Source organism: Symphodus melops, assembly GCF_947650265.1.
Source record: "Symphodus melops genome assembly, chromosome: 8".
NCBI classification, from domain to species: domain Eukaryota; kingdom Metazoa; phylum Chordata; class Actinopteri; order Labriformes; family Labridae; genus Symphodus; species Symphodus melops.
The window spans coordinates 27,312,377-27,382,312 of record NC_136698.1 but is presented as its reverse complement, the minus strand read 5'-3'; the positions used below and the strand labels follow the sequence as shown (position 1 = coordinate 27,382,312).

The 69,936-nt window shown below is 41.7% G+C and overlaps 5 protein-coding genes across 12 annotated transcripts in view; 2 read left to right on the top strand and 3 right to left on the bottom strand.

The window, feature by feature from the left end:
• Positions 1–11,478, bottom strand: part of exoc1 (exocyst complex component 1) — an 18,972-nt gene extending 7,494 nt beyond the window's left edge. The window contains exons 1-15 of one of the 2 annotated variants that reach the window (XM_079350788.1): positions 11,386–11,478; positions 10,051–10,182; positions 9,822–9,952; positions 9,233–9,392; positions 7,249–7,436; positions 6,931–7,158; positions 6,085–6,217; positions 5,818–5,927; positions 4,120–4,269; positions 3,075–3,183; positions 2,338–2,382; positions 1,825–1,988; positions 868–981; positions 563–642; positions 219–447 (exon numbers count right to left, since the gene is read on the bottom strand). In XM_079350788.1, the coding sequence (XP_079206914.1) occupies positions 219–447; positions 563–642; positions 868–981; positions 1,825–1,988; positions 2,338–2,382; positions 3,075–3,183; positions 4,120–4,269; positions 5,818–5,927; positions 6,085–6,217; positions 6,931–7,158; positions 7,249–7,436; positions 9,233–9,392; positions 9,822–9,952; positions 10,051–10,174 (1,965 nt within the window). In that variant the 5' untranslated portion in view covers positions 10,175–10,182; positions 11,386–11,478. The remainder of the gene's footprint in view (positions 1–218; positions 448–562; positions 643–867; positions 982–1,824; positions 1,989–2,337; positions 2,383–3,074; positions 3,184–4,119; positions 4,270–5,817; positions 5,928–6,084; positions 6,218–6,930; positions 7,159–7,248; positions 7,437–9,232; positions 9,393–9,821; positions 9,953–10,050; positions 10,183–11,385) is intronic. The other variant, XM_079350789.1, reaches the window with a different exon arrangement.
• Positions 11,479–24,893: 13,415 nt separating this feature from the next.
• nmu (neuromedin U) lies at positions 24,894–32,272 on the top strand. Of its 3 annotated transcripts, XM_079350922.1 has the most exons (9): positions 24,894–25,025; positions 25,056–25,177; positions 27,304–27,359; positions 27,484–27,531; positions 27,669–27,722; positions 27,816–27,842; positions 30,100–30,153; positions 30,248–30,290; positions 31,782–32,272. In XM_079350922.1, the coding sequence occupies exons 2-8, from the start codon at positions 25,057–25,059 to the stop codon at positions 30,281–30,283; spliced, it is 396 nt and encodes a 131-aa protein (XP_079207048.1). In that variant the 5' UTR covers positions 24,894–25,025; position 25,056; the 3' UTR covers positions 30,284–30,290; positions 31,782–32,272. The 3 variants fall into 3 exon arrangements, with proteins under 3 accessions (XP_079207048.1, XP_079207047.1, XP_079207049.1); XM_079350921.1 differs by lacking the exon at positions 24,894–25,025 and having other exon boundaries at positions 25,051–25,177; XM_079350923.1 differs by lacking the exons at positions 24,894–25,025; positions 27,484–27,531 and having other exon boundaries at positions 25,051–25,177.
• Positions 32,273–36,543: 4,271 nt separating this feature from the next.
• On the top strand, positions 36,544–58,252 carry clocka (clock circadian regulator a). 4 transcript variants are annotated; one of them, XR_013779690.1, is made up of 24 exons: positions 36,545–36,733; positions 41,201–41,255; positions 47,277–47,456; positions 47,547–47,644; positions 47,748–47,807; positions 48,614–48,762; positions 48,849–48,940; positions 49,052–49,141; positions 49,787–49,907; positions 50,019–50,132; positions 50,217–50,335; positions 50,736–50,818; positions 52,038–52,144; positions 52,393–52,540; positions 52,628–52,703; positions 52,788–52,929; positions 53,036–53,136; positions 53,365–53,487; positions 53,864–54,013; positions 54,094–54,294; positions 55,304–55,491; positions 55,583–55,841; positions 57,047–57,691; positions 57,737–58,252. XR_013779690.1 is itself a non-coding variant. In XM_079350112.1 (24 exons), exons 5-24 carry the CDS (start codon positions 47,625–47,627, stop codon positions 57,317–57,319), a joined length of 2,616 nt encoding a protein of 871 aa, XP_079206238.1. In that variant the 5' UTR covers positions 36,545–36,733; positions 41,201–41,255; positions 46,051–46,151; positions 47,277–47,456; positions 47,547–47,624; the 3' UTR covers positions 57,320–57,708. The 4 variants fall into 4 exon arrangements, 3 of the variants coding, with proteins under 3 accessions (XP_079206239.1, XP_079206238.1, XP_079206237.1); XM_079350112.1 differs by lacking the exon at positions 57,737–58,252 and adding an exon at positions 46,051–46,151 and having other exon boundaries at positions 57,047–57,708; XM_079350113.1 differs by lacking the exon at positions 57,737–58,252 and having other exon boundaries at positions 36,544–36,733; positions 53,368–53,487; positions 57,047–57,708.
• Positions 58,253–59,633: 1,381 nt separating this feature from the next.
• On the bottom strand, positions 59,634–65,669 carry tmem165 (transmembrane protein 165). Of its 2 annotated transcripts, XM_079350896.1 has the most exons (8): positions 65,323–65,669; positions 64,168–64,393; positions 63,887–64,062; positions 62,824–63,006; positions 62,627–62,732; positions 61,454–61,901; positions 60,566–61,394; positions 59,634–60,535 (listed from the first exon to the last, which is right to left on the bottom strand). In XM_079350896.1, the coding sequence occupies exons 1-6, from the start codon at positions 65,458–65,460 to the stop codon at positions 61,831–61,833; spliced, it is 900 nt and encodes a 299-aa protein (XP_079207022.1). In that variant the 5' UTR covers positions 65,461–65,669; the 3' UTR covers positions 59,634–60,535; positions 60,566–61,394; positions 61,454–61,830. The 2 variants fall into 2 exon arrangements, with proteins under 2 accessions (XP_079207022.1, XP_079207021.1); XM_079350895.1 differs by having other exon boundaries at positions 60,566–61,901.
• A 1,044-nt stretch (positions 65,670–66,713) lies between these two features.
• srd5a3 (steroid 5 alpha-reductase 3) overlaps positions 66,714–69,936 on the bottom strand; it is a 4,980-nt gene continuing 1,757 nt past the window's right edge. The window contains exons 3-5 of the mRNA XM_079350831.1: positions 68,929–69,114; positions 68,714–68,839; positions 66,714–67,612 (exon numbers count right to left, since the gene is read on the bottom strand). Of these exons, the coding sequence (XP_079206957.1) occupies positions 67,353–67,612; positions 68,714–68,839; positions 68,929–69,114 (572 nt within the window). The 3' untranslated portion in view covers positions 66,714–67,352. The remainder of the gene's footprint in view (positions 67,613–68,713; positions 68,840–68,928; positions 69,115–69,936) is intronic.

Below are 69,936 nucleotides of genomic sequence, written 5' to 3'. Positions count from 1 at the left end.
CGCTCGATTGATTGATTGATTGATTGATTGATTGTTGGCGGCAGCGTGCAGCTCCTGCTCTCACACGCTCACAAAGTTCAGGAGATTGAATGACAGCTTCGCTTGCTGCGTGACAGATGACGTTAGATCGAGCTCACTGTGGCTGATGGCGATAATGTAAGTGGGGAGTTGAAAGCGGTGACCTTGTAAATGTGCAGACAGCAAAACTCTGGACTCACGATGCATTTGTCAAAGTTCCTCTTGACGGTGACCAGCACGTTTCCCAGAGTGGTGCTGAGGTAAGAGGCCGGGTCGACGTTCTCGGCTGTCCACACGTGGTGGCTCATCTTCACCAGCATGTACAGAGAGTTGAAGCTGTCGATCTTGTCCCCCAGAGCGATGAGACTGTTGAGCTCCGTCTCGATGCTCTGGAAGATCTTATTCATCATCAGCCGCACCAGGTCTTTCCTGAAAGAGACAGAAAGGACGACAGCGACGGGACGTGAAGAATGATGCTTCCTGGCAGTGAAGACGGGTTACATCAGCAGCTGACGTGTGAGCTGATGAAGCTGATGATACTCACTCTGATGACAGAGAGTGTCTGTGTTCAGCCTGGGGGGCCACTCTTGACGGCGTGCCTCCGTCTGATTCTTCTGTTTCCGGCTGACGAGAGAAGAGACATAAAACAAAACGTGTGCTGACGCATGTCTGAACGATGCTGCGACTGAAAACATTCATGCGTCTGCTGTTGCTGCACATAGATCACATGAGAGGACAAGAAAAGTAATATCAGGAAGGACACTGCACATGACAATAGAAGCTAACCTAAAGGGAGGAAGAGATAATGCTCCCCCTGATGCTGTTTCCAGAAGCTTCACACTGATTTACCTGAGCAAGAGGCGGGACAACCGTCGGGTGCTGCTGCAGCTTAAAGAACTTGCTGATGAAGTCTTGTTCTGCAAGACACAGCGGCTCCAGCTCACTGAGGACCTGCTCAAAGATCTACAAAGACAGAAGAACTTTAGTGTTTGAATACAGAGCAACAGAAGTCAACAATGATGCATTTTCATTTATTATAGACACGTCTGAAGGTCGTCTAAATGTTCGATAGTGGCGCTGAAGCACGGCTCTCCAACCTCTCTTCATCTGAGAGCTACGTGCATCACATCGCTTTTGTTTATTTACGCAGCACACATCAGCTGAATTAAGCTACAGTGTGTAATAAGCCGATCAATAATGTTAAATTCACACCAATGTCCAAGAAAACATTTCTACTTTACACTGAATAGTGGGAAGACGTGCTTTTACTGTCGTTGGAATTATTTTACACAGTCAGCAAACCGATAGGTGAGCCACTTGTAGCGACCTGCAGCTAGCTAACGTGAGTGGCAGCTCAGCTAGCAGCTTCCTATCCAGACATCCTGCGGCTGCTAAAGTGCAAACAAGAAACACTTTTAACTTTAAATGTTGTTATTTAAGGTTTTTACTTGATTTAATTGCCGAGGCTGTTTTTGTTTGTGAGGGGTCGTGACCTCTGTGAATAATTCGGCGCGCACTCGGAGGCTTGAAAATCATGAACTCAAGAGTATTGAGTGTAAAAGCACCTCGGCTGCTCAGCTCGCAGCCTCTCAAAATGTAATGAATCCTGATTAGCATCATGGTATCAAGTATTTAAAACATGAAAGACGTGTTTGTTTGACTTGTTTTTACTGTCTTTACTTATAAAACTTGAACTCTTTTGATTTCTTCCTGCTTCCTCAGTTTTTTGCACAGCCGACCTCCACCTACATAGATTTATCTCCACTCCACATTGAATTAGTTGGGTTTGATCTCTGGCAGCGTCACCTTGTCAAACTTGGTCCTGTCGGCCACGTCCAGGTCGGACGCGGACATGTTGCCCATGTCGAGCAGCGAGGAGGACTGGGAGCGCCGGCTGTTGGCGCCCTGCACGGTCAGCTTGTTCAGACTCGAGGTGGAGCCTGTGAGCTTCCCAGAGCTGCCGTGAAGGCCTGACAACAAATACAGCAGGATTCAGCATCACAGGTTTACTGAGGGGGAACGAGTCGATCTGCAGGCTTGTGTGAGTCAATTATGAAATAAAATCCTCCAGAGGGCTGGAGGTAGAAATTGTTTGTTTTTTAGTCACTTATCAGAGTATGTGATGATGCATACAGCTGCTGTGGCAAGATGTAGCACAGACCAACACACTACATGGGGAGGTAATGGTTGTCAGAGCTTCAAGTGTTATGTATTAGGATTGCAGGGATTCCTTTTAGCGCAGCTGCGTAAGGCAAAGTGGAAAAAAAAGCAGAGAGGGTAATTGACAGAGAAAAGACTCAGTCAAATGGTCATACTTACTTTCTGTTTCCTGTTTGAGTGCACTCTCTTTCCGCGGAAGCGTGGCTGCAGCCAGTTAGAAAGGCAGGCATCAAAGACAGAGACAGGTTAGGCTTATAAACATGCAGCATGGGAAGGTGTGTGTATGTGTGTGTGTGTGTGTGTGTGTGTGTGTGTGTGTGTGTAGGGAGGGGGGGACAAGGCTAGATGTTAGACATACACAGCTACATATATGCTGACGTGCACTGCGGTGGTCGAGTTGTGCTCGTAGCTCAGACAAACCTTCAGAAAACAAAGTTTGTTTTCAGCGGGGGAAGCTAATACAGAGTGCAGAAAGCAGAGTTCTCTAAACCAAGAGTCCTGTCAGGAGGGTCAATATTCAGACGGGTGAAGAATCCAACACGTAAAGGTGCAACGGGGGGAAAAGAGTCGAATAACAGGCAGGAAATTAGCAAACACGAGTTGAGGAAAAAAAAATGCTTTTGTTGACGGAGGTTACACAGAAAAAAAAAAAGCTGGAAAAAGAACCGACTCTTTTAGTTTATGACACAAATAGCGCAAGAGGAGATCCAGAGAGGCAGGAAAAAATTCAAAACGTCTTGACGGGAACGACAAGCAAACGATAGAAAAACAAGAAACTTAACTAAAAAAAAACAAACAAGTAAAATACACGACTCAAAAAAATAAATAAAAAACAACAATAAACAAAACAGAAGACTGACATGCGTCCTGACACCTCTGACGTTCATCACTCTTACCAAACTTGCCCTTGGCTTCTTTTGTTGTCCCCGCCATCTTTATCTTCGCAACCTCAAAGAAGTCTTTGATTTCCCGTTCGTATAATCTGCTCATGTAGTCAACGTAGGTCTGGGAAAAATAAAAAATAAAATTAGGGGTGGGACTTTAACGCGTTAATTATGATGAATTAATTAAGACAACGATGCGTTAAATTTTTTTTAACGCATTTAATCACAGTTTGCCTCATAAACAGCCCGGAACTGTTTGTCATTGCTACATGCTAGTTTATCGCTAGCTATGTGCTAGCTTTGTGCTAGCTTTATGCTAGCTTTTTTGCTAGCTTATCGCTAGCTAATCGCTAGCATCGTGCTAGCTTTATGCTAGTTTTTGCTAGCTTTGTGCTGGCTTCGCCACAAGTACAAACAAGAAGCATTTGCAGCCTAAACTCGACTAAATGACTGTCTTCAGGACCAAAATTAGTAATTTAACATCTGATAAACTTATAAATTCACTCTCTAAATTGATCGCTCTGGACTGTAGACCACTATTAGTGGTAGAAGATAAGGGGTTAGATAATGTGCTACAGATAGCAACGTGTGATTCAACTTTCCAGCTGCTGTGCAGAAAAACTATTTCAAACAAGATCCAACAGCTTTATGAAACTGAGAAGCAAATAACACTGCATGCATTGTATTCATTCATCCACCAAAATCCATTTAGACTGAGAAGTGTTGCTGTTTAGGGCAAATATTGTGATGCACTTAAAATGTGATTAATTAATTAGAAGTCCTGAGTTAATTAGTTAAACATTTTGAATCAAGTCCCAGCCCTAAAAATTTAAAAAATAACATGTTTGGATGAAAACAACAAGTCTTGTTCAGCACTGAATAATAAAAAATGTTTCTCTTAATAACGGCGCTTCCTAAGACTTAAGTCGCTCGTGTATGTCTGGAAGCCATCTTAACATATTCAGCACGTATTTCTTCATTGTGTTGGTGTATGTAGTGTTAGACTGTGTCGCTGGTTCTGTTGGACCGACGTGTGTGATGTATTAGCGTCACTGACCCTGGACAGGCCTTCGTACTTCTCCCTGTGCGTGTTCTTCAGCCACTCCATGAGCTTGGCGTAGCGCAGCAGGTCTCTGTGGAGGGGGCTGTGTTTGGGCAGGGTCAGCTCGGCCGTGTGCTGCGACAGGGTGGAGCTCTGATCGTGGCCCTGAGTGACAGAGAGAGAGAGAGAGACAGAGAGACAGAGAGAGAGAGAGAGAGAGAGAGAGAGAGAGAGAGAGAGAGAGACAAACACTTGATTATGGAGAACAAATAATCAGTCTGTTTTTATCCACACAGATCATCGACCTCGCTCTCATTCACGTACGTTACCTCCTTTCACCTCGACACTGGATGCCTTCAGGGTCAAGCACATGTTCAAACCTTAAATTCAACGGAGCCCTCTTATTGTTCAGCATCCACTGTTTGTGCTGTGAGACATGCATGCAGAGCAGACGGGGCACGCGGGTTTTTAATGATGTGAGATCTTTCGAAACCAAAAGCCAAACAGAGCCCTCGGCCGATGAAGGTGAGCGGCGCCTTCGCAGCTTTGAGATGTTGAAAAGTTAGAAAAGGGCGTGCGTGCGTTCGTATTAAGCGGTGAGAGGCTCTCTGAGGTCATGAGATGTGAGTTGCTGTGAGATGGCGAACGTTAGCACAGAGGATGGGGCGGGCGGGGTGGTTGGGGGGGGGCAGTGGGGGGGGGGGGGGGTGCTGTGAGGGTACTCACTGGAAGCGACAGACAGGAGGACCTATAGAACTGAGGGATGGTCATTTTGAAGTGACTGAAGTGGTTGAACTGACACGGAGACAGAGAGCAGAGTGGGATGATTCAAAGTGAGCAAGGAAAGGAGGGACACAAGGAGACAAGGAGAAGGAAACGACCAAGCCCAGGAAGAGAGTCAGGGAGAAACAGAAGGAGAGAGAGTGCAGAAGAATCCAGAGGACGTCTAAAGATGTTTTAACTTTATGACACGTCGTTTCACTGCACAGGCGAGATGGACACAAAACAAGGATGCACTCTTCAAATTCACTTTTATAGACTTGATCTCTACTAAATCTCTCCCTTCCTTCCTGTTCCCTACCCTTTTTATCCATCTCCTCTTGAATGTTTTCGCCTTTTAATTTATCCCTTTACCTCACTGCTTCCTAGCCCTCTGTTGTCTTATTCATTTTAACATCTGGTTCATCTCTCCTTGATGCCGTGACGTATCTTTCAGATTTCACACTCTGATAAATCGACAGAAAAGTTGTTGTTTTTTTGTGACTTCTTAATATAAAACTAGATGGATTTAGTTAAACTGAGTGGTTCCAAACGTTCTGCAGGGGCCCCTTCAAAGGTTCCCCACATTAACCTGAAGGGTCCAGAGACCGTTCATGTGAGAAAAGACACAACAAACCCGCCTCTAGTTTCTGACCCACAGATTTATTTGAATGTGTTGAACCTTTGATTTTTGAGGGTTTGGAAAAGTGAAGCTTTGTGAGGTCCCAGTACAAAGAGCTCCGCCCCCCTCTGGACAACCACATGTCTTAAATATTCATCCTTATACTTGACCTTAAAGCACTCTGAAGTATTTCTATACGACCTGTGTGTTTATTTAATGCAAACTGTTGTGAACGTCTGACACAAGTAAGGCCGTCACTCAGAGACGGCGCCTGTAAATGAAGCTTAGAGAAATCAATGCATCACTTTCAGACGGGTTACAGCGCCTGTTACCTGGTGAACAAACACATTGTTGAGGTGATTTGTGAGGCGGCGGGCGAACGTGTCTCTCAGCTCTGCGAACAGGAGGTGCTGCTGCGTCACAGCCATCAGTTTCTCGTGACCTGCAGGAAGAACGCACGGAAAAAAAAAGACGTTCGTTTTACGCCGATTGCGAAACAACAATCTGCTACGATAAGCTGAGACGTGATGTTTTCATATAAACATCTTTATTTATCTGATCAGATTTGTTCGAAAAGTGGGCCGATTGTGTGAACCAACCGGGTCTGAGGGCGACGTTCATGCACTGCGACAGAGCCTCGGAGGCGTTAATGCACGCCTCGATCCCTTTAGGAGACATCAGGTCTCCCTCCTGCAGCGCTCGGATGTGTCCCTTTGACAGGTCCATGTAGTTCTGAAAGAAACACAGGACAGTCGCCAAATTAAGAGTACAACTCTGATGAGGGATAAATCTTTGCAAGGCGACGATTTTTATTACGGAAAATCATCAAAAAAATCTGAAATATCTTCATAAAAAAAAAAAAAAAAGGAAAACACTGAAAAATTTATAAAAATCAAAATGGCAATTTTTTTTTTTTTTTTAAGATTTGTTTTTGGCCTTTTTGCCTTTATTGTAGAGGGAGGACAGTGGATAGAGTCGGAAAGGGGGAGAGGGAGTGGGGAGAGACATGCAGGAGATGGGCCACAGGCCGGACGCGAGCCCGGGCCGCCCGCACGCGAGGACTGAGCCTCAATACATGGGGTCGTGCGCACTGCCGCTGCGCCACCGGCGACCCCCAAAATGGCAATTTTAATATGTTTTATTTAGACAGTGAAGGGCAAAACACACCAAGACAGACACTCACAACAAGACAAAATATTAAAAAATATATATATATAAATTAAAAAATAAATAAATAAATAATAATAATAATAAAAAGAATATACATATAAATTAAAAAAATTAATTAATAAAAAATATATATATAAAAATAAAAATAAATAAATAATAAAAAACATGTATATACACATACACACATATACATATATGTATTAAAAAAAACTGTGGCAGACTTGAGTTTCTTGAAAGCAGCTGAAGTAATCACAGAGGTGAAATCTGGCGCTCACCACTAAGAACTGGATCTCGTCGAGCAGTTTGCCGTTGTTGGTGTTGCTGATCTGGATCAGGCGGTTGCTCTGGGAGATCTGGTCCATCTGCTCCTTGACGCTCTGCAGCATCTCCTCGTAGCTGCTCAGCTTCCCCTCGATGGTGTCCACCTCGGACAGAGCCTCGTCCAGCAGCTGCATCAGGATGTTCACCTGCTTCTCCGACGCCATGATGGACTGGATGTTGGCCTGAAAGTTGACGACACGTATGAGCGACTTGACGAGACATCTTGTCCTTCTTTTCGTCCCGGTTTGAAGGCTCCCAGCTCCTTCACTCACCCCGTCCAGGACCTGCAGCTCCCTGGACAGCTGCTCTGCGAAGGCCTCGGCGTTGGAGACGGCGTACTCGCACATCTCCATCATGCCCTCGATGTCCTGCTCCTCTCTGGTGCTAAGCTCCTGGTACTCGTCCAGAGCATCCTCGTCGCCCCCGGCAACGCTCTGACTCTCGCCGCTGGGCACAGACTCTGATCCCCACAAAAAAAAACAGAGGCGAGGGAGTGTCTTTGTTAAGAAGACAGACGAGGAAAGTTCAAGACACAACACGAGACAACTACGGACAAAACAAACAAACAAACAGAGACGTTACAGTGAGATGTGAGATGTGATTCATGAGTCGGTCACATTTTAAATAAACTCAACTCTGACTCTTACTAATCCTCCTCCAGCCGGTGCAAAGAGTAAAACTGCATCTTAAATCTGAAGTTAAAGCACATGTGACTCTCGTGTTCAAGCAACAATCAAACGTCGGTCATCTACTTTAAGAAACACAGCTGCTCCCTGCTCCAGAAAAACTACACCAAAACACTTCCTGGAAGCTTCTGTGACGTCACGTGAAATGAATGAAGACGTGTAGATACAGAAACAACATGAGCTGAATGTGTGTAATGACTGTTACATCATGCCAGTCTGTGTTTAGAGTGAATTATCTCCAGACAGGAGGAGCTCGGAGGAGGTGAGGGGGGGTCTGATGGAGAGGAGGGTTAAAGAAAAATGGAGCGAGGGGTGAGGAGAGGAGAGGAGAGGAGAGGGAAGTGAAGTCCTACCAACCTTCCGCTTTAGGAAGTTCTGGCCGGAGAAAGTTTAAGAGAGGAAAAAAAAGTGAGAATAAAGAGGAATTTAACACAGAAAGCCACAAAGCAAGATACAAAGAAGAGGCTGAAAAAAGTCCTTTTTAAAACATGCTTTGAACAAATCAACCAAAATCCAGCAGGGACACAGAGCACAAGTGGGCAGCAGCTCTCTCACTTTTTTACAGGTGATAATCACCAACAGCTTGACGTGTTAAACACTGCGGCTCGGTCACGGCTTCACAGTCCTGCAGGGACGGTCTCTGAGGACGTCACTGGACTGGGAGCCTAAATCCTCTGGAGGAGGTTCCTCGGCTGGATCGTTAACCGGAACCTTCTGTGACTGCGAGTGTGTGTGTGTCCGTCACACTTCACAGCACTACGTTTTACTTTTTAATTTCTCTCTCTCTCTTTTTTTTTTAACGTCGTCTTTATTCATTTTTATAATCTTACATTTGAATATGTTTTATATGATAAACTTTTCTTTTAGGGTCGGTAGTTTGAAAGTGGCATCCTCTCCGTGCTCGCTCTGAAGCCACGCCCCCACGCCATTGGTCCTGAGGCTGATTCCAGCTCATGCTTTGAGTGTGGGCTCGTGCATGCATGGAGCAGAGAGGCGTGTGATTGGTTTATAAAAAAACGAACCGTCATCCAACATTGGTTGAATTCTTACAGCTGCTCCAGATGACAGATTTTCTTTGTTCCTTTTTCAGAGCACCTGAGTTATTAATTACTGTCAGGACCTAAAGACAGTTCACGCTGCAGAGAGAAGCTCGGCTGAAGCCCCCTCGCTGCCCCGTGTGTTAGGAAGCCTCGGAGCTGTTTTGGAGAGGGGGCGGAGCTTCTGTTCAAGTCTTTCTGAAAGGGGAACACTGACGCAATCAGGATGTAAAAAAAAAGTGAGCTGACAACAAACGGAGCAGCTCAGCTCGCTGCGAGCACACACGCCGAGGTTCTTTAAATAATCAAAAACATCAGAAGAAGAACTTTAATAAACTTCACTAAAACTTTACGAAGGAATATGAATAACGACAGTGTTTAACATAGAGGAAAAAATGCTGCTCATCTTTTATTTATCACGCCCAGCTCTACACACAAACACACACTTTGACTTTAAACAAATATAATCAAATCATGGACAGAGGCATGCGCTCACAGAGGAGTCTGAAGACGGAAAAAAAAAGGTTTCTGACCTTCCAGCAGCTGAGAACTGACATTCACAAACTCCACCTTCTTCCTCAGGTATCTCTGGTTCAGCTTCCAGATGCACGAGATGAAGGAGTTTTTCTCTGCCGTGCTGCTGGCCACCCAGCGGTACACTTTCTCAAAGTGGAGATCGAATTCAGGGTTCTCCTAAACCGGAGAGGAAGAAACGTTGAAGAGGGAGGACGTGAACGAGAGAGAGAGAGAGAGAGAGAGGGAGAGAGGAGAGAGAGAGAGAGGAGAGGAGAGAGAGGAGAGAGAGAGAGAGAGAGAGAGAGAGAGAGGAGAGAGAGAGAGAGAGGAGAGAGAGGAGAGAGAGAGAGAGGAGAGGAGAGAGAGGAGAGAGAGAGAGAGGAGAGAGAGAGGAGAGAGAGAGAGAGGAGAGAGAGAGAGAGGAGAGAGAGAGAGAGAGGAGAGAGAGAGAGAGAGAGAGAGAGGAGAGGAGAGGAGAGAGAGAGAGAGGGAGAGAGAGAGAGAGAGAGAGAGAGAGGAGAGAGAGAGAGAGGAGAGAGAGGAGAGAGAGAGGAGAGAGAGAGGAGAGAGAGAGAGAGAGAGAGAGAGAGAGATTGTTTCTCTGACCTTGCTCGCATCTTTGGCATCGACTTCAGTCAGGTCTCTGAGCTCCCACGTCAGCTGTCTTTTATAAAAGTCTCCTTTGTCGGACTTCTTCACTTTGACCACTTTCACCTGGACGGGCCTCTCCGTGCTGACTGAACGCAGGGAAACAAAACAAAGACAATACTTCAGGAACATTTACTTTGATTATGTGGACTTCCTTAAAGCCGTTTACAAAGTTTAGCTCATGCACCTGTGGCACACAGGAAGCAGTTCTTCTTCTTCTTCCCCGCCTTGCAGACGTTGACGATGCCGAGGAGACGCTCGTCGTTGGGGGTGAAGATGTCTCTCTGGAGAGCGTGCTTGATGGCTGTCATGGTGGATTCTGTGTGTAGAACACATAACAGTTTTTATTATGAAGACTATAAGGGACACGCATCCGTTACACATGTTTGAGTTACACTGACAAATATGAATCTGAAGAACATATCAAGAATGACAGGACTTATGTCCCAGCAGGAGAAAACTCCTCCATGCATGACGAGACTATCAGCCGATCCAGAACGCTGCTGCTCGAGTCCTCACTAAGACCAAGAACGTGGATCACATCAGTCCAGTTCTGAGGTCTTTACACTGGCTCCCAGTCTGTCAAAGAATCCAGCTTAAAACACGAGAGGGACCTTCTGATTCATTGTGAACCATCCAAAACCGCTCAGATCAGATCTGCTTCCTGTTCCCCCGAGAGTCCGAACCAAACATGGAGAAGCAGCGTTCAGTTTTACGCTCTGTAGGTAAAACTGCAGGTCCGCTGACACTCTGTGACCTTGTATCTGCTCTTTATTAAATAAAGTCATCGTATTAATCGTGCTGCACGATGTTGAAAAAAGCAGACAGAACAATAACCTTTCAATTCGGCGATACATACAGCAAAATAAAAAACACACATTATAAAATGTTCACATCAACAACAAAAAAAAGAAAGAAAATGCTACTGAAAAAAACAAAATGAACTTAAATTAAGTAAATAAAATTATATAGACATTTATCTTAGATAAATATATTATCTTCTTTTTAATTGTTAATAAAAATATCTCCACTATTTCCTGTTGATGCTTTTTAAGTCTTGTGTGAACTTTAAATTCCCCTGTGATCATATCAAAGCAACACCAGGACAACATAAACAACGGTTGTTGTTTACAATATTAATTTAAATGTTTTAAAAATATTTGAAGTTGATGTCTACACGTTAGCAAACAGGAAATCAGAGGATGTTAGCTTTAAAACAGGCGATGTGGCAAACAAACCGAGGTGTTAAAACACAGATATGTGTTGATATTTCATGTCAAACCGATGTCACTCATTGTTAAAAAGAGATAAAAGGTTCTAATGTCCTCTCTGTGTCTGTTAGCTTCATGCTAAGGATGTTCTGTTTGCTTCAATCTGCTAGCAACTGTTAGCACCCGTTAGGCTAGCTACGTTAGAATCGTTTTTTTCAGATGAATTAATCTAAAAAACTTTGATGCGTTGGGATATACTTTTTTTTTTTTAAATCTTGTTTGACAGATTTATTTTAGTCACCAGCTCCTACCTTGTATTATCAGCCCTCCAGCCCTTAGCAAAGCACCACCCCTCCCACTTCCGGGTTGAGTTGTCACAAGATTCAACAAAAGGTGTCAACATCCGCTTCATCCTGAATCCCAAAATTAAAAAAACAAAAACCCAATGACATAAAAAATTATAACTTTATTGTATTATTGGGATGATAAATTATTGATTTCGTAATTTAATCTTCTTATTTTTATTTTATTTTAATTCGGTAAAATTGTTTAAAGTCCTCGGGACACCAGGTGGCGTTATCAATCCAACCTTAAAATCTCCATTCTGCTTTTGTTTTCACCTTTTGAGTCATTCCTTCTTCTTCTTTGTTGTAACATAAAAGTGACAGATCATGTTTAGCAGCAGCCCGTAGAGGAAATCCAGTGTGAATGTCAGTGAGTCAGGGATGAACAGCTGATCTGCTCACAGCACCCTGGGGTGAACACAACACTGCTGAAGTTATTGTGCAAAGACAGACGCACAGATTTCCCAGCTGGTGGACGACGACTGTGCTGTCATCAACACTTAAACTCAGGCTTTACTGCTGTTTGTGACACATGAATGCAATGGAGATGTTTCAAAACAGCCAAAATACAAACAACTTATGGGCATATCGACACAGTGCATGTGCATAAAGAAAACTTGAGATCATAGACATTTAATCGTATTGTTTTTATCATATTACTCAAACAAAGAACCCAGTGTCGAGTGTGTGTGTGTGTGTGCGTGTGTGTGTGTGTGTGTGTGTGGCACAAATGGTCCCCAGCCTGCATTTTGGACACCCCTGTAATCATTTCAGGCAAAACGTTTCTATGTTTTGAGCTCTGCGGTTTGTTACATTTGGGCTCATTGTTATATTTTGAGTAGAGATGTTTTCATTTTTTAAAGGGAGTCCCAGAAATAGTTTGGGAACCACGTCATCGAACCATCTGCGCCCACTCCAGGATCTTTTTTTTTTTTTAAATCCACAGAGTTCAAAAAAAGAACCGGGAAAGGATTCCTGTTTTCACCTAAGCAATCAAAGATCTCTTACTTCTTGTTAAGTTTACTTTTTCATAATGATTCAGTGACTTCATTGTTCTCAAGTCAAATATATGTTAGACGTTTTAGTTTTAAGAAAATATCATTCATCCATGTAATTCCACTTCCTCAAAGACAGATTGAAGCTTTGCAGCCCAGAAAAGTTCTGCAATTTGCTCCAAAGAAAACCTGAATAAATTCTTACTGAATGTTTTTGGGGTTTTTTTTTTTTGTTTGTTTGTTTTTGAAAGGTGTTTTTGTCAGTGTAACGTTCAGCTGGACTGAACTTTCCTCCCTAAGAGCTGTATACCAGCTCCTTGTCAGTGGGTCTCTGGTTAGAGATAATAGTACAGAAGCAGGCAACTGAATTCCACATAGTGTGTGTGTGTGTGTGTGTGTGTGTGTGTGTGTGTGTGTGTGTGTGTGTGTTTCTGTCTAGTTTAAAACAAACATGTAACCATTTCTTCTTGTTATATTGTTTAAAAATGATTAAATATGTGTGCGTCATCCCCTCCATTAAAACAGTAATGTTTTTTTGGCCAACATGTGTAACACACATCTAAACATCGAACGCGCGCACACACACACACACACACACACACACACACACACAAACACACACTCACAAAGTCCGATTATCTTCCTTCTGTTTTTATATCACATGTTGTGCTCTCCTGTTGTCATGATTCACCCTCTGCGTGCGCTCTTCTGGCACTCACTGACTGTATATTCTGTGAATGTCAAAGGTCTGTAGACAGCGCTGATGTGTGTGTTCCTACAACACACTGACGTTAACACAAAAACAAAAAAAATATTTAACCAGGCTGTTTGTTTAACAGCAGAGAGACTTTAATTATAGAAAAGCATAAGTGAAACAAGAGAGCGAAACATGCTGACATGCAAGAAAACAAAATCTGAATACACCACTCATCGTACTCCTGCAGTATGTAGCCGTCATATAGACTGGTGTAGTTTTGAGTCCTAAAACCAGGAAGTGAGTTAGCATTTTGGCGCCATGGGTTCCTAACTCTAAAAGTCAATAGGAATTTTGAATGTGTTTGTGTTTAGACGCCTGAAATAAGGTCTGTGGTTAACACAAGCTGAAGAGATGTTGATGTTTTGTTAGATGAGATAAACTACGTTAGCTAAGACCCCACTTGTGAATTTTAAAGTTTTTACGCGAACTTTAAACGGCCGTTGCTAACGAGTAGCTAAGTGAAACTACAGTGGTTGTCATGGAGACATTACACGTCATCACGCCGGGAACTCTCTCCCTAATCCTCTTTACAGCCTCTAGTCATGTTTTTCACTGTTCTTGTAAATATTAGGTTAATAAAACAACTTATTAAGCTAACGTTTAGCTAGCTTGTCAAATCCACTGATTAGATTGATGAAGCATAACGGTCGTGACGTCATTACAAACCGACCGCGGTGTAGTTACCTAAAGCGTAACGTTAGCTTTTTACTTCTCTGGGCTGCGTTAACTCTTCAAACTTCATCTAAATGATGTTCATCTGTAAAGATTATCTAGCTGAACTAAACAGCTACATATCAAAAACGTGTGTTTGACACACAGATTATTTTCTGCAATCATCCTAAATCCAATGCAAAAATCCAACAGGCAGATTTTCGTAGGAACCACTGGCGCCATTTTTTCGGGTTGGCCTACAACCCGTCATTACTATACCAGTCTATTGAATGCACCATTCTTCACCGGGTCTTAGTAATGTGGAATGTACTAATTTGGTCTTTGGGCAGGGGGAGTCGTTGACTTTGTTTTAAATCAAAATTCAAAGTAAGATTAACTTCAGCATGATGTGTTTTTCGTCAAGTTATTTAACATTTTAAAGACTGAATTGAAGTCTGATGGTTGTAGTGTTTTTAATACCTTAATATAGTTTTTGTAATTTCACCCCTGCTTGTAGCAAAATGGATTTTACCAAACAGTATTTAAAGCTGCTGTTTGTGCAGAACAACATTTTTGCCAGTCGACTGAGAACCCTCTTTTGAACATACATGTTGTAATTTTACATTGTGATTTTTGTTTGTGTTGTGCTACTTGGGGATATTCTGCGTATTTCGTTTTGTTGTGGTTTTTCATGGTGTTTTGGTGTTTAATCCTTTATCAGGTAAGTGACTATTTTTGGTAATTCCGTACACATTACATATGGCCACCCGTCTGCACCTCAGTAAGGTCGAGAAGCATGTGATCCTCACTCAGCCAATCAGAAGAGATCACCCTACGTCACTGATCCTGCTATTGTGGCATTTGAACCAAATATGCTAACTTTGTCCATGTTTATTTTTCTAAATGAACTGAAACATTAAAAAAAAATTGTTTTAACAGAAATAAAATTCTGTTATGCCCCCAATAACACTCTGAGGTTGAATTTTTGAATTATTTTAAGTATTTCAATGAGTGCCCTATAAAGGGTTAACCCTCAAAGGACATCATTGGTGGCACATAGAACTGCTGTTGGAGTCACAACGTAATTTTTAATGTAGTCTATTTCATTAACATTTATTTTTAAATAACCTATCAAGTGCCTGCGTTGCCCCCTGCAGGTGGGAGGTGTTCCCACTGACTGACCTGTCAGGACACGACCTGCAGATGTGACTCGTGATGCGTCATGAGCAAAACATGCGACTCTCAGAGCCGACGCTTTGTAGTGAATCAGAAGAGCCCACTCTCAGTTTTTTCCTTCAGGGCAGAACTTTGTTTTGACCCCATGTGAATGAGACAGCAGATGATTTGCATTTTTGTATTTGTGAAATTAAAAAGTTTGATTAAAATATTAAGCACGAATAAATATGCTTTTGTTACAGAATAAATGCACAGAATGAGGCGATTAAAAGGGTTTATCATAAAAACAGTGAAAGCAAAAGGAGTTTTCAACACACAAACCATTCCTTTTTGCAAAGTTAAGCTAAAAAATGAGGCGACAAAAGATCCTAAACTAAGAGCCGTTTGGGAGTCGAAAGAGCCGACTCTCTGAAAAGAGCCGAACTTCCCATCACTAGATGTGACTTACGAACAAAAGGGCTTTAAACGTCAGCCGTGCGGTGTCAGGGGACGGGGATAACATCTGAGTGATCTACATTTGACATTCAGATAGGTGATTAAAGGCTCATAGCATTTTCTTCTCTGTTTGGAATCAGAAACATTTGAGTTGCTATCTGATGGCATTTAGCGTAGGCCTTTAATACGCTTGAAGAAGGCACAGTGTTGTTTTCTGTTGTATTGTCAGAGCAGAAAACAAATGCAAACCTGAATAAATATAAATATGCGCAGGCTGACTTATTTATACAGCTTGCATGACTTTACAAGTGGGAGTCATATCTTGTTTACATTCTTATAGGATAACGGTGGAAAGATGTGCATCAGATTTTTATGGAGAAAACGTTATCCATAAAAGTCCATTAAAATATGATGAAAGACACCTAAGAGCACACCTGCCCACACTCACATAAAAATACAGATTATAGTTTTCATTTGCTTTACAATCAAAGTATCGTTCCTCATAAACTGTTAAAGCTTGTGGGTCTGACTAATATCTACAGTTAAAGTTCTAATGCACTCAATCACTATTCTCCTACATAGAACAAGTCAGAGATATGATTTAGCACTGCACTAGTATTTATAGATCCACTGTGTAGTGTTGTATAAAAGCACAGACATGCGAAAATTAGCTTATGTGCTAACTCCGGCATTTTTACATTGCTGCTTTATGCTGACATGTTGATGAATATGCATTGTCCTAATTGAAATAAATAAATAAATACGTGAGACACAAACTCAGAACATTTAAAACGGAGCATTTTTCTCTGTGTGGTTAAGACTTAAGCAGACCACAAACAAACGACTGGATGGATTTAGTTCACATGTTGTGGGTTGCACTATTTGCACTATCTGCTACACTACAACGCACTACCTCACCTTTTAACTTAATCTGTATTCTGTTTATATTGTTAATACTTTAATTTATCCACATCCTGCCTCCATGGTGAAATACTCACAAGTGCCCTCGTCTGTCGTTCGTTATTTGTTCTCCCAAATGTCTTTAGTTAAGTTATTCGTTTTATAGTATTGCTTTTTTTATTGCTGCTTTTTTTTAGTGCTCTTTTTATGCACTGGGGGTTGGAGGGATTGCAATTTCATCTGTGCTGCATGTTTAACATGGAGCATATTTGACAAACAAAGAACCTTGAACCTTGATAGAAACTCAGGTTACCCAAACACATGTTCAAAAACACTGCAAAAGTGATTTTTTTTTTTACAATATGTCCCCTTTAAAGCAACATAAGGCCCTGTGTCAGCACTCACGACCTCCCTTTCAGATTGTTTTTAAACCTTGTTTAATGTTGCTGATTCGAAGGTTGACTTTCACTTCTGTCAGTATCTTTTATTAGGACTGTTTTAATTTGCTTCATGTGCTTCATATTTGCATTTATTTAAAAAAAAAAAGTTATCAAGACAATATTAAAACAACGTAACTAGCATGTCGATAGTACATTGTGTCAGCCAGTGGAACTGATCTAATCTCCAGATATAAATTGAAAACCTTCGGCCATCAGAATCAAGTGTTCATCCAGACCATTTGTTTAAAGTTTGGAGAAGAGCAGAGACCTCTCGGTGACCTTCTAGTGTTTTCACGAGTGTAGCTTTTATAGGAAGAAGGACGTAATGTTAGCACCTGACCTCTGCTGCAGGTATCAGCACAGAACGGAGGAGGGCAGGTGTATAAAACCTTTTCTTCTCGTTTGGTAACCTCATCCCCAGGTAAGTCCTTTGTTAGCCTCGTAATGACACGCGGCGGAGAAGAACGCAAGCATGAGAGCCGCTATTACCCGAGGAGTGCGTTGTGTGTGTGTAGGCCTAAAGCTCTCTGCTTGTTAGCAGGGTCGAGTGTACGGGCCATTTTGTTTTAAAGTTATCATGTAATGATTCAAAGAGTGAGTGTGTGTGTGTGTGTGTGTGTGTGTGTGTGTGTGTGTGTGTGTGTGTGTGTGTGTGTGTGCTTCCTGTTTGTTTGTCAGAGGTTTGAGTTAGGTCAGAGAAGGAGAGGGATGGATGGATGCATGGATGGATGTATAGATGGATGGATGGATGGATGGATGGATGGATGGATTGGTGGATGGATGGATGGATGGATGCATGGATGGATGATGGATGGATGGATGATGGATGGATGGATGGATGATGGATGGATGATGGATGGATGGAGGGATGCATGGATGCATGGATGGATGGATGGATGGATGCATGCATGCATGGATGGATGGAGGGATGCATGGATGGATGCATGGATGGATGGATGGATGGATGGATTGGTGGATGGATGGGTGGATGGATGGGTGGATGGATGGGTGGATGGATGGGTGGATGGATGGATGGATGGATGATGGATGGATGATGGATGGATGCATGGATGCATGGATGGATGGATGGATTGGTGGATGGATGGGTGGATGGATGGGTGGATGGATGGGTGGATGGATGGATGGATGGATGATGGATGGATGATGGATGGATGATGGATGGATGGAGGGATGCATGGATGGATGCATGGATGGATGTATAGATGGATGGATGGATGGATGGATGGATGGAGGGATGCATGGATGGATGCATGGATGGATGGATGGATGGATGCATGCATGCATGCATGGATGGATGGATGGATGGAGGGATGCATGGATGCATGGATGCATGGATGGATGCATGGATGGATGGATGGATTGGTGGATGGATGGGTGGATGGATGGATCGGTGGATGGATGGATGGATGATGGATGGATGGATGGATGAATGGATGAATGGATGGATGGATGGATGGATGGATTGATGGATGGATGGATGGATTGGTGGATGGATGGATGGGTGGATGGATGGATGGATGGATGCATGCATGGTTGGATGGATACATAGATAGATAGATAGATAGATAGATAGATAGATAGATAGATAGATAGATAGATAGATAGATAGATAGATAGATAGATAGATAGATAGATAGATCTGCTTTAGGGCCCTTTAATGCATTTTTTAAAATCTTTTTATCTGGTTACATAACATACTGAAAGTAATAATGATGTCTCGAAATGACCAAAAAAAACAAAAAAAACATTGGCATAATGACTGCTAATTGCTTTGTTCATATCACTAATGCCTGACCCCGCAGCCACAACAAACCAAGTAATGAACCGCATGAGACAGTTTGTGATATCAGAGTAAAGTGAAACTTTTGCACAGATCGGCCATTTTTATTCTCTGTGCAGAGGAGTGATGTCTAAGAAAAACTCAGGGTGCGGGGCTTGTTGCATTTAAAGAGACACACACACCAAAACAGAGCGTTCAGAGAGAGCTGGTTCCTACAGGGTCACAAACCTCCTCTGCTGCTTGACTCATGTTATATTTGGAGCAAAGCTCAGAAACACAGATGATTCATTTAGACCACAGGGGGGCGCTGTTTGAAAAGGTGAAAAAAGGGGATGATATGTTCCTTTAATACAGTTTGGATTTTGTAAAGCTAGATCGGCTTCTTTTTTTGTGTTTTTCGAAGGAAGCTTATTTTGAGTTGTGAAATTATTTTTCATAATTTCTGAAGAAATTCTTCATACTAAGCTCATACTTTGTTCTCCTTTTTTTTTTTTTTAAAGTTTTTATAATTCAATTCAAACACTGCATGATGAACCTCACTCCCATTAATGTGTCTCATCACAGTGAGGGAAAGAGGACTGATTATTGCATGCTTCAGTCATCAGATATGCCTTCACTGGAAGTTGTGAATGGGCTAAGATTGAAAATGGCGATCAATGTAATGATGGAGTAAAATGATGATGACAAATTATATGATATAATCACACAATTGTTGTAATATACGTCCAGCTTACAATCAATATTTGTTACTAGACAACGTTCAGACTAATTAGCATGCTATAAAGCAGATCCTCCGATGCAGGTACAATACTTATTATTATTATTATTATTATTATTCATTATGACACCAATCACTTCTGGTTTGGATCGTGATGCATAGATAATTTCATCCGGCGACAAAGAAGTGTATTCGAAGAGTGAGCTTAGCGAACACGTTTAGCTTAGCATCAAGACCGCCTCTAAAACAGAAAACACTAAAGACCAACTCAGGAATTTAACAGAAACAATAAACACAGGAAGTGAGAAACACAAAGGAAGGAAAAGATCAAATAAAAGTTTAAACTCCAATATGCAACAAAACAAGGAAAAACAAACTAAGAATCTGTGATAGAACTCGATGTTGGACAATTTAAAACTCTTTAACTGAAGGCAAATGTGCAAAAATATATTTTTTAAATAATCGGAGAGAACATGGAGATGCTATAAAAACCACAATGAAGAACATTTTTCTATTTATTGACTCCTAAGTTCCTGATGATGTTGATGAGATTGGAAAGAAGATCCAGGTGTCAGTGAATCACAGAGAGTAACCTTCGCTCAACACCTCTGTGGTTTCTCCAATTAAAGAGTCGGATTAAAACAGCCGACTTTTACAACAACAGAGAAACTCAGCGAAAGGTCGTAACCTTTTTATGACTCCTCGGGAGAAAAGAAACACATCAGGGGACGTTTCATTGAATCTGACAAACAAACAAACAAACACAGAGGTTCTTAAGAAATGTGAGGATGACGCTGCAAAATGATAAATGTTGGCGTCCTGATGATCTCCGTAGATTAAAGAGAGCGGAGAGATCAGTGTGGGAGGATATTGAGGGTGTGACTCTCTGGAATCACTCAGTTAGCAACACACTCCATTTGTTGATCAGATATCTGAGGACATTAACAGGGTGGGACTTTTCTTTTCCCATCTGTTTGCTTTGTCTCTTGTTTTCTGCTCCTACATATTTCTTAATTATTGTGTGATTAAAGTATCATTAAAAAAAAAACCATAATATTTGTGCATCCAAACAACATAAGTAATGCAATGTTGGCCGTATGACCCCATGCACAAAATCTCAGTGAAAACAATCTTCTCTTTCACTGACTCTGCCATTACTTCCGTCAAACGCTGCATTCTTTCTCTGGCCAGCAGGGGGCAGGTCTGTGTGTTGCATTAGGGGAAACCAACTTGCACTTGCACCTGGATCGATTCCCTCAGTAAACATTTTCCTGATATGTTTATGATCTCAATCTTTAGTTTCAAGTCTTTTTTTTAAAATAGCCTCCAACATGATGTTTGTGAAGAAACATTAGAGGAAGATTCACACCTTGTTAGCTTTCTGTCTCTAATGTATAAATCTGTTCGGCTGAGGTCAGCTAATAATACAACACAACATTGATTATTGCTAACTGACAAATGTATTCATTGAACACAGTCGCTTATATGCACATTCATGTCTACTTTGGGTACATCTGTGTAAGGCATGACGAACACGTCGACTTGACTCTGAATTAACAAACATCCATTCTTAGCTCAATCTGATTTACCTAAATATGGTCACAGTTTACTCCACCCTCGGATAAGTTCATCTTCTATGGTATACAGATTTAAATTATATATTCACTGAATTTTATGTTCGTACCAATTCGTACAAACACACCTCGACCCTTACCTTCATCTCTTCATTTCAATCTCTGCCGAGCATTTAAAAGTTATATATTCTAAATTCATGACCTTTGTTTTGCTCTCTGTTGGTGAACGACCATTTAACAAGACTCAAGAGCAACATTTATCATTAATGAAAGTCCAGTCAGTGAAGATGATATTCTTCATCACATCTGCAGCTAACACCTCCTCCATTAGTGTCTGGACTCCACGGGGGGTATCGATCACGCTGTCGCTCAGGGCAGACATCTTCCTATCACGCCGTCCTCCTGTGGAGTTACAGCTTCTTATCACAGCGATGTTAATTTTTTTATCTTAGATTTATTTACTTGTCTCCTTGATTGAACCAACCATGGTCAGGAAACAAGATGGTGACTTCAAAACAGTTATTTATTGGATTTTATGTTTGTTTATTTATAATTTATTTAACTACTGAACAAGTGCCAGATGTACTGCTCTTAGTGTTTATAGCAGGGGTGTCCAAAGTGCGGCCCGGGGGCCATTTGTGGCCCTTGAGTGGATTTTTTGTGGTCCTTGACTTCAAATCGAAGAATCAGAAGATTTTGGCCCCAGGCCTCATCAGATGGCATATTTCGTTCTTTTTTTCTTCTTCATGTTAGCGAGGGAGACCTATAAAAGCCTGACTATTCTTTCCAAAACATTAGAACACAACAGTTTTCCCACTGCAATTAGTTATTGTGTATTTACATTATTTTTTGAAGAGGTCAAAATACAAAAAGTTCCTTCCAATATTTAAGAAAAGCAAACAAACAAACCCTGTGGCCCGTGAGCGATTCTAACGCGACAATTTTGGCCCGCAAGAAAAAAAGTTTGGACACCACTGATTTATAGCAAAATGCTAATTTGCAACACTTGTCCAAAGGAGGGTTTTAAAAATAACAGAGACAAAAAAATCCACCATGCAGTCGATGACATCGTGATTTCTATTTCCACATTTTAGTCACAATCCATGTTTGACAGACGTTTGATCTCCTGGGCTTCATTAGTGTTGTTCTTTTTAGCTTGTAAATGTACTGACGGACCGCTCGCCCGCTGCAGGGTTAGCATGTACGCTAGCTGCTTTTACTACACACAGCTTCCTGTTCAACACAAAGCTCGCCTTCCAATAGTTGCTTTTCATCCCAAGATGCATTTAAAGCCTTAACACAAGAAAGCATCTTTTTGAAAGCAGAAAAGAAGTTGAGCATTCACTTCAGACGACGACATTTTGATGTAAACAAGCTGTGTAGTACACATGTCAGACCAGCAGTTGGCGCTGTGACTTTGTAATGAAACGACACACGATGTACACGTCCAACACGTGTGTGGAAGAACGATGAGGAGGGGGAACACGCCACCTCTCCACACAAACAAGTCACCAAATCAACCAAAATATAAAAATCCAGTCAGTGGACAAAGTCACCTCCACACATGCGTGGAGGCCCAAACGTGATGGAGCTGAATCACATTTTCTAATGGTTTATATTTTACAGAAATGTGACTGACTTTTTTTTAAGATTGCTAACATAATGTAGTGCTTTGTGGAACATTAAAAACACTTTCACACAGAATAATAAGATGTACTCTCCTGCTGTGGTTGTGTTGAAGTCATCATGTGACTTAAGTTCATTAACAGGTTAAAAAAAAAAATCTATGGTCTTCATTTTGCAGGATAGGCGTCTTACTCATGTGTCACTGTGGTACAGCTAGATGATGATGATGATGATGTTTATGATATGACTTTTAAATTGTAATATTTCTCAAGAACAAGCTGTAAAGATAATCTGATATTCCCAAAAATATTACACTGCATCATTTGTTTTTGCGGATCATTTTCGGGGGAAGCTCAAGCGTGAAATAACACCGTCCATCCGAGGGCGAGCTGAGGTGAGACACAAGATATCAAGCGGAAATGTATTTCTAATCACATCGTTAAAAGCTGAGTCTTTAAAATAAGTCACGATGATCAGTCACCAATGAAGGAAGCCCACACCTTCGCTTTTCTCCACCAGACGGTGACCTTTTCTTTTCAGAAACTTTGGATGTCTGAAGCTAACTTAAAACAGCTGGTTTCATTTTAACACCAAATATACTTAATAATAATATAACAATTATAATAATATAATATAATAATATAAGGCGTCTATATAGAAGTAATATGGACGCCTTGAGTGGACGTGCATCAGTTCTGTCACCCTCGAGTGCTTGCTGCGAATGCGATTTTCTTTTGAGCGCTTCCAAACAAAGTCGGAGCTTCCTCGAATGTGAATCGAAATGATCAAACAGATTCCAGATCCGACTGCTTCTGATTGAATATATGCAATATCTGATGAGTGTGAGCAAAGTGATCATTTATGTTCACAGCTCACAAACATCCGGCTGAATAATCTGTTGTGTCGTTCACAGGATTATGAGGTTAACAAGGGGCAGCAGCAGCTCAGACTGTAGGGACTTGGGTTGGGAACCGGAAGGTTGCCGGCTCAAGTCCCGGCACGGACCAAGTCTGGAAACTGGTTTGGTAGCTGGAGAGGTGCCAGCCCACACCCCAAGCTTTGCCAAGGTGTCCTTCAGCAAGGCACCGAACCCCAAAACTACCCTAGAGCGCACTCTGAGACCTCTCCATTAATGCATGTCACAAGGACCCTGTTTGTGCACGAGTGTGTATCTCGGCTAATGTGTGTGTTCATTAGAACCGAATTTCCCCTTGTGGGATAAAAATTCAAAAAAGTCCTGGTGGTCGGCTTTTTCGCCACCCGTACCACAGTGGTCGACTGTAGTTTGCCCAAAGCCCCCCTTAAGGTGGGCCGTCAACCTTACCTTGATAAAAGTCATGTGACCTCATATCAAAATGTCTCATTTGACCCTTCACATAAAGAGAAGAGTTGAAATATTCTCATGATGTTTGATGAATATGTTTGTTATTTTATTTATGCTTTTAGTTATTGTAAAGAAGAATTTTTTATTTACTGTAAAAAAAAAAAAGGGGGGCTGATCTTAAACCTGAAATGTGCCTCTGATATAATTTTATTTATATTTTTATAGGTCACCAACAGACCCACAGAATCACCACAGGTAGAACAAGGTAAACAACATATAGGAGGTGAGTGTAAGAACAACATAAAGAAGAGCAGCTGTTTCTCTGACATGAACTTGTAGGGGGAAAAAAAAGACCCACTGAAGATGCAGAAAATTGCATCAAATTTCACCCATTAAAATACATCACTTAAACCAAACCACATAAAGCCGCAGAAAATGCTCTTTGTCGAAATATAAAACACAAACACAAGAATCTAAACCTCAAACTGGCTCTAAAGAGGTTTGTTTTTCTGCTGTAGAGTCGGACTTGTTCACATGCAGCTCTGTGGGGATTTTGGAGGCAGCCTCAAGTGGACAGTGAAGTGAAATATCATTTTTTTCTAAAATTATCCAAATTTAATCCTTGAGGTTATTGTGAGATTAAAACACCTTGCATGCAATCTTTTTTTGGGGGGAAGGGGGGCGGGCAAATATGGCCTCATCCAGCATGCAAGTAAGTATTGTACACCTGATTGTTGGCTTCATAAGGATTGTGGTGTCAATACAGTTAGCGACCATATTTGGGCTTCAAATTGTATAAAGTCCTGCCGAAACTTTCTTCTAAACTTTCTGCAAAATCCTCATTAAATCACAAGTAACCATCATGAAATCATAAATTAACTTTTATTATTTAACCAGTTATTTTAATATGAGGAAGGTCTGACCCTGCTGTGACTAATTAATACTTTTTTTTTTTGATAACAATACTCACCTGTACTTTGATGTTTCATCATTCCATCACACCACCAATGAAAGCTCGTGCGCGCAGAAGACCCCCCCAATGACGCAGTCAAGTAAACACGCGCGAGGGAGGGTGTGGGTGTGTGTGTGTGTGTGTGTGTGTGTGTGAGTGCCACGAGCCTTCATAATACTCTTAACGTCAGGCTGGAACTCTCAGAACAGCAAGAAGTCGAGCGGACAGAAAGAAAACAAACAGAAGAAGAAGAAGAAGACGAAGAAGAAGGAGAAGGAGAAGAAGAAGGATGCAAACTCAGATCCAGTCTTTGGCGCGCGGAGCCTCCAGCAGCGGAGCCATGAGTCCCCTGAGCCCGGCCAGCATCACCCTCACAGCGCTGCTCATCCTCTGCGTCCCCGTCTGCACAAGTAAGACCTCTATCTATCTATCGATCTATCTATCGATCTATCTATCGATCTATCTACCCACCCACCCAATAAGTCGAGTGACTTTATTTAAAGAGCACGTTTAGAAACAGCAGGAGTTACACTGAAGTGCTCTACAGACACTATAGTGAAGAGTAATAAAAATCAATGTATATGGTTGAGATTGAAATGAAGGGATAAGAAGCTAATCAAACTGAACAGATTTTCAAATTAAAGACGGAAACAATCAAAAACACAAGCAAACTGTTGGTGGAGCATTTATCAAAAGCATTTCAGTTTCAATGTGTTTTTAAGGTTTCATTAAAAAAAAAGAAGCAGATTGTGATGATATTATTCATAATCCAAACAGATGAATATCTGTTGTCAAAGTTAAGATGGAAACAATTACAGAAAAAATAATCAATTATTAAAATTAGGAGCAACACATTCTAATATTAAGAGCTAAGTTGAGTTACCAAGAAATAAATATTTCCAAAGCAAATGTTTATAATTTACAAATTAAAATGTGTTAATAAATTGTTAAAAGTTTGTATTGAAGTCTGTAGATAGAAATACAATAACTGTATTGATCCTAAAACAGCTGACATGTTTGTGCTCCAGCAGCTTTTAAAAAAAAACTCACAGATGAAACTATACTTAAAGAAATAATGTGAAAAATATCACGTAAGAACATCTGAACAATTAAAGATTTTCTCATCAGATAAGATGCACACGAAGCGTTTTAAGATTATAAATAATTTAAATATACAATAATCTTTGAAACAGAAAAACAACATGCAGCCCAATTCAAGAGCATCTGTTTATCTGATTATGAAAATTATTATTATTAACAAACATGTGATTTAATGTCAGTTACTGCACATCAGTGTGCTGCAGACTCAAAATAATAATAAATAAAAAATGTCATCATTCTGAACATCGATAATTTAAAGACAGGATCAATCTTCATCAAGTTGTGTAACAAGCTCCTGATGAGCAGCTGTGTGTGTGTGTGTGTGTGTGTGTGTGTGTGTGTGTGTGTGTGTGTGTGTGTGTGTGTGTGTGTGTGGACTCGGGCTGTCACTACCATCACTTCAAACTCCATTTTGACACTACTAAACAATATCCATGCCTGTATTGATGCCATGGCAACAGGTCCTAAAGGATCACAGTGACGGGTTTGGGGTAACGGCAGGACAATTTTTTCTCAATTTCGAAATTACAAATAATAAATAAGTAATCAATTATAAATCAATAAGTTGTGTCCTTCCCCCTTTGACTCACTGAATAACAATAACATAAAGTCTGTTTGCGTGGGTAACCTGTTAATGTCTTACTTCCTCTGTGCTCCTGTATCATCTTTAATAGTTCTTGTTTTCATTGTTTGGTTTTGTTTTTTACTTTCAGACGGTAGATTATTAAAATAGTGGAGATTGCATCATTTTAAAACACCCGGTATCAAAAAGTATCTTTTATTTTGAAAAGCTACACATGTTAAATGGCAGATAAACAATAATGCAAACAGACACATGTTGCAGCCTGATAAGGAAAACATGCACAGTCTTCATATTTGCACTTTATTTCATGTTTCACGACTTTCTCAGAAACTAAACTGCTTGACTCCAACTCGGCTTTATTTTTCTTCTTAATACACGAGAACTTTTGGGTAACATTTCTAATGTTTGTTTTTTATTGTGTGGATTCATTCCTTCCTCCTCTTGGCCCCTGTCGTACGAGATAAATGCCCTTTTTATTTGTTTTTAGCCACTTTTACACCATCGACAATTAAAAAAACACAAACTGTGGTAAAAGAATCCGAGGATGGAAACATGTCGACATCTTTAATTTGGACGATCCATCCATCGTTTCATGTGACGCTGCTGCTGACCGCTCGCCACGGCGCCGACACAAAACTAAAAAAGCAGAAGGATGAAATGTATTTTTTTTTATATTGCAGCAGATATCTTTTATCGACGTGCATGGAAGCTTTCATGCACTCTGCAGCCGTGTGGAAGCAGAACATCAACCTTTGTCTGTCTGTCAAAGTGAAAACTGTAATATTAAAACATTGTGTGTGTGTGTGTGTGTGTGTGTGTGTGTGTGTGTGTGTGTGTGTGTTGAAACTGAAGGCGCTCCAGCAGAACTTTATCAAACCACAACAGCTCAGAGGCAGCTCCTCAGCCAGGTAGGCATCGCTCCTCCTCCTCCTCTCCTTCATCCTCTGCGTGCGTGTGTGTGTGTGTGTGTGTGTGTGTGTGTGTGTGTGTGTGTGTGTGTGTGTGCTTCATCTCCTGTGTGCTGCTCCACAGATAGACGCCGTGTGTTCGGCCTACCTCTCCGCAGACCTGAAGATGTGGGTGAGTGTTGTGTCCGCCTGTCTGTGTGTGTGTGTGTGTGTGTGTGTGTGTGTGTGTGTGTGTGTGTGTGTGTGTGTGTGTGTGTGTTTAAAGCAGCTTCAGTCATCACTGGTTGTAACAGCTGCTCCTCCGTGCAGGCGTCTGACGTGTTAGGAGAGCTCTGTGTTCTCATGCTGGTCCAGAAGTCAAAGGTGTGTCATCATATTTGTGTCACTTATTGAAGGAGGGAATGTTTTTTTATGCACGCTTGATATTCACAGAGTGACCTTTTGTTTCCTTCTCAGGAGCTCAAAGTGCGAGGAAGTAAACGGGTAAGGAAACCTTTATGAATCTTTTTTTTCTTGAAGTTGAATTTGGAGCCACAGAGACGTTTCATGAGATTCAACCTGGTTTACTTTGATCTGCTCCTTTTCTCAGAGGAGGAGGAGATGGTGTCGTCACAGGAAGTAAATGAAACACAAACATCTGAACTATCACAGTTTCTTTAATCTCTTTTTTTATTATTATTATTATCTGTTATTGATCTCAGACATCAGCACACGTTGCTTCACAATCACCACAGGAGTCGTGTGTTTAGTTCGAGCTGCTGTCGGTACATCGTCCCCCTAAAAAAAACAACATTCATGAAGTTCCACATTTTTCTCTGAAGACGAGGAACATGCAAACAACGACTTCGACTGTCTTTATCATCGTTCAAACTTTGAACTTTACAGCGCAGATAAGAACAGCAGCGCGTCAGTGCAGGATCAAAAACAGCATCAAGTATTTACAGAATCAGCTGCAGATATAAAACAGTTTTTTATATATGTTATATTGTCTTAAGTAAATACTAAATACTGCAACCTGATAACTAACACGCAGACAGTCTTTATAGAAACACCAACATGCTGCTTCATTTATTAAAAACCAAACAAGAGAACTTGTGTTACTTTTTCTGTTCGTGCAGAAACAGGAATCTTTGATGAAATACATTAATATTAAAACACAGATATCACAACATATCAAATGTTGAAAAGAGAAAAGCAGTCGACAACTGTTTTGATATTTTTAACATGAAAAATATAAGAATTACTTTTCAAACAGTCAAAAAAAGAGTTCCTCTTTTTTTGGAAGTTTTCTTCATGTGATGCAAAAAGCGTCATTTTGCATCACATGAAGAAAACTTCCAGGCAAAGAAAAACATATTGTTCTCGTCTCAGGATCAAAATGAGGGCTGGACTCACGACCATTCAACACTACTACCATGTTTCTAATGATACACAGCTTCATGCAAATGGGTGAAGTATCCCTTTAATATTTGACTTCTGGTTCTTCATCTTTTCTTTCCCACATTTTCAGCCCCTTTAATCATGCTGAGCTGCGATAGGCTGACGTGATCTTTCTTAACGCTCGTATATCTCCACGTTGGAGACGATGCAGGGAGCTCTGCACGTGTCATAAAAGTTAAATGTTAATCTGTCGTCAGGCTTCATGTGAGGTACGTCAGCTTTAGATGCATTTTGTTCGTTTTGCTTCATTTCTTCCTGCACAGACCGTCCTCAGAGGAGGTGCGCTCCCTCGTCCAATCAGATTGTGTGTTTATCTGAGATATGAAGCCATTTTCTCCTCCATCAAAACGACAACGCTGAGGCTGCTCACAACAAGCATACATCTTATTAAAGGACGTTTTATGCAGAAATATGTTTCTGTTGTGTGTGTGTGTGTGTGTGTGTGTGTGTGTGTGTGTGTGTTTGACGGGCTCCGTGTGTGTGTGTGTGTGTGTGTGTGTGTGTGTGTCTGCTCTTTCTTTTCACTGCTGACAATAATCCCACAGATGTAATTTGTTTAATTTGAAAGACTTTATTAATCCCTGAGGGGGAAAATGTGGTTTACACTCTGTTATTGTGGGGACGTGCTTCTCATACACACACACACACACACACACACACACGCAGAGGCCCGACTCACTCACGCACACACACAAACAGGAGCTGTGGACGTGCATTAGTGGAGAGACGTCAGAGTGCGGGTGCTGCACACCAGAGCAGTTGAGGGTTCAATGCCTTGCTCAAGGGACTCTCTCCAAGAACAACTTCCATAGTCTACACCGGGGTTTGCACCAGCAACCCTCCCCTCATTGTTGCACATGAAGTCTGATTAAAGGATTAAAGGATGCACCAAAGATTTCTTTCTTCTGAAACGATGCGTCGGTTTCTGAAAGTTTCTGAATGGCGTGCACTTCTTCTGATTGTATGTTTTCCCGGCTGCATGCGAGTAATTCAGCTCCCCTCGCTCCGTGTATGAGTTCAGTCCACATTAGTTGTTCTTTCCCGAGCTGCGAGTAATTACGCTCTAAAATTAGCGCGGCTGACAGGTGAGCGTATCCCTCGACGCTATCAAGCGGCTGACATTCACAAAGTGGACACAGAGGGATTGTGGGTAGAGAGCTGTGTTTGTTTTTCGACAAAAATCCCGACGTGCGTGTTTGTGTGAAGGCTGACAGAGGAGAGATGAAGAGACACGGAGAAAATGTCAAATCAGACACGTGTGTTCATGTCATCAAATTAAATTGTGTTTTTGTGTGTGCAGGCCGAGCTGCAGGGCCCGGGAGGAATCCAGAGCAGAGGCTACTTCCTGTATCGGGTAGGAACAAGCGTCAGAGCCATTAAATGAAAAGCATCAAATCGGCGACGCAGCATGAATGACGTTTTGTTTTCAATCTTGTTTTTACTTACAGCCACGAAATGGAAGACGATCCTTAGAATACGAGTAAATATGAGGTAATGCTTTATTTTTATCTGGTTAAATAGATGTGGTGGCGTCACGTCAAACGCCAAAGAGACAGAAAATCTTCATTCGACGGAGTGGGACATCAAACTGTGCTGGCTCACACACACACACGGATGGTTTCACACAGAAGTTTAGTCAAATTAGGTGAAAAGAAATTTCTAGAGTAGAATCAAAATGTCTGAAGACCTGCAGCCTGTGCACTCGTCTGTGTAGTTTGATTCATTTGGGATGGGGAGTCCAGATCCTTCTCCTCCTGTGGGGGGGGGGGGGGCCCGTATTTCAGAAAGCAGGTTCAACAAACGGTGAGCCAAATCCGACCTCTGAGTTGATTCACCCTCAGACTTTCTGAGTTTCCTGTTCCAAAACATTCCCGAAATTCACCCTGTGGAATCAGCCGGACTTGTCCAAAGAGTTCTCCTGTGTGTGTCACTAGGACACAAACATGATTGATCTTTATGATTCCTCATTGGACTGTATCCGACGGAATACCTGAAGCAGCCAATGAGATCGACACATTTTGTGTTCTCACCTTCAGCTCGAGCTGTAAACTGTGTAAAGCTGCACATCATCTATTTTATCAGCCAGGATTTCATCCCGATTGTGTTTTTTTGCAAATCAATGTCCCGGCTGACTTCAGCTGTGTTCCTTAAATGGAGGTCCAAACTGTTCACATGCTGGTCTCGACTCAGAGCCGACTTCAGCTATGCAGGGTAGTTTAACACACATCCTGTAGAGGGCAGACGTCCAGGTGATGGAACAAGAATGAGTTCAGTCATCTCTGAGCAGGTTCATTCATAGTTCAGCGCCTGCACCAGCCTCCATGCAACAATTACTGTAACCATGGCAACACGGGCCCAAAAAAAAGCGGTTCTCATACATTATACCCCTCTGGGACTAGAAATCCTCATCATCAGTTATTTCTTTATTTATTTCAATCCTTGGATCCTCATTTAGAACGGTGCCGAGTTATAAGATATAGATGAAACAAGAGAAGAGCAAGAAAATAAAACAGGAAGTGCAGCCGGTTTTAAAAAAAGGGAAAAAAAATACAATAAAATATTATTAAAAAAACAAAAACAGGTCAAATCAATTAAATTAGAAGTTAAAAATCCTCCCAGTGTTCTTCATGGATCTGAACTTTGGGGACTTTCAGAAAGCTAATCATGAAACCACTCTGAACTATCGAAGGCTAAATCCTGGAGTTTCATGTGTCATATTATAAAGGAAGCGGATGAAGCTTCCTTTATAATATATATGTAATATAAGAGAGAAATATTTGAAAAAGATAAGAACACCACGTCACACTGAGAGAGTGAAGGTTTGAATCCTCGTCGTGCAGTTTGTGTGCAGTTCTTTTAGTTTCACCTTGTGGAGTTTTTTAACCCTGCTACGTGTATGCTAGTTTAGCATAACGGCTACGCTAACGTGTGTGTTTGTCATCCTCTGATCCTGTGTGTTCATGTGTGTGTGTGTGTGTGTAGAGTCCTTACCTCTGAAGCTGAGTGTACACACACGCACACCCTGAGACCTGATCTGCTGCTCCACGACTGACTGATCCGCTCCACAGAACTCTGCCTCTGCTGTACAGTGATGTCTGAATGTAGAAAAAACACGATTGTTCATTTGTCCTCATTTTATTTTGTGTGTGTCATTTGCATTAAAACTGCTGTAATGTGTTTGTGTAAGTGTGATTTGTTACACTGACTGAAGGGGGTGAGACGTCACATCCGGCCCCTCCACCACAGCCTGAAGCCACCTCTGCTGTTCTGACACAGCCGCGCCGCCATGACACAAATCACCCATTAAAAGCTTCAAATACACACGGTGAAAACTGTCCTCCTTCCATGCTGTTTGATACCATGAAGCTTTCAAAGACATCATAGGTGTTCAATAAGAGCGTTTTTCTCTGCTTTCAAAACAAGTCGAAGCATCATGGATGTGATTCTGTGCTTCTGTGTCTCCACGTAGAGAACAAGCTAACAAGCTGAGACGTCTTGTTTACACTCGCAGCGAAGGGAAAATGAAAACTGGGTGTCGTGGTCAGTCCAGCGTGTCGCTTTGCTTGAGTCTGTTTGGTCACTTAAACAGGAAACAACTGAATCATATTAATGTTTGTCACTGACAGTCACATGGAGATATTATACCCCCCCCCCCCCCCCCCCCCCTCCTAACATCCATCTACACAATATGAAAAAATAAACATTTGACTAAAAGTAGAAAGTGCATCCATGCTGATATGTGTGTAATATAAAAAAAAGATTTATTTGACAAATTATTTTAAACTATATTTAGGATAACAGAAGAGTTGTACTTTATTTTGGATTTCATGGTGTCCTGCATGTAAACATGAAATTATGTTTATGTTTACCCAAAAGTTTGGGAAGCAATAATAGAAGTGTTTGACCACATACAATAATACAATAAAAATAAGGTAATAAAGGTAGTTTAACATATCTTAAAAATACATTTAATTTGTGACGTATTTATGTCAAAAACCAACCTTTATGTGGGACTTAATTTCCTGTAGTGTTTTAGTCTCTCTCCTTTTAAATAATTATATAATTTTATTAATTCTTTGTTTATTTTGTGTGTGTGGTATTTGTTTACACAAACACTTTCTCATCTTTTATTTAAATGTGTAATAACTCTTTTCAACAGAAGATGTCCTCAGTGTCTTTGTGCTTTGAATCAGACATTTAGTGGTAATATATTAAAATGGATGATTTTCCTCGTATATGTTTTCATGAACATTTAAGAGTGTGTGTTACCTTCACACGTGTGATAAGAGGATGAATGCTAAATGTGTGTGTAAATATTTCTGATATCAATAAAAAAAAAACATATATATATATATATATATATATATATATATATATATACCACCAAAGACCGAAACAGGATAATAAATGTTAGCAGGCAAAACAAGTTCAAATCATCTGTGTGTTTGTGTAATAATGACACGCTGCCCCCCCCCCCTTCACTTTTTAAATCTCTTTATTACAATCTAAAAACAAGAACAAGAGTTTTCAACTTTACAAACCCTAAAGGCAAGAATAAAAATGTGTGTGTAGGCAAATAATTTGGCAATTAGGAAAAGTCGTCTCTGCTTACCTCTGCAGATTGGAAAACATACAATCTTTATTTTGAATCAGAAAACACATCATCTACAGGTCGGGGAACACATTAGTGAAAACACTTCAGGAGTATGAAAACAATGAATTGACATACTAACAGTTAACATGATAATACATTTGCATAATCTACATTTTATCTCCTCTTAAAGTGAAATCAAAACAGCGCCATCAGCTCATTGACTCGTCGGTGTGGTGAAAACGTGTTACTGCAGGTTTAGTTTAGTTCGGATGTTGCCATGGCAACGAGCAGCATCATGGTGAACAAATCACACAAAGACATCAATGGTCTCAATGGAACTAAAAGACTTGTTTTCTTTAAGAAACACATTAAACTATAAATTCCTGATGAAACACAAACGTGTCATCTTCTCTTCTAGTTCACTAACTTAGCAGAAAAAAACTTTAAATTCATATTGGACATGCGTTTGGGTTGTGACCCAAAATTGGGTCGCTGCCTTGATTTGATTTGTTTATTTAATCCGAACATGTAATAATAAAATAATAATAATAATAATAAAATAATAATAATACAATAATAATACAATAATAATAATAATAAAATAATAATAATAATAATAATAATAAAATAATAATAATAATAAAAAAGCGAACATACAAAAAAGCAGACGGAAAATAAATAATAATTACAAACACTGGATAGTATAATTTTGAATAAATTAAAATAAAAATAAAATAAAAAAAGACCATTGGATAAGGAGCTTTTATAAGTTATATGTCCAAAGGGAGTGGGAAGTAAAACTTGCCTTGAAGAAAAATTGTGTCAAAAGGTCTATGAAGCCTTTTTAACAAGATTGTTTTGTTCTGTTTCTTTGAATGCTACAATACAAAACTGCACAATTTGTCAATAAATTGAATGTGATTGATCAAAAAAAAAAAAATCGCTTCTCGAATCTGAGGCTCGACCGGTTGAGGACCATTGATCTGGACTGCTAAACTAATCGGTCCACTGAGAGTCTGTATCACCTTTACCTGCGGGTGACAGTTCGATCCAGATAATCTTACTAAATCTGGCATCGATCAGCTGCATGCAGCCCCGGTGTTATCTGGAGTTCAGCAGCAGGAGGCCGTTCTGGATCCAGTCCCCCCCCCCCCCCTGCAGTCTGCGTCTCTGTGTGCGGGAAAAGAAGGCACTGTTCAGGGTAAGAGTGAGATCTTTACCTGTGACCTCCTACCTGTGTGTCTGTCTCTCTTTTACCTGCCGCCGCTGTGTGTGTGTGTGTGTGTGTGTGTGTGTGTGTGTGTGTGTGAGAGAGAGAGAGAGAGCTCCTGGCACATGTAAATCTGCAGACAGGACAGTTTCTCTGGAGCTTGGTGACAGAAACTGGCCGGAGGCCCGCTGACCCACATTCTTATCTAATGCTGCTCCATGTTAGCTGGAGATGGGCAGTTCAAGAACGAGTCGGCTTTAACGTACGACTCACTATAGAAAACAAGCTGAGCCAACTCCCCTGAAACAGCTGTTGTTTTCCTTTGCTTACAGAGGTTCACTTAAAATGAACAAGACAATAAACCCCAAGTTTGGGAAAGATTGCAGCAGCAGGTGGAAGCCCGGGTAATCCCTGAGCGTGGCACTTTTTTTTTTTTTTTGCATGGAGGCTCCAAGCACGTTCAGCTCAACATTCAAGTCAAGGCTACTGTTGATGTCATAGTCAGTCATTTAAAAAATACTTGATATTTCCCAATATTTTTGTCTGCTACTGATGGCGACATGTCCTCCTGCTCCATGTCTGATCGGATTAATGGGGCAATTATTAAGTTTATCATCCAGACAAATATATAGGAGGGCAAACATTCTTCATTTGATGATTATAGCTAGGGAAGGACACAAACTATCTCAAACACAAAACATACAGTAAAAAGTTAAAGAACAACAGCCATCGTCTTAGATTGTTTGCATTATACAGATAAGACACATGCTTTTATCCTCAGTTCATCCAATTAGTTGAGCAGCGAGTCCAGCCTACTATCATTTCTCTCCTCTTTTCAGTTTGTTGCAGACATTTCTCGGATCATCCAAAAAATGAAATCTTCTTCCGTTCCCCTCCTCGTCAAAGCCCGTCTATTCTCTCTGTCCTCTTTAAAACTTCCTATCACAGCTCTCCCCAGTCACTACCGGCGTTCCTCAGGGCTCTGTGTCAAGTCCTCTTCTTTTACATTATCTACTTCCTTAAATATTACAAATTGAACTACATTTGTTGCTGACAACATTTATTAACAATGTGATGAAGTAATTGGTCAATTTTTTAAGACAACTAGAATTAAAAAAAAAAATCCCATTTCAAGCCACATGCTGATGTTGAATTAAAGTTAAAGAAAACATGTTGTTTTTGTCAAACAAATTGAAGGTAATACATATTATATACAAGGGGACATATTATGAAAAATCCACTTTTACAGTGTTTTTGAACATTTATTTGGGTAACCTGAGGTTCTAATGGCCCTCAAAATTAGACATAAATCCATCCAGTCGTTTGTTTGTGATTTGCAGAAGTCTTACCACAGAGAGAAAAATGCTCCATTTCAAATTCTCTCAGTTTGTGACATCACAAGTTGAACTCTGGTAAGAAATCCCGGTATCTCCACCCATTGACTCCAACTCCAACTTTGGATCAGGTCTGCTATTTTTTTTTCCACTACAGAGGAGTTATGTCTACTGGGAAAACTCAGTGGGGCGGGGCTCATTTAAAGAGACACACACACCTAACGGAGCGTTCTGAGAGATCTGGTTTCTACAGGGTCACATACTCTGCTGCTTGATTCATGTTATATTTGGACCAAAGCACAGCACAGATATTTCATTTAGACCACAGGGGACTGTTTGAAAAGGTGGATAATATATCCATTTTAAAGTGAAAGTCATATGTTAATTTATGGGAGTGTAATATAGGCTAAAAAGTTATTATTAGTTTGTTATTAAATAATTTGTGTAAAAATACTAATAGGTCTAATACTAATTTTTCCTGCTTTATAGAAAAAAATATTAGTAACTATAACTGTAATATTAGTAGCTAACCTTTCTAGAGCCAAAAGAGTCGAATATTTTATTGGAGTAAAATGGTAGAATCTCTAAAAGGAGCCGAGATTCCCATCGCTGAAGTTAGCTTGTCTCGTTAGCCGCAGCTAGCAGTGAGCTGACACACATACACAACATTACTGCGGGACGAATTTTTCACTGCGCTTTATTTCAACCTTACAAAGTCTCTATAACCAGCGGGGAAACACGGTGCTCGTCCTGGTGTCGGGTCAGGAAGCCCTCGCACTGCGTGTCACGTGTCGCAGTAAGTGTGCCAACCCTTAAATGTGTTGTTTTGCGGCTTTAATTGGTGTTAGCATTGAGCTAGTTGGCGTTAGCATTGTGGGAATCAGTGCCCGATGTGCCGGCCGGCTTCACCTGCAGCAGGAGGGCGGAGATGATCAAGCTTGTACCGGGGTGTGTGGCTGTTTTTACAGGCATAAGATCACCTGACAAGCGTGAACATCTCACCTGCTTATTACCTGCCACCCCTCCATCAGTGTTTTTTCACCTGTGATAATTAAGAGATCTGAGACAGCTGTGTTACTCTCCTGACTCATTTGCAGACATGCTGCGAGTCTGACCTGGACTAAATCACATCTGTATCACATCTGTACAGATACAAATATTTATCCAATCTCTTGATTACCAAGTGTCTGTGAGGGCTGTGGGAAAATGTCAACGCAATTTCCTATTGCAACAGACCTAATATACTTTATGACACACACACACACACACACGCTCATATCTTATGACATACTTTATTTAAGCAAATATATTGCATGCTGAAGCCTTAATCATACATGTGGTGTTTGTGCATCCATTGCATGTTGCAGGTTGCAGGTTGCGTGTTTTTCTGCAGCATATGTGAAATAGCTACATACTGAAATATAATTTACAAAAAAAGGTGAAAGTGTGCTGCATCGTTGAGAAAATATATATGAACTGGGACCTCTAGCAAACAATATAAACAGCTGTTTTTGTCCACTTTAGTTCTGTGCTGATGGATCAATGTGATCGTGACATGTCGGTCACTTCATCGTCTGCAACGATTAAAAAAACCAAACTGAGCCGACATTTTCTCAAAGTTTATAAAATGAATTCTTTGTAAAGTGTAAATGTCGCCTAATTCTATCGTTGCAAAGTGCTCCATAATACTTACTATTCAAATTAGCTTTTCAATGTTACGATAATGAGCGGGTCCTAAAGTGTCTCACCTGAAGTGTCTCACCTGAAGTGTCTCACCTGAAGTGTCTCACCTGAAGGGGTCCAGGGTCCAGATGACCAAATGTTGCTTTGCATATTTTTTTTAAATGAGAGAACAATATTTACCCATAATCCCGTTGATAGTTAATGAGTGTGAAGCTGCTGGTACATGACGGCGTCAGCGGTGTAACTTGACCTCCCTGTCATGTGACCGTGGACGAGACGAGCAGCTCGGCTTTGTTCAGACTGACGCCAGAATCCGATCTCACTGACTCACTGTGCACACTACAGAGTGACCAGATCCCATCTGACCCCTTGACCTGGTCTGATCCACGTTGGTTTCTATGGTAACGGGCTTCTTTTACTTCCTGTTTGTTTTGATTCTTGCTTGTTTTCGTTCACTGACCAAAGTTGACGTCGTCGTCGTCGTGATGTCTCGACGGTGACGCAGAAAACACACTGAAGCGACCGAGACGTCCAGATTGAGTCGGATCTGATGGAATCAGATTTTTAATCAGATTTGGAAAAATCCGATATCATGTGTTTTTTTTTGTGTCCAGACTGGTGAAGAAAACAAACCACATACACTCTGGATGAAGTAAAAAACAAGCCATATGAGACATAATAACACACAGGTGTGATTCTTGAACTCTCTCCACGCGTGATATCAGGCCACAAAGTGTCAGTGAACGCATCGCGAGCTGCAGAGAAATCCCTCCTCCACTCACACACAGCGACCGAGCTCTCCGCAGCTTTTATCACTGAAGCCGAGCAAATCACGTTTCTTTTCTTGCACAGTGAGTCACACCTGTGGAGTGTTTTCTCGCTGGCGTGCAGAGATGGCGGTGAGGAGGCGAACACGGAGGATGTTTGATGTTGAACTTTTCAACTCGACCAAGATGGCCAAGAAGATCCCACTGTTACTGCAGAACACAAACTCTGTTCATTCACATCGACACGCACGGCGCCTTGCTTTGTGCATGTGTGACTTTAAAGTCTTAATATTTTCTACTTCCTGTCTTTCTACTTCCTGTCTTTATTCTTCTGTCGGTGTTCTGATGTAAAAACCATCACAGAGTTTGTTGAGAGTGTTTTTCTCTTTGCTTCATTTCATGAACAAAACTCAGAAATAAAAACCAGTTTAAAGGTCGCAAAGTCAAAGAAGAAGGAATTCATAAATTCATCATGTCGGCCATTTTTAAAAGCTTTAAACTCTTTCATCTCTGATCTGCTGGATTTATTTTTAGTCTTCAGGTTTTTTTTTTTGTAACTGTAAATAAACCAACAAGTTTGAGAGAGAGAGAGAGAGAGAGAGGGAGGGAGAGTGAGAGAGAGAGACTGCGTCCTCTGAACATCGGCCACCGGCGCCCTGAACTACGACACGATGCGTTTAAGGCCATCACGGAAACTAGAGGCGCCATCCAAAGCTGTTTGAGACACTTTGGTTCGTGTCTGATTGGAGCCAAATGGAGACAAAGACGGTTGAGTGTAAAAGAGAGACGGGCAGGTTGGAGGCCTATCACAAGTCTTTAACCCTTTACATGCACGAGTGATCGGACTCTAAAACACGACTCTCCACCCGAGAGCGACTCACAGCCGCTCGCATCACATCGCTTGGATTCATCCACACAGCACACATCAGCTGAATTAAGCTCCTGTTTGAAATCATAATCATCCAAATTCTTATTGACGATCTTAAATTCACATCAAGGTCCAAAAAAACCCCCAAAAAACAAACAAACATGAATATTTGACACTTCCTGTTCTGTCACATCGTCAGCTCTGCACATTAAAGAAAACATTTCTACTTTACACTGGATTTTATGGGCCAAATATATAAATATATATTTAATTAATAATTAATAATTTAATTAAAAATAATAAATCATTACATAATAATTTATAAAAATATAAATAGAGGGAAGAGAAATTTATTTGTTTTTATTTTAGCTGTAGGTCATTTTTTTTTTTGTTTTTTGTTTTTTTTAAACCTGTCGTCGACCCCCGCTGTTTTGGTCCGAATCAACAAGATTTAATTTTTGAATTATTTTCCATTTTTCACTTTTTTTTAACATTGGACAGAAAACTGAAAAAAAGGGCAAGAAAAGCAAACATGAGAGGAGAGCGGAGATTAGAGAGAGACTCTACAGCACTGATGGGTAGAAAACGCTCTCCACTATAATTACAACAAAAAAAACAACAGAACATTATAAACACACAGTGAAATAAATGAGAAGAGAGGAAGTGCTGCGAGGAGAGAAATAAACTTCTGTGGTGATAAAAACAGGTGACGTTTAATGGAGCGTCAGTTTGAACGATGGTTTCAGTGAACAGAAATGATCACTGTGGTGCGTTCAGTGTTTCATGTGTTGTTGTTGTTTTTAAGTGTCCAGCATGTTAACGTGTTCAGAGTCGGCATGTTGGATGAATGCATGTGGTGCAGGTGTTTTTAGAATCGGGGAATAATCGTGATTAATAATCGTGATTGCAATATCAATTGAATGAATCCTGATTGGTGTTTTTCCCATAATCCAGCAGAACTGAGGCGAGGTGTGCACGCCTTAGACGTGAAGAAGAAGAAGAAGAAGAAGAAGAAGAAGAAGAAGAAGAAGAAGAAGAAGAAGAAGAAGAAGAAGAAGAAGAAGAAGAAGAAGAAGAAGAAGAAGAAGAAGAAGAAGAAGAAGAAGAAGAAGAAGAAGAAGAAGAAGAAGAAGAAGAAGAAGAAGAAGAAGAAGAAGAAGAAGAAGAAGAAGAAGAAGAAGAAGAAGAAGAAGAAGAAGAAGAACCTCCCCGAGCTCGTCTTGACCCTCGTTCCCACCGAGCGGTTCAGTTCGGTTCGTCTCAGTATTTTGAGGCGTGTCCATCGACTAAAGGCGACATGTCCCGTCCTGCACTTTGGCACCGTTCTGTTGGGGAACCAAGAACATCGATCCGACCTCAGAACAAATAATATGATGTTAGTTTGTAAAGAGATAAACTGCAGCTCTGTCCTTTCTTTTCGTCTTCTCGCTTTACTTTCATTTCTTCTTTCATTAAAAAAATAAAAAAGTCAGCGGTGGTCATATTTCATATTTCGTCCCGTCGCTGCTGAATGTTTACGGAGGAAACACTTCAGTGACGGAGTCGATGATCTGCTGGATGTCGGTCTTTGTTTACTGTTGAATTTATTAGCGCTGTACTCTGTTGTTGCGCTGCTATGATGTCACGCTATCACATAGCTAACGCAGCTATCTGCTTCCGGCTAGCACGCCGCCGACCACATAGAGCATAAACAGGATCAGACTTTACTGAACCGAACCGTCCTGATCCAGACCGGACCGCTCGGTGGAAACGGGACTTGTGAGTCTCACACAGGACGGTTCATTGTATCTCTGTCCAGTTAATAAACGTCCTTCCTGTGATGCTTCAGCCCTCCGTCTCTCGGCTGGCGCCCGCTGAGCGAGGCTTCCTGCAGCTCTGAGTGACTCAGATGTTTTGAGTTGTGATTCAGTGAAGTCACTTTTTCTTCTTTTTGTGTTTCCTGCAGTGATGCGTCATCAGGTGAAGCTGTTCCAACGCTAACCATCGCTCACAGACGGAAGGTAAGAGGATTCATCATTTTATATTTCACTCGTCTATTTTTGATCTTCAGTCTTTGGGTTTGTTTTTTTTCTTTCCACATTTTGTAAATGAAATGTTTTCACTGGAGTCACCAGAGCGTCTGCAGACGGTTCTAATGATGGGATATGGTTGACTAGATAGATAGATAGATAGATAGATACTTTATTGATCCCGAGGGAAATTCAAGACTACTTCCTGTTTGAAGGGGAAATGTTGACCACTGCTTATGTGTGGATGTTTTTATATAATTATTATTATATATATAATATGTCGTGTTTGCACTGATGCTTTCACACAAAGTCTCTCCTGGTTTAATGAGGAGTTCATTTTGCTTCCGTTGTAGACCGGCACAGGAACTAGTCCTAAAACCAGGAAGCGAGCTAGCATGTTAGCGCCACCGATGACCTTCTGTTTATCTGTGATTAACTGCACTCGACAAAGTGCGATTTTCTCCTGGACAAAGTGAAGTGTGTGTGCAGATATTCATTTGTTGAGTTAGCGGGATGTAAAGTCTGTAAAGAAAACTTTCAGGCAAAGAATGAGGTCTGGATTAGCGACCGTTCAACACTACTAGCATGTTTGTAATGATACAGAGCTTAATGCTTATGGGTGAAGTTTCCCTTTAGGTCACAGCGCCAACTACTGGTCAGGTGTTTATCTGCACTTTTAGTAAATTTGGGGAACTGTGTACGCGGAGGTTCAGTAGATGTCACAACACGGGTCTCTTTAAATAATGAAATGCAGATGAAAGTGTTGACTGTTTGGTGTCATGAGTTAAATTAATATCATTCAAAGAAAGTTCTTGATTCAGCTAGTTTCAAGCATCATTTCTTCACTGTGTGGGAACAAATGTGAAGTCATGGTTTCCTCATTTACCGTCGTCTAAAGTCGTTCTTGATTGCTTATCTGCTGCTGCCAGTCGCCCCCCCCCTGAACTTTGCCGACCCACTTGGCTTCACTCTGAGGCCCACTTGGCTGCCTTCCTGGCTCCGCTGGGACAGGACGCCAGCAGCAGCCGAGGGGCCTCTGCCAGGCAGCCCGCCCTCCCGCTGCAGCAGCCCACCTCTCCAACATTCCTGTCTGAAGAAAAAACAAAGAGTCCTTTTGTGTGTCACAGGCCGGTGTAGGTACCAGATCGGCTCGGGGTCCTGCGCCTGCTCGTGACGTCACACAAAATACTTTGAGAGTTTATGCATTTCTTGCGTTTTTGTGGGTCTTTGAGCGAAACTATACTACAACGATAATATAATTAATTCAGCATCTAAACGACTTTAAAAAACTGAATAAAAAAGGCAACGGTACAAGACTGTTTTCATTGATTTTTGTCCGAAGTCAAGAAACTCCACATCCCACAATCCTTTGCGAATTATCGGTTATCGCTTTTTTTTTAAGTAACTTATGTTTTTAAAGTGTGTATACTGTTCATGCAAGTGTTGAACTATCTTCAAGTTTGTGTCCTGGAAAATATAAACTACATTTACAGCGGTGGGAAAAAGTTCATTTCCTGTTAGCTTAACTAGCTAGCTAGCCTGCTAGCAAGACTTATCTGTTCGCGTCAAGGTTGGCAAACATACCGCAACAGAGGGGTGGGAAATGTTTCCACGGTAACAGCCAGCTCAACCAATCAGAAACGCTCTGTGTTCGTGGGTAGTGTAAATTTGTGTGACGTCACGAGCAGGCGCAGGACCGCGAGCCGATCTGGTACCTGCAGCGGCTGCATGGAGAGGAGGGTCGGGTCAGTACCACGGCCTGTGTAGAAGGATGGTGGGCAGCGTGGACAAAATGTGTTTTAACGCTAAGATCAAATGTAGCATCGAAAAGGACGCGTCCAGTGAGCTGAGGCTTTGCTGTTTCTTTGGTATTTAAACAGATCTGTTCTAGTTGATTCATTTCTACATACAGATCCCACATCATACTTTCATTTTGTAAGTCTGTGAATCCCAGAGAGAAGCTTTTGTCCTGATTTACAGCTCAGGAAAACCTTCCCCACATGCCAAGTGTCTCCTTATCAGCCAGCTCTCTGGAGGCCTTCTGTGAGGCAGAACGCTGCAGGGCTGCCAGCGGAGGGCTGCTGTCATGTTTATCATGATCTGAAACCATTTTATAATTTGTTCACTTCTCCTTTTAAGGATGGAGCTCACAAAGCGCCTTGACTTGTTAATTTTGACGGTCCAGCAGCATGATGATGTTATTTCAACAAACTTAAAGGTGCACTTTGTTGTTTTGGTGGAGATATATGCGATATTTACTGAACTGAAGACACAAACTTTAAACTGTAATTGGTCCCTGGATCACGGTTTAGAGCTTAAAAGCTAACGGGAGACTTAAAGGTTTGACTGTTGCTCCACTGTAACTTCTCACGTTTCTGCTGGTGGAGCTCGTTAGAAACATGCAGAGGCTTTTTTAGCTCGGGTGGAATCAGTTAAATCTAAACCAGCCTAAAAACCGCCTGAGACCAGAATCAAAACATATAGATGCTGATGGTATAGTAATTTAGAAGATATAGAGTAGATATGTCACACATTGCTCCTTTGAAGGCAGGGTAGGTCGTTTCCTCCACACACACTGTTTAAGTTTCTGGTCTAAATTGTCTTTAGGTCCTGACAGTAATTAATAACTCAGGTGCTCTGAAAAAGAAACAATCTGTAGCAGCTGTAAACACGTACTGCTGCATGTTTTATAAACCAATCACACGCCTCTCTACTCCGTGCATGCACGAGCGCACACTCAGCATGAGCTGAAATCAGCTTCTGGACCAATGGCGTTAATGCATGTAAGTGAGGGGGCGTGGCTTTAGAGGGAGCACAGAGGGGAGGGGGGTGACTGAGGATGCTACTTTTAAAATCATGCTAGTTTTTGGAAATGACCTTCCCTGCCTGAAAAGACAATCCACCGTCAATCCAACGAAATCACAAAAAAATCTGTTTATTTTTTTGCTTCATATCAAAGTTGTTTAATTCTGATGGATTTCACCGTCCCTCCTTTACGCATTTCTTCCTCTGACAACACTTCGGATCAGTCCGAGCTCGTTTGTTCACCACAAACATCCCTCACTGTTGATTTTTATGACCTTCTTGGCAGGGACTCTGCTGCTTTCTTGGCAGCTGTTAAAAGCGGTTTATTTTATTTTCTTCTTTTTTTTTGTGTCGTCTGTGCAGAGTCGAATTTAAAGTCGCAAAAAACAAAAAAAACCAAAAAAAAAAACCCGTAGTCTAGAAACCTGGTGAACGCTGTGGTCTGTGTTGTGACACCGAGGAGGGTTTTAAGGGTTTGCTAATCTGCTGCTCTCGGGTGTGTCAGGATGTGATGCACGTAATCAAAAACAAACACAGGGGTTGCTGTGACAACGAGGGCGCACATATCGATGTCAGGCCTGTCTGCAGACGGACCGCGGCCTCTTTTTTTTTTTTTCTGAATAATTACGACACAATCGAGAGGTGTTATGAGGAACTTGGTACTTAAATGAAAACTAGCCGGTGTGCAGCACTGGTTTGTGACGGCCTGAGCTAAAGATTTATTTTGTTATTATTGTTTTTTTTTAACCATCGGTTTAACCTTCGTCCTTATGAAAGCCGCGTGGAGTTCAACAGAATCACAACAACATCAGAAGAGTTTGAGAAGGGCATTTCATTCACATCCAAACAAGAAGCAGCAACAACTGTCGGGTTTAAGTTAAATATTTTAAAGCTGTTCCGTCTGCATGTCGATGATTTAGATCGTTTTATAATGACGTCGATCCGACATCTGATCGGTAAATTACTTGAATATCGGCCCCGATATGAGATCGGATCTCGAGCATCGATAACATCATCAGACCGTAACGTTCTGGTGTCCTCCGACCCGTTTAGCTTTTAATCAAGTTTCTTCTTGCCGTAGAAATTTAACCACATTTTAATTTCATTCCTCATCACATCCTAAATAATAAAAAAAAACAAGGTACAGAATGTCCCTTTGCCTTAAACGCTCGTATCTTCATGTTTTTATTTTTTTTGGAGCCACTTTGGGGAAAGAGAAGTTATTCTTCTTCTTTTCATTTCAGTCTGCAGATCAACAAGTGTCCGTCTCTTTCCAGCTGTACTCTGACATGCAGACATGTTATCATCCTGTGTGCTGGAGCAGAGAAGAAGCTGCATCACTGGTGGGAGTGGATCACTGGGCACAGCTTCAGTTTTTGGATTCGCTCTTCTCGTGAGCGTCTGACTGATTCGGTTTGTTTTAACGCCGCGTGGATCGACCACGCCGCAGCTCTCTTTGTCCGTGTTCTCAGAGTTGCGATGGAGGAAGAATCTGCAGTCTGACTTGTTTTTTTTCTTCCTCCACACAGCGAGGCCGGTTGCCATGGCGCCGCCCGTTGGCACAGTCACCGCGCGCTGGCTGGCATCCTCGGCGCGGGGTGTGTCGGGGGGGGGTTTGCGTGACGAGCGGCGCCACAGATCCACTTCGGAGCGACTCATATCCTCTGAGCTCTGCTGCCCTACATCAGCGTGCACACACCCCCTCGCACACACACGCGCACACACACACACACACACACACACACACACACGCACTGACATTCAACAGTGCTGTGTGATCAGAAAACATATGCATGAAGAGTTTTCAGGATGTGATGCTTCGGAGTCGCTCCTGCTTGTAAATCTGAGCACGCCGGCTGATCTGCACGGTCGATACGTCTGATAATCAGCTGTTGAACATTCAGCTCCGTCTCTCCTTGATGCGAACGCAGAAGATTTTTTAGCGTATGAATCAGTTTTTTTGTTTTTTTTCGACAGACAGGATGGATGTGTTGTGATTTCAGAAGACGAGGTGTTTTCCTCTGGAGCTGTGATTAAGTGAGATCAGAGGAGGAGAAGGAAAGTAGGTCATTGGGGCAGCAGGTCAGTGAAGCAGCGATGACATCACGCTTATACAACCTCTGCTCTCAGCGCTTACACAACGCTCGCTCTCCTCTGCAGCTGTTACCGCTGAGTCAACTTCTCCTTACTATGCAAACAGTTTTTTTATTTATTTCTGTCATCCTCTCTTTGCTCCTCATCGTTCATTCGTGTGACACTCTTTGTTAGCGTTCCAGTTATTGTTTTTTTTTTTTCTTCTTTTCTTGTAGATGTTGCCGCCCTCTCTCTCTCTTTCTTATCTTAGTGAGCAGGAAAAAGTCCACACGTGAAAATGAACAGGCCATTGTTTTCTCTGCGTGCTCCAAAATAAATGTGTCAGCACTCTGAAATCCTCTATTTGTTTTATATTTAGCCTTTAAGTGTCACCGGGGGTTTCCTGTAAAGTGAAGTCAAATATAATCTTCATTTTAACCATAAAAACACACATTATTTATCTCTCATGTCTTATTTTTATTATTATTAATTAATTAATTTGCATTCTTTTAGGTCAGCCTGCTCGGTTTTCTTTCTTTCTTCTTTTCTGTTGTTGGACAGACAGAAATACATATTCATATTCATTTACCTTCTTTATATGTTTTGTTTTGTTTATTTATGCCGAACATGTAACATAATAAAAACAGTGAAAATAATTTTTTTCAAAAAGATTAAAAAAGCAGACGAAAATAAATAATTACAAACAAAAACAATTGTATAATTCTAAAGAAAAAAAAAAAGACTTCCCAAAAAGAGTGGGAAGAAGTAAAACTTCTCTTGACATCTATTTATTCTTGTACTGACATGTAAAGCCAGTGTTTCTTTTTTTGTTTCTTTTTCTCAAGAATATAAAATAATTGAGTAATTGATTTTTTTAATGATTTGATGTTGTTAATTTTACAGGTTTGTATTTTTTTGAAATACAGCTGCATATTTGCATCGATGGATTTTTCTCAACTGCCTACATCATATATATATATATATATATATATATATATATATATATATATATATATATATATAGATAGATAGATAGATAGATAGATAGATAGATAGATAGATAGATAGATAGATATAGTTGCAGAGACTTCTCTAATGATAACTTGTGTTGTGTGTTTTTGTAACCCTGTGCAGGACTCGGATGTTGCAGCTCATCGAAGACATCCTCGGCTTCCCGCCCTTTGATTGATAAAACTGACAGATTTTCCTCCCACCAGACCGCACGCCACAGTGTGACCATCCGGAGCCCGTCTTCCTCATCCAGCATCATCCTCCTCCTCCTCCTCTCACAGGACTGACTCTACCGTCAGTAAGGTAAGCTTAACTAATGCACTGTTTAAAAAAAATCACTGTGAGCAATCCATCCCTTCATGTTTGTGTTTTTTTTTTTTTAATCCTCTTAAGGTTGGTTCACAGATGTCGACCTCACGGTTAAAACACCCGTCACACTCTCGGACACTGCGACCCTGAACAGAAAGCAAGATGACCTCCAGCATTGACCGGTGAGTCAAACACTAACCTTTCACATTTGTCTCTGTTTTTTCTCCATTACACGCACAGAGCGCGAGGAGCTCTTCTTCTAATGTTTGATTGTGCGCTCTGCAGGGATGACAGCAGCATCTACGATGGCTTTAATGAAGACGATGACAAGGACAAAGCTAAACGGTCAGACCCCTGTACTCTGCTACAGTCAGTGTTACTAAAATCCTCCTCCATTGTGAAACCACTTCACTGCTTATGAGACGCCCATCCATTATGAATGTTTCTTTACTGAGACGAACCGAACTGAACCGCTTGGTGGAAACGCCACTTTTAAGTCTGAGCACACATTAGTGACTCAGACCCCTAAAAAAAGTTCCATGATTTATAAACTTTATACTGAGGTGGGACTTGATTAAAAAACGTTAACTAATTAACTCAGAACTTTCTAATTAATTAATCGCATTTTAAGTGCATCACAATATTTGCCCTAAACAGCAACACTTCTCAGTCTAAATGGATTTTGGTGGATGAATGAATACAATGCATGCAGTGTTATTTGCTTCTCAGTTTCATAAAGCTGTTGGATCTTGTTTGAAATAGTTTTTCTGCACAGCAGCTGGAAAGTTGGATCACACGTTGCTAACTGTAGCACATTTTCTAACCCCTTATCTTCTACCACTAATAGTGGTCTACAGTCCAGAGCGATAAATTTAGAATTTATAAGTTTATCAGACGATGAATTACTAATTTTGGTCCTGAAGACAGTCATTTAGTCGAGTTTAGGCTGCTTGTTTGCACTTGTGGCGAAGCTAGCAAAAAGCTAGCAATAAGCTAGCACTAAGCTAGCGATAAGTTAGCGCGTAGCAATGACAAACATTCTGGGCTGTTTATGAGGCAAACTGTGATTAAATGCCCTCACAGACGTGTGTTTTCCTTCATTCAGTGGACAAACATGAATGATGTTGTTAACACTGTGTTTGAACCCACAGCGTGTCCCGTAACAGGCTGGAGAAGAAACGCAGAGATCAGTTCAACGGACTCATCAAGGAGCTGGGCACCATGTTGCCCGGAAACACCCGCAAAATAGACAAGTCGACGATCTTACAGAAGAGCATCGACTACCTGCACAAACACAAAGGTGAGGAGCTCTGCTGGCAGGTCGACGCTCTGCACACTTTAACTCCGACATCATTCAGATTATTTTATTTATTTTTCTCGTTTTAGAAATCGCAGCTCAGTCAGAGTCCACAGAGATCCGACAGGACTGGAAGCCTCCTTTTCTCAGTAATGAAGAGTTCACTCAGCTGATGTTGGAGGTGTGATTAGAGCTCTCTGTGTGTGTGTGTGTGTGTGTGTGTTTCTTTTTTGACTACAGGACAAAGGTGGATGAAGTTGAGAGTGCTTACTGTATATGCTTTTTGCTGCAGGGGTTGGATGGATTCTTCCTGGCGATTATGACTGATGGGAATATAATCTACGCCTCTGAGAGCGTGACGTGTCTGCTGGAACACTTACCTGTGAGCACAGAGATCTGCTCCTTTCTTCATTTTAAATCATTTGAAATGATAACTTTCTGCCTTTGCCATGGTGCCTCAGGGGTCTCTTGCTCGAAGGTGCCGTATGAATATATTTGCCCGGCCTTTTCCTTCATTCATCCTGAAGGTGGCGTAAAGATAGCCCACATTAGGAATATTTACTGTAGATAAGGGAAGCAGAAATCTAGAACACAAATACCTACATCACCAAAGGAGACCCCCCCCCCCCTTCGCCATTTATTTATTTATTTACCATATTTCTGTTTTATTTGAAAGTATTATTTATTTATTTTCTTTTTAATTATTATTTATTTATTTACGTATTTTATTTTATTTTTTTTATTGTTATTTTTATTTTTTTTATTTTTTTTATTGTTATTTATTTTATTGTATCGGTATAAGTGTTTGTTTTTGGGTGGGAAAGGGTTTATAGAAATGAAAATATTGCACTTTTGACACTAAAGGTCATAGTTCATGTAACAGTTTGCACATCTTGTTTATGACGAGATGTTAGCATTGTGAGACACTGTACACATTTTGTTTAAAGAACAATAAAAATTTTACTGTAGATTTTTATTTGAACGTATTCAAAGATTGTAAGCTGAAAGATGTTGTCTTGTGTTTCAGTCCGATCTTGTGGATCAGAATCTGTTGAACTTCCTGCCTAAAGGAGAGCAGTCGGAGGTTTATAAAGCTCTGTCGTCTCACGTCCTCGAGGGAGAGACTCTGTCTCAAGAATATCTCAAAAGTACGAATCTTTTACTCATGTTTTAGCGTTTCTTGTGATTGACTCTGATATTTTATTTCCCAGAAGCCAATTCTCTCCTTTCATTCTTGTTTTTTTTTTTTTTTTTTTTAGCAAAGAATCAGCTGGAGTTCTGTTGCCATATGCTCCGAGGGACGATGGACCCCAAAGAGCCTCCTGTGTACGAATATGTGAAGTTCATAGGAAACTTTAAATCCCTGAATAATGGTGAGTGAATCCACCCTGATGCTCTTAAACATGAATTTCATTTTTCCTTTCCTATGAGATCTGACTGTCTCCGTTTGTCTTCAGTGCCTAACTGTAACCGAAACGGTTTTGACGGAGCGATCCAGCGCTCGCTTCAGTCCGCCTTCGAGGAGCAAGTGTGTCTCATAGCGACTGTGAGGCTCGCCAAACCTCAGTTTATCAAGGTGGGAATCAGTCTCATCCTGTTGACACACATTTAGTTTTTTAAAGCAGGTTTTAAATAGGACAGGGACGAGTTGCCCACTCACCTCCTGCAGAGACACATTCTGGTGACTCTCTGCTGCGGCTCCCGGGCTGTCTCTGTTTTCATCTAAAACCTCTTTTAAATCTCTCTCTCAGCTGAGAGTGGAAAGAATTCAAACTTTGACTCAGCAGCTTCTGATAACTTTACTGAAACTGGTTTTAAAGAGAAGCCAAAAAAGTGAAATCCAAACAAAATCTGTTGTTAAAAGTAAAGAGTTCACTGACCATGCAGAGCTGCCTGGTTTCCTGCATCAGCACACAGATTATACATGTTATTGTTGTTGATGACATATGATTAAATCGATCCTTCTTCCCTCTCAGGAGATGTGCACAGTAGAAGAGCCGAACGAGGAATTCACCTCCAGACACAGTTTAGAGTGGAAGTTTCTCTTCTTGGATCACAGGTACAGTTTATGTTTCTTATTGTGTTTAAATGTTTATGTTTGGTTTCCTGTTTGTGTCAAAATTAGGGGTGGGACTTGATTAAAACATGTTTAACTAATTAACTCAGGACTTTCTAATTAATTCATCGCATTTTAAGTGCATCACAATATTTGTTTGTAAGTTTATCAGACATTGAATTAGTAATTTTGGTCCTGAAGACAGTCATTTGGTCGATTTTATGCTTTATGCTTCTTGTTTGTACTTGTGGCGAAGCTATGCGCAAAGCTAGCACTAAGCTAGCGCGTAGCAATGACAAACAGTTCTGCACTGTTTATGAGGCAAACTGTGATTAAATGTGTTAAAAACATTTAAGACGTTATTTTCTTGTAGTTAATTAATCGTAATTAACAGTTAAAGTCCCCCTCCTAGTCAGAATAGTTAGATAGTTTGACTATAATCACATTTCTGCATGGAGTCCACGCTCTCTGTTATCTTCTTTGCATTGAACTGCTGATGAAGATGAAGATGAAGCTGCTCCTGCTTGGTTTCAGTTCAGCCACAGTTTCACGAGCAGCCAGTGTTTTTAGGGAGACACAAACATACAAGTATGTAGCCGACGACAGCGTAGGCCGCTAGATTTGATGCAGAAGAATAAACGGAAGACTTTGTAGATTTAGAATTTTTAGTGTTCGTAAAATCCGTCTATTTTTAATGTATGCATCACCACTGATGTGCAAGGTCTCCCATCTTGACTTAAAAGATTCACTTATTTGTATGTGAGAACATCCAGGCTTCAGACAGATGACATTAGAACAGTGCAAGGTCTTTTCAGTCTCCGTTACCAAGGAGACCGCTGGATCGAACTTTGATCATCAAACGAGAACTGGAAATGTTTCACATCAGCACCAAAGACATCAAACCCGGACTGTTTGTTTTCTCTGAAACAAACCAACAACAATCAGAGCTGAGGGAGTTTCACCTGAGGCCACGGACACGACGAGTCAAAGGTGTACGTGTGAACTCCTCACAGATGAGTCTTTGTTGCCGTGGCGGTTTTGGGTCGGTGGAATCAAATCACATGGGAGCGAATGATCCCGGACCCTGTGATGATTCCAAAAGCTTCCTTTTTAGTTCGCTCTACTTTAATCAGCAGAGACTGAAGAGGGAATAAGAGTTATTTTGCCTCATGAGATTATGAGGTCCTCTTCTAATAATTCAAATCCTTGTTTGTTTGTGCAGAGCGCCCCCTATCATCGGCTACCTGCCGTTCGAGGTCCTGGGTACATCAGGGTACGATTACTACCACGTGGACGACCTGGAGACGCTGGCGAAATGTCACGAACACCGTGAGTCCTCGTCACACTGAGCCCATCCACAGTCAGACTTTTTGTTTTTGTGAGCGTGAGCCTGAGCCTGATTGTCCTCCCTGTGTGTGTGTGTGTGTGTGTGTGTGTGTGTGTGTGTGTGTGTGTGTGTGTGTGTGTGTGTGTGTGTGTGTGTGTGTGTGTGTGTGTGTGTGTGTGTGTGTGTGTGTGTGTGTGTGTGTGTGTGTGTGTGTGTGTGTGTGTGTGTGTGTGTGTGTGTGTGTCTGCAGTGATGCAGTACGGGAAAGGAAAGTCCTGTTACTACAGATTCCTCACCAAAGGGCAGCAGTGGATCTGGCTTCAGACTCATTACTACATCACGTATCATCAGTGGAACTCCAGACCTGAGTTCATCGTCTGCACGCACACCGTGGTCAGGTACGAGGGCGCTCTCTACGACCACACGGGACAAACGGCGCCGTCACTGTAACCACCATGTTGAATCAGGTGTTTTATGTCCTACAGTTACGCCGAGGTCAGATCTGAGCAGCGCAGGGAGCTCGGGATGGATGACTCCCCGCCTGAGGTCGCAGCAGACAAGGTGAGAAGTTTGAACCGCTCTGAGAGTTACAGGTTGTTTGTTTGACGCTTCACGTCACCGTTTCTCTCCCTCGCATCTCCGCAGTCTCAGGATTCAGGCTCGGAGTCTCAAAGAAACACTCCCAGCCTGCAGGAGGCGCTAGAGCGCTTCAACCACAGCCAGACGCCCTCCGCCTCGTCCCGCAGCTCACGGAAATCCTCGCACACCGCCGCGTCCGAGCCCGCCTGTAAGAACATCACATCCTGTTACAGCCTCATTATTATTATTCACGTCGGTTATCTTTTCCTGTTCGCCATCATTCGAGCGTCGTGTGTTTTCTGTCTCCCCGTCAGTGTCTCAGGTGAAGCTGCAGGGCGAGCAGAGCACGCCAGGCCGACAGTCTGTCTCCGCCATGGACGTGACGTCACAGCGCAGATCGTCTGTCAGCAGTCAGGTCAGAGAGAGAGTAAACACGGCGCCTGGTGTCATGTTTCTGACTCCCCCCCTCCCCCCCTCCCCCCCTCCCCCTCCTTCTGTTCTGTTTGTTCCCACACAGTTTTCATTCAGCCTCCAGATTTTCCTCGAATAGAAACTCGGAGCAGTTTTTTAATTTGAATCTGAAGTTCTGTATCGTTTATTTTGCTTCGATTGAACTGTTGCTGTCTGTATTTTTCTCTTTTAGCAGTCGATGAGCTCCCAGAACACGGGACAGAACATGGCTCCATCCATGGTTCTACAAACACAACCACAACAACAACAACAACAACAACAACAACAGCAACAGCAGGTTCAAATCAACAGCCAGGTAAGATCATCATCATCATCATCTAGTTTTAGACCCTGATTAAATCCTTTCTCAAAACTTGACACTGAACATGTCTCAGTCTTGTCGGCTCCTTTTAGCTACTTTGGAAGTTTGCATGCTAACGTTTGTCGTCCACATTTTAGAGGAGACAGTGGAGGAGACGGTTTCGTGCTTCATTATCTTATTACTGAGGATTTTCATTCATTCATAAAGCAGGCCGTGCTAATTCAGAAGTGTTTGTTTGCTTTTGAAGAATCGGGGTAAATCATCCCCGAAGTGTCAGACTGTTATTGCTTTAAGTTTGGTGTCTTCACTGGACACTCATGAGACCTTGTTTCTTTTTTTTTGTCCTTTTGTGTCCCTGCTGTGTCTCCAGTCCATCTCCAGTCAGATAGAAGCCATGCAGCACCTGAAGGATCAGCTGGAGCAGAGGACCCGACTGATCGAGGCAAACATCCATAGACAGCAGGACGAGCTGCGACAGATCCAGGGCGAGCTGCAGAGAGTGCAGGGACAGAGTCTGCAGGTCCGAGCGAGCACAGAACAAACAGGACGAACACGTCGGCGCTCTTTGTGCTTCAAGGTGTCGTGTTTCATGTGTTTCAGACGCTCCTGCAGAAAGGAGCCGCGCTGAACGTCAGCTCCGTGCAGCAGGCGGGGACACTCACCATGCAGGGTCAGCTGGTCTCTGCAGGACCTCTGCAGAACAACATACAGCAGCACCATGCGGTCCAGACCCAGACCCAGACCCAGATCCAGATCCAGCAGCAGACCCTGCTCCAGGATCAGAACATGGCTCTCTCACAGGTCAGTGTTTGAACACGGTGTGAAAGGAAATTCAACCTCCAACAGGAGCCGTCTATGATGCCATGGCGTTTGACAACATGCAGAGCTCAGCAGGCGTTCATCAGTCGTTTTTATCTGCAGTCATTTAGTGAAGTGAAACGATCGTTTCATGAATCTGGTCTAGTGGCCCGGGTTCGATTCCCGGTCAGGGAATGTGCTTTTGGGGGGGGGGGGGGGTCCGTAGGGACTTGGGTTGGTAACGGGAGGGTCGTTGGTTCAAGTCCCAAGGAAGTTGGTCTGGTAGCCGGAGAGGTGCCAGACCACTTCTCGAATACTGCCGAGGTGCCCTTGAGCACCAGGTCCTGCTCGTGCCTGTGTGTGATTCAGGCCTGTGCATGCCAAAGTGTCTTTAGATAACACTGTTTTATTTTATTTTATTTTTTTTATGCATATTTTGCTCGCTCTTTAATTATTGTTTTGATGCATATTTTTTCTACACTTATATTTTTATCTTTTTTTTTGTGTGATTTTCTTCCTGCTTTGCTGCTGTAAATGATTAAAGGATTATCTGATCTGATCTTACAAATAAAGCTTGATTGAGAAGCATTTCTCTAAAATAATAACAGAACCAGAATCTCCCCCTCAGGGCTTAATAATAATAATAATAATAATAATAATAATAATAATAATAAAAAAGTGAAAGTAAGTAATAAAATATATAAAATAAAAAACTTAATTAAATGAATTGAAACCTTTCACTCCAGGTGAATCCGATCAGTTAACGTACAAACGCCCCTCTTACAGGCTCAACTGGATCACGGATGAGCCGGCTGAATAACGGGTCATCGTCTTTACTCCTCTCTGTGCATCATTAGAAGAAAATTCAATATTTGGATTTTGATTTATAAACTTTGCTTCCTAAAATATTTTCATTCTCTGGAGCATGAAAACACTTTGAAGATGTGAATCCTGCTTCCTGTCCTCTGGATCTGATCACTCGCTCTTCTTCTTCTTCTTCTGTGTTTTTCAGTCTCAGCGGTCGTCCGTCACTCTGCAGCCTCAACAGAATCCACTTCCTGCGTCGCTCTACAACACCATGATGATCCCTCAGCAGAGCCAGACTAACGTGGTCCAGATCGCCACCAGTCTGTCTCAGAACCCCGGGGCCAACACCCCCGCCGTGGCGACCTTCGCACAGGACCGAGGGGCGCAAATCAGGTTTGCACCTTTTCGGGTTTGGACCTCTTATTGTTGCTATGGTTACAGAAGCTGACCGTCTCTGTGTCCGTGGTCTTCTCGTCCCCGGCAGGTTCCCCGCCACGCCTCAGCTGCTCACTAAGCTGGTGACGGGTCAGATGACGTGCGGCGCCGTCATGGTCCCCACCACCATGTTTATGGGCCAGGTGGTAACGGCCTTCGCTCCTCAGCAGGGGCAGACGCAGACTATCAGAATTTCCCAGCAGCCTCAGCAGCAGCAGCAGCAGCAGGAGCAGCAGGTTCGGACGCAGTCGCAGGTCACAGCGCTGCAGCAGAGTCCTCTGAACCAGCAGCAAACACAGTTCCTCCAGGTGACACCACATCACACCGCCATCATTACAAAAAACAAACCAATCGGCTCGGCTCGTTTCCTGTTCATGGAGCTTCACACTTTGTCTGAATAGAAATCCATGAGATGTTAGCGAGGCTATCCTGCAGCGCAGGGGTGTCCAAGGTGCGGCTCAGGGGCCATTTGTGGCCCTTGAGGGGATTTTTTGCGGCCCCCGACCTCAATCAAAGAATCAGAAGATTTTGTCCCGATGCCTCATTCAGATCCCTTTTTTTTTTTTCATGTTAGCGACGGCTGAAAGATATTCCTGAAATGTTCAGTCAATGTCTGTTTTTTTTATTTCATTTTTTTTTTAAAACTATTTTCCACATTTTTTATGAAATATAAAATGAACCTTTGCATCATTTTTGCAAACAAGCAGACTGTTGTTTAACCCTTTAATAACCTGAGTTAAATACAGAAAGATTTTACTAAAATATAACCACCTTAGAGACTTCTGAGAAAAACAGATAAAGAAGAACAAAAAAGTATTACATGTTCTTTTTTTAAAAGGATTTCTTTTGTGAAGCTTTTACTATTTTTTCAACAAAAAAATTAAGTAATTATTTATTTTGCATTTATGTTATTTTTGAAGAGGTCAAAATACAAAAAGTTCTTCACAATATTATTACAAAAAAAAAAATAATAATATTTGGACACTGCTGTTCAAACTCCAATGTTAAAGGTTGAATGTTTGTTTAGTGGAGGAGATGAAGCGGCTGCATCACTCTGCAGGGAATAATAATCACATGACGAGAAACAACAAACTAAACAGGACAAAGATGAGAGCACATTTTTTCTTCTGCTGGTTTTTTATCTGAATGAAAAGTCATTTTAGCTTTCAGACCATTCCACCAGTCTGGACCTCAATCAATCAATCAATCAATCAATCAATCAAACTCAATTACAGACCTGTGATATTATAACTCTGATTAATTATGAAGTGAACAGACATGTTCATATTCACTGTATGTCTGCATGTAGATGTGGGCCGAGGCCATCAAGATGCTTAGAGAATGAGGATCTCTCTGTCACCTGTTGCCATGGTGACTCATCGTATCAGGGCTCCGTTAATGTTGTTAAATTGAACAAAGTCAGATCAGCTGATGTGGAGTGAAAAACTGAGAGTTCATCAGCGGGAGGATAAAATCACGTGGTGTCATTAATCTCCCTGTTCTTCCTCTTCAGGCTCCTCGTCTTCTTCACGGGAATCAGTCCACTCAGCTGATCCTGCAGGCCGTGTCTCTGCAGCAGCAGGGAACCTTTACTGCCAGCAGCCAACAACAACAACAGTTACAACAACAGTTACAACAACAACAACAACAACAACAACAACAACAGATACAATTACAGCAACAGTTACAGAATCATCAACAGCTTCAGCAGCAGCAGCAGAAACCGGCGTTAGCTCCTCACAGGACGGACAGTTTGTCTGATCGCTCAGCCGCTCAGCCTCAGTGAAAGATGAAAGAAGAAGAAGCCCCCCAGCACACACACACACACACACACACACACACACGCACACACACACACACACACACACGCACACACACACACACCAATGTTTTCTGTTTGCACTAAGAACTCCTGAGCTGCAGAGGAGCTGGAAGCGTGCGCCGCAGGTCCAGGTCAAAGCCTTTTCTCTGAGAAGACGGGGAGTCACAACCCCCTGTGTGTGTGTGTGTGTGTGTGTGTGTGTGTGTGTGTGTGTGTGTGTGTGTGTGTGTGTGTGTGTGTGTGTGTGTGTGTGTGTGTGTGTGTGTGTGTGTGTGTGTGTGTGTGTGTGTGTGTGTGTGTGTGTGTGTGTGTGTGGCTCCATCCCCCCCTCACAGAGTTATTTGAGGCAGAACTCTCAGGCTTCATGGACGTCCTGCAAAGCTGTTTGTTGTTTGTTTGTTTGTTTGTTTGTTTGGGATGTTTTATCGTTTGTGTAATTGTAAAATTGGAAATGAAAATATTTTTCAGAATGTGATGTAGACTTTTATTGTACAGAACATGATGTGTAATATAATGTGTAAATATAATGAGAAAGAAGAACTAATATTTTATATAATGCATGTAATGAAACGCTCTCAGTTTGTTTTTGTTTTCTTTTTTGAAGCTTCGTTTTTCTCTCAGAAAAAAAAAAGTCTTAAATGCTCAGTGGCTGTTTTCTCACACACACACACACACACACACACACACACACACACACACACACACACACACACGCTGCTTGTTGTCAGTTTGTTTAATCCTTGAACCTTCACATTTATTAAAGGAGTGTGTTGAAGTTTTTGTGGCTTCAGTCGACTGAAGTTTCGTGAATGTGAACGAAGACGATCAAGCTTCAGCTAAATGTGAGCACAGATCGATAATTATTTTCAAAACATAAAACCAAACCTTTCAGACCTGTTTCCATGTGTGCGACTGGTTTTTTGTTCACATGGGGGGAGGGGGGATGATTTAATAATAACCTGCCCTTTCTCTATCCATTGAATTAATGGTTACATGATTGTAAGCTTTTAATTATAAAAGATTTATAAACCAGGAGAGATGGTTAATTCAACATAAAGCAGCCTTCTCGTTCTGTGATTTGACTTGTTCAGTTTGATCATCTGAGCTTTTTAATAAGCTAACGCACATAACACATGTAATTAGCATAACTAATTAGCATAACGAATTAGCATAACTCTGTAACATGTGAAAGGTGTTAAAGATGGCGGCCTCCTAAAATGTTTTTTTTTTTTTGTCCCCAAACCAAAGGTAGACACGTTTATAGTTACGGTTAGACAGAAAATATATCAATTATTACATTATTAACAGGCAGTCTAACTTTTATTTTTTTACTCACACAAGCGTTCCCTTTTTTCTGCTCATCGTTCTCGTTTGCTGCCACCTGCTGGTCAGTTTGAGATAACACAACATCTAGATTAATTACGTTCAATAGTTCAGAAAATTCACGTTTTCACTTTCCTCCTCATATTGCAGAGATGACTTTCTCATTTATTCATCCAGAGAAGCAGCAAAAAGTTGTTTTCACGCTCCAGAAGAAACAATAGAAAGAATTTAAATCAGTAACACGAGAATTTGAATACATAAAATAAGCATTTTTTTTTTCTTTTAATATCCTAAAATCGTACATACACTGTAGCCCGGGGCCCGTATAAGAGCGCCTGGTGGCCGAGCCTTTGCCCGTGGGGCTCGGCCCACCACCCACAGAGGAGACCGTAGGGGTCAGGTGCAATGTGGATCGGGTGGCAATCGACAGCGGGGGCCTCGGCAACCAGATCCCCGGACACAATTTCTGGATTTTGGGACGTCACCTCACTGGGGGGTAAGGAGCCTGAGCTTGTACGGGAGGTCGAGAGGTACCGGGTAGATATAGTCGGGCTCACCTAACCCAACCAGTCCACATGGTCCACAAAATGGATGGACAATAAATCATAATAATTGTCACATTTTTTTTCTTCTTCAATTTTTCGTTTTTAATTAAATATTGATAGTTTAGTTTCAGTCATATTTCATTTTTGAGGCCAACCTATCAATTCACAAGGATAAAAAAAAAAAAAAAAGAATTTTCTCTAAAATCAATAGAATCATAATTTACCAGGCGAAGGTTACCTGATGAGTAATAGGTTCATATTTACTAAAACTGTATTATGCTTTTTTTTTTTTTAAAAAAAACAAAAAAAAAACTTAAGGAGGAAATAAATATGAGTAAATGAAGTAAGAATATTATCTTTATCTTTGGTTCACAGTTCTCTCAGCTGGAGACAGAAATCTTTCACTTAGAAATCAGACGACACATGAAACATCTTTATTGAGTGTTTGAGATCTACAGTATATACACACACACACACACACACACGTCAGCCCACCTGTATCACAAACAGAAATATTTCACAGTTGAGCAAAGTCCGTCAAATATTGACAATCAGCTATAAAAATATTCTGGTTTGAGTGACCCCCCCCCTCCGTCTGCGTCTACAGTACACGTTGAGAAATCAGAAAGACACTAAAATAAATAGACTTGAACCAAGCGGTGAGACGGAGGCCACGCTGCGTTCAGGTGTCTCTGTAACTTCAAACACAGGAGTGACGCACACGCATGCTGCAGGTTTGTGTAGTTCAAGGATCGGGCTCTCGTTCAGTACCTGTTGTAGTCTTTTGATTTTGAGATGTCGTGGCTCAAACTCAGAGTTCACCTGAGGAGGTTTACTGGCCTTTATTCAGCGTTTAAATCCTGGCAAAAAGAAGCAGATTCCCCCTGATCAAGAGGCTGCACATGAGGTCTTTAATGAAAGGGGGGGGGGGGGGGGGGGGGGGTCTTGTAGTGTTTGGGGTCTGGGCTTTATTTTTACACATCAGCCCATCCTGATTAAAGGCCCAGTCCTCTTAACAACCTGGTGTAGCTGTGTGTTCAAGCCCTTTGCATTCAACGTCCATATGAAAAAAAAAAAAAAAAAAAAAGACAGAACGGCTGTAAATCTCATTCTTGATTTGATTAGATGCTAAGTGTTAGCATCGTTAGCAGTCAAACGACTTTTCTTCTTGCAGTAAATTTGATATTTTTATGGTCCTACGCATCTTTCACGTGCACACGGGTTTGTTGTGAAAATGTGAAGTGACGCCCGTCTTTGTTATTACAGAAACAGACGCAGCTTCTCGTCCTGAGGTCGGCGAGTTCAAAGACCGCTTCAGTCTGTTGGTGGTTCTAAAACAGACACTTCCTGCTCTGTGAGGATCTTTAATCAAACTGCTGCGTCGCTCCCTTTAAAGCCACCAGGATGCAAACACAGGCCTGCTCTTCTGCTGCCCTGCAGGGTGTGTGTGTGTGTGTGTGTGTGTGTGTGTGTGTGTGTGTGTGTGTGTGTGTGTGTGTGTGTGTGTGTGTGTGTGTGTGTGTGTGTGTTTTATCATCCAGGACATGTGTGTGTTTCAGATCTGAAGCACCAACTTAACCCTCCAAATTACAAACAGAGTGACAGAAAGACAGCGAGGCAGCAGGAGAGCAGCGGCTCTGTGGCGTCTTCGAGGAGCGTGATGTCAGCAGCGTTTCTGCTTCAAATAAAAAAAAAGATTCTTCCCCCTTTTTAAAGAAGGAAGAGCGTTTAACAACATAATGAGGCCGTCAGTGAGTTGGAAAAAAAAAACAAAAACCAGGAAGTGTCTGTGGAGGCAGCTCGATCACACATCGGCAGGATGCAGCAATAACGGTGAGCTGCTGCAGGACGGAGCCACACACACACACACACACACACACACACACAGACACACACACACACGTTCGAGTGTTACTCCAGGAAATGTTGCTGCTTGAAATAAAATCCATCATTAATCTGTTTCATCATTATGTGCTTCTTGTTGTGTCCTGGTTTATATGATGGAGGGGGGGGGGGGGGGGGGGGAGTGGGAGGAGTCTCTTCTGTCACCTGATCTCAAATACACGAAAACCAACATTTAAAAAGAAAGAACGAAAAAGACTGAAGGTGTGAAAGAGGCTCATCGTCTGACGGAGAGGGAGGGACGTACTACACGTTGGAGCCGCTGACGCCTGCGGAGACGAGCGGGAGGGCGGAGTTCAGTAACGATCCCGTCTGTTTTAATTGGAACGCCACGTGACGAGGTGACGAGGACTCGGCTCCTCGCTAGCCTCCGTAACCCGTCGCTTTTTCTTCTCGAGGTTTCAGTTCCGACGTGAATCCCGTTAAATAAAAACCAATAATAAAGTTAGCGTTGAAAAACTACACCTCCCATGAGTCTTTGGTGCGTACTGCAGGTTTGAGACCATCAGGAGTGAGCGGTCTTTTTTAACGCCGACAAATCGACCTCTGAGGAAGAAGAGAGCGGCGGCTCGGAGGCTGGCGAGGAGACGAGGACGCTGAAAGACTCCGATCTAAAGTCGCTCTACAGAAACATCAGCACATTTTACCTCTCTTTGTTTTATGTACATGAGAAAAACCTCAAAGTCTTTTTTTTTTGTTTCCATTTTAAGCTTCGGGCTTGATGAAGAGCGCAGACAAGGCGAACGCCAGGAACACGATTCCCCCGATGATTGTAACTGTGGAGGAAGAACAGAACGTGTTAGACAGTCTTCACATCTTAAATAGCATCAAACGACTTACACATCATTAAAACAGACGGTGGCCTAGTGGTTAGTGTGCACGCCCCGTGTACAGAGGATAAGGTCCTCTATGTGGGCATCGACCCACTCGCCTGTTACTGAGACACGTCTGTCCTTCTGACAGTCACGTCCTTCAGTCTTCAGGAGTGTCTCCACATCTCGAGGATTCTGTGGTTTCACAAACTGCAGACTAATAAAAGCGCACGCCGCTGAACTTCTGCTTTCTTTTCTTTTTTTCTACCAGCTGACTTTGCAACCAGCCGATTGGCTGCTGAGACTTTGCCTCACTTTTTTTTTTTAAAGACGGCCTCCTCGCTGCAGACGCCTGTTTGCCTGTGTGTGTGTGAATGTTGGTGTGTTTGTGGACAATCAGTGATTCAACAGTCGTGATCCAATGAGCTGTTGAATCTGTCGTTTTCCGCCTGCTTGAAATCTCTGACAGTAACGTTTAACGTTAGCGCTACACGCTACATGCTACACGCTGCGGTCCGTCCCTGGAGCCACCGCGGCGCCCTGCTCCGGTTCAAAGACGCTGCCAGTCTACTTTCAATCGGCTGCAGGAACGCGTCAAGTGTACGTTTTGTTTGCAGAATTGATCGAACTGAGAGAGTGTGTGTGCGTGTGTGGTGTGTGTGTGTGTGTGTGTGAGATAATAACCTCACCTGTTCTGACAGATATTTTCTGTGCGATCATTCTTCCTCCTATCACAGCCAACCCTGTACACAAACAGTGTCCAAGTGTACCGCCCACCGCCACGCCAAAAGGATTCTGGGAAATTTAAAAAGAAAGCAGGTTGATGCATCTAAAATATATTTACCCATCGGTGCTTCAGCAGTTTGTGCTGCGGATGAAGACTCACCTCCCGAGCTGCCAGGATGATGGTGGTGAGCTGCGAGCGGTCGCCCCACTCAGCCAGGAAGGTGAGCGTGAGCGCCTGGAGGAAGATGGGCGAGATGAAGCTGTGCCACTTCTTCTGGGGCATCGCCCCCCCCGAACCGGCCTCCACGTCCGGCGCCCCGTTTATCAGCTTCGTCCGCTGGAGCTGCACACAAAGAGGGTCGTTCTTTACTCTTTAAAACACTCCAACCCGAGAGAGTCTAAAGCCCGCAGGCTGAGACATGAAAGTCATGTTGGCTAATTCTCTCTGGCATGTGAACATAACACATCGTGTTTTCCTGAGAAACAGCGGCATCATGACTCCGCTCTCCTTCTTGTAAAATGATGTGAACTTTTTTTTTTTTATTAAAGATTTATTTTTGGCCTTTATTGATAGAGAGAGGCGGAAACAGGGAGAGAGATGGGCCACAGGCCGGATGCGAACCCGGGCCGCCCAAGCGAGGAACAAAGCCTCGCTATATGGGACGCACGCGCTGCCGCTGCGCCACCGGCGCCCCATGATGTGAACTTTTTTAAGCAGGTGAGGACCCGCTCAGAGAAAACATGAACGTCAACAATGATGACAAACCTTGCTTTTTTTTTTTTTTTAAGATAAAAGACAACTGAATAAAAACAGCGCATCAAAAACAAACAGCCAGCAAGTCTGCTGTTTGTTTTGAACCTGCGTGCGAGGTTTGTGTAGGAGTGCACGCCCACTTCTAACTGTGAAACATAAAAAGCGAATAACGAGCAGACTCGGCTCAAAGTTAATCATTTAATTTCAGCTTTTTAAATATTTTTGCCAGCAGGAAAGACGAGCTCTGATGTCATATAGAGAAATCAAAAAAGAGTCAAAGTGAGGAGCAGTGTCACACATAAAAACCCTCCAAAGAAGAGGAAACGACCGTAGTGACAAAAGATACAGGCAAAGATGTCTTTATTAGTTTGCAGCAGGAAACACACAAACACAACACAGCTAAAACCTGGAAGCCCATCAGAGGTAACCATCAAGGCTCCTCAGACTGTGTGCATGTGTGATGTCTCACCTCCTCGTCCTTCTTCTTGATCTCAGCCTGCACCTCCTCCAGCTCCTCCTGGCCTTCGTCTGGACTCATCTTCAGCCCCTCTCTCAGCATCCGAATGCCGAAGATAGCGAACAGCGCGGTGGACACGTAGTACGTGTAGATTCTGGGGATGATGGTGGTGGCGTAGCCGAACAGCACTGTCGGGGGGGGGGGGGGGTCAAAAACATCTTTAATACTTCACAATAAAGCCAGATACAGATAAACACTGCCGTCACTTTCAGGACGTGTCCAGGTGTACTGACCAGAGAGACAAGTCATGAGTCCGAGCGCCAGCATGGCTCCGGCCAGCACGGTGAGCCGGTTGTAACGCATGGCCATGATGGCTGCGATGAAGAACGTTTTGTCTCCCAGCTCGGAGACGATGATGACAGAGATGGAGGCTACAAAGGCGTGGATGAAACCCAGGTTTCCTTTGCTCGGGTCATTTTCGGGGACCGCCGGGCCCACGGGATGGGGAGTGGTGGCTTTCTGCAACAAGAGACAAGTCGACACGGTGAGAACGAGGAGGACTTCAGACCCAGGTCCAACCTGAGAGACACGTCTTTGTTTCTTTAAGGTTAATAACACAAATAATGTGTTCAACAATGCAGAGAAATTATGATTTAAACAGATAAAAATGCAATCTAGGGCGATATTAATGAACTCGTACAGGATTACAAATGTAGAGGGATTGCTGAGAGAAAAATAGTGTTGTGGTTTTCCTGTGTTGAGTAACGTTGTCTTTGAATGGGACTTCCTTTTTTTGCAGGACACGTGGGAACCCAGTTATTTATATTAATTTATCATCATATTGCAGCAGGTGTTTATAAAGTTTGATTATAACAATAATCATAATGTAAGTTTAATATTCTGGTACCGTGACCTGCAAACTCAATGTATAAAACATGTATTTATTAAGACAAATAAGAAAAAAGGGATATTTTCATTAGTTTTCTATTGTTAGAGAATTGAAATAAAATAATTATATTCATTCACAACTGATTTTAATCTTACGTCTTTGGAAATTTTGTGAAAATAGTAGAATATTAAATATATTTTTATTTATTATTATTATTATTATTTTATTTATTTTATTTTTTATTATTATTATTATTTATATAATATAATATATATATAAAATTGTAGTGGGTTGAGTTTATCTTACATGTATTTTACATCTTTAATCAGGGCGGTTTGTACACCCCTGCTCTTAAATGAACTTTAAATATTAACTCTTGAAGGTTTCTTTTAAAATAAATTAACACATTTTATTGTTTTGACGCGTCTCAGCAGGTAGCATGTGGTGGCTAGCTCAGGTTAGCTCCGGAGCAGCGGTCTCACCGGCGTCATAAACAGCCTGTTTCTGGACGACATGTGACGGTGTAAAATAGATATAAAAGGTGGAATAAATGAGTTACCTCTGCTGCTGGTTGCTCTCGGACAGCAACATTATCCTCCTCTGGAGTTGCAGAAACTCCGAACGGCAACAACAAGAGCACCAGGGCGAGAGGAACCAAGAGGCACATCCGGCCGCCTCCGCTCCCCGACAGAGCCATAGTTACTCCCAGAACACTTCCGCAAATACTCTTTAAATCACTCCTTATTATCACTTAATATCATCAGCAACAACACGGGAGAACCTCATATTAGCAGCCCGCACAGTTTGAACAATACACGTCACGATCAAACTGACCGAACTCATTCAGAGCGGAAGTTAGACTCTCGCTGCCGGGTTCTGAACAGACGAGAGACGTGATTGGACCAGAGCGTTATAATAGAGAGCATCGGATTGGACGATGAAAAGAGTGACGTGCTATATAGAGGGCAGCTCAGTGATTGGACGGTAGACTTGTCGGTCCATAAATACTTAAAGGAGCGTTCACGTGATATCGGAATATTTGGAAAAAACGGATTTTGAATTATTGTTTTTTTTTTATAAATCCTAAAAACAATTGTGTAACCAGCTTTAATGAGTTTACCTGGGACGAAAAGAAAACGTTGGATTTAATCTAAAACCGTTTTATCAATTAACGTAACATTTAACTTTATGATGTAAATTAAATGTCCCTTTAATGAGGGAGTCACTGTTAGTTACTAAATTCCACGACTTCTCAGGATTTTTAAGACAATGGGAACATTGGCAGTCACAATAAGTCATAAAACAAAAATATAAATTAATAATAAGTAGTTACAAGATACATTTAATTTAGGTTGACAGGCCTCCTTAAACTCTTAAAACCTGAATCTGAAAGCTCAGTTTCTACGTTCAACATATGGACAAAAGTAAAATATTAAACAAGACAGATTTCACCTTCACACTTGGTTTGCTTTGCCAAACAAAATGTGGAGCTTAGGTGTCATCAGTAACTCATAAAAAAAATAAACCAACATTTTTGTTGTAGTTTTAATGTGATCTAAAAAATCATAACAATGTGCACAACAGCAGGATATTGTTATACATTTATTGTAACAACTAAATATGTGTCATCCAGCTTCACCAAATTTCACGCTACAAATCCAATTGTTCTGAAACGCCAGAAAAAAAAGTCTAAAGATATGTTGGAAAGTAAAGAAAATATATAATAGAATATTAATTATTAAACATCTATTATTTTTTAAGACCTACAGTAGTTCATAATTATATTGTTTCCTGAAGACTTATAAAGTCATATATCATAAAGTCTTTTATTATATAATTTTCTCCTCTTTGGTTAAAATTTATTTTTGTAGAGCGTGCCTTTATTTTTAGATTTTTTTTTTGCAAAACTTCTTATGTTGAAATGAAAATAATAAAAGAGACTACATTACATTAGGATAACAATATGGTTTATTGATCCCCTAATAGGGAAAATGTATTTGTTCAACAGCATAAAAACAGGAATATAAAAAGCATCGATGTAAAAAAGTAAAAAAAAAAACATTACATTATATTATTAAGATAAGATAAAAGAAAATATCAAATAGAATCAAATAATACAAGGCATAAACACGATGTACACAGACAGATCAGATATGATTAAAAACATGCAGTTTGTAGCATTAATGATGTTGATGATTATTATACAGAGTCACGTGGAGGTCTGACTGCAGGTGGAATAAACGACCTGCGGTAGCGCTCAGTCTTGCAGGTTGGGCGTCTCAGAGCGCCCACAGTGTCGTGCAGCGGGTGAGAGGTCCATCACGGGCGTCAGCTTCACTAACAGGGATGTAAAGATTCATCATGAGGCAGTTTAAAATCTCACTGGAGAAGTCAAAGAACGTGACCCTCACACGTTCTGCTGCCTGTGGTCTCCAGGTGAGTCCACGATCTGTGAGGAGATGGTGAAAATGTTTTCCCTGCGTCTCTGCCGTGCGTCACACTCACAGCCAGCTGTCGCGTTTAAGAGCATCTTGTCAATCAGCGCTAAGAGAGGGGAGGTTTCACACCTCTTCAAGTCTTTGCAGGACTTCACAGCACGAAAGGTATAAAAGCCTTCCTGTCGCCGGAGTACGACTCAAACTTGCTGATGTAAAACTCGTGACAGAGTCGAGCCTCCAGAGCGTGACTGAAGAGCACGTAGAGGAGGACGGTCCACCAGGTGAGAGAACAGCCTCCGTAAATCAGGTTCAGAGAGACGTACAGCAGCAGCTCGGCCAAATAATGAGGGCACGACACGAGCTCGAACCAGCCGCCTTCTGGAAGTCTGTGAGCCAGTGTCTTCACAGAGTCTGAAAAACAAAAAACACACATCAGCCCTTATCATTCATCTCATAAACCTTTGCTTGATACCCGTCTGTGTTTAAGTTAAAGATACGCTAATCTGTGGATTAAAAAGCTCAGAGAACTGCCAGACGCATCCCTTTGGAGGAGAAATGATTCACTCATGTTTGTTAAAAATAAACAGACTAAAAAAGGGAAACATAGGAGCACCTAATAGCAGAAATAAACAGTAACATCATTCAGTACAGAAGATCTGCAAAGGCGCACGTCCACAGAGGTTGAAAACATACATTTGGATTTCAAGAGTTCTTTTGCAAACATAAACTAACACACAAAGAGTTCTTCTGTTGTGTTTCAAATCTTGCGTCGGGGGTTTGGAGAGTTAGCTGAATGCATTCATTGAAAATCAGTCTGCCTGCACGTGTGATGAAAACAATAGTCACTTTATTGTATTTATTTGTTGAGTAATTCATAATTCTCACGGGAGGGCAGAGCGAGCAGGGAAACACATTTCTAATCATATTTGTTTGTTCATGAGTTCAAACCGAGCTAATCAGGGATCAAACCACCGTGTGAACTGTTGCTGTTTCAATCTTGCAAAATATGAACTTCACACAGAACAGACTGTTCGTTTATGTTGTCCTCCTTTGCACACATAAAGACGTTTTAATCAGGAGGGGGGGGGGGGGGGGGGGGGGGGGGGGGGGGGGGGGGTTTGGATTTGACCTGCAGTACCAATTTTACACCATAGGTGTCAGACATACATGTCTAACTTCGATCTTGCAGTATGAGTCATATTTGAGAGTGAGTGGAGATCATCTGCTGTACTTCAGATTCCTGAGGATTATCTCATCGCTGTACCAGCTTCAGCAATCCACTGTGGAGCAAAATCCACTGTGGAGCAAAATCCACTGTGGAGCAAAATCCCTGAATTACGAAAAAAATATTGTAAAAGTTTGACAATGTGACAGGTTGCCAGTTCTGTTTAAAACCCAACATTACTGAAGTCTGGGTTTTGTTGTTTAGATGATCAAACGGGTTCAACATGTCGCTCCTCTTTCCATTATTGTACTTCAGTGAAAGGTCCAGACACAGTGGCCACTGCCTACCTGACTTCCCAGTGCGAAGCGCAGCCAGATGGACCATGCATTGATGCTGCATCAGTGAGGCTGCGAAGAACAGAACACTTCCTGTCACATGACACCAGCTGAGCTGGGAGAGGAGAGGTCCAGAGCCTGAGAGACAAACAAACACTGGAACGTTTAAAACCACACAGCAGAACCCGGAACGTGAATGAACGCTGCAGAGACGAATTCCTTTTCACCTTTTTCCAGACGATCTGATCCGAGCACCGTCAGTCCAATCATGAGGTAGTAAAGCAGGCCGAACACGTACTGCACCACGTGCATGGCTGCGTCCGAGAACACGCTGACCAACAGGCACTCCTGCAGCCTCTTCAGGGAGTGGAAGCAGAACAGCAGCTGCACCAGCACAGTGACCAGCTGAGGGACTGGAGACAAAGTATTCAACACGTTTAATTCAATCACAATGTGACAATGGATCAATTATCTAATATACCTTCATAAAAAAAAAAAAAAATATATATATATATACACTTAGTGTGTTATCTTGATTTTAATAAATGTGCAAATCTCATTTTTCACATATAAACACCTGAAGATTTTTTGGGGAATTTCAGTCGGGAGGGAGCCGGCCGGAGAAAAATATGGTCAGATAGATAGATAGATACTTTATTGATCCCGAGGGAAATTAAAGTTTTTTTTTGGTTTTTTTTCTAAGATAGTAAAAGGTCACATGCAACCCAGACTTTTTTCATATTTAAAGATTAATTTTGGGTTTTTTATGTGCCTTTATTGGAGGGATAGGAACGTGGAAAATCAGGAAGGAAGAGAGAGTGGGGATCGAAACATGAGGGAAAGGAGCCACAGGCTGGATTCAAACCCGTGAAGAATATTTAATTTTTTAACTAAAATAAAACAACAGGCTGTCTTTTACTGGGCCATAAATAATGCAATACTCTTTCCTTGTATTTATCTTATTTTACTGACAGCAGTTGGTCCTGATGTGAAGCTCCTTTATTACTTCACACAGCTCCCTCTAGTGGTGTCTTAGGTGTCAATACAACTGTCAGCCCCCTTTTCCTTGAATGCATTTAAAGGAGTGTGGGGAAGTGAACAGCCATGCGCATGACTATCTACATCTAAAATGTCTGTAGAGTGAGTCTGTGGATTCAACCACAAAGACTGTGATTGGTCCGCTCAGAACGTCATTTCCAGCAGTTGATTTTCTGGTCACAATGTAAATAATAATT

Coding starts and splice junctions, on each gene's coding strand:
- nmu (XM_079350922.1), top strand. CDS start 25,057: ATGCAAACTCAGATCCAGTCTTTGGCGCGCGGAGCCTCCAGCAGCGGA. Junction 25,178..27,303: donor CTGCGTCCCCGTCTGCACAA/GTAAGACCTCTA, acceptor TTGAAACTGAAG/GCGCTCCAGCAGAACTTTAT. Junction 27,723..27,815: donor TGCTGGTCCAGAAGTCAAAG/GTGTGTCATCAT, acceptor TTTCCTTCTCAG/GAGCTCAAAGTGCGAGGAAG.
- tmem165 (XM_079350895.1), bottom strand. CDS start 65,460: ATGGCTCTGTCGGGGAGCGGAGGCGGCCGGATGTGCCTCTTGGTTCCT. Junction 64,063..64,167: donor ACTCATGACTTGTCTCTCTG/GTCAGTACACCT, acceptor CCCCCCCGACAG/TGCTGTTCGGCTACGCCACC. Junction 62,733..62,823: donor TCATCCTGGCAGCTCGGGAG/GTGAGTCTTCAT, acceptor TAAATTTCCCAG/AATCCTTTTGGCGTGGCGGT.
- clocka (XM_079350111.1), top strand. CDS start 47,625: ATGACCTCCAGCATTGACCG. Junction 50,133..50,216: donor CTTTAAATCCCTGAATAATG/GTGAGTGAATCC, acceptor GTTTGTCTTCAG/TGCCTAACTGTAACCGAAAC. Junction 52,930..53,035: donor CGCCGCGTCCGAGCCCGCCT/GTAAGAACATCA, acceptor TCTCCCCGTCAG/TGTCTCAGGTGAAGCTGCAG.